Below are 60,948 nucleotides of genomic sequence, written 5' to 3'. Positions count from 1 at the left end.
GTATGATGCCTATTTGCTGCTATTATATGTATATGATTTGTATTGAATATGGTGGATGTGTTAAAGGCATTGAAATCTTTTCTATCAAAATTCAGCCTGGACCAATTATAAACTTGGAGGGGTTATGTGCTACATGTTCATTTCATTTCCTTTTGTTTGATGTGCTAATTTAATTTTCTTTTATGCTTTCAGGACTTGTAGCTGATACAGGACAAATAAATTAAATGCTGCTGTGGAGATCTAATAGTGTTTTGCCCTTACTCTAGTTTTATCAGGCTTTATTTCTGAGATTTGCTTTGAAATGCATTATTATGAATGTAATGCAGGACAAGGGATACTGATTTGATGTAAATTATAAATGAGCTTGAAAGCAAAAGTTTCCATGTGCTATTTGTTCTTCCTTACATTTAAATACTAACCTATCATCTTATTGAAGATACATTAATTATTTTGAATCAAATTAGCCTTTAGGATCAGCTATAGTTTAGCACTACTGATATTTCATTCTTTTTATTATAAGAGGGATGCTTCAAGTGTGTATGCCTGTCCTTCAATTTAAATTAAAATGGGGCCTGGGTGATTTCAATAGGTCAGTGATAGACAGTATCGTTAGATTCATCTTCTTATATTTCTACATGCCCTTACCCATCACTCTGGGTCCACTTGTAAACATGTTCAACACAACGCCAGTTTGGATACAGCAAGAATGAATAGCATTGGTTCAATAAGGGTATCACTATGGAAACTGCACTTTCCCTGTTTGTCGACCTGCTTGCATGAGGTGAAACCTGCTTCAGCAACCCGGCTAGTGTTGCAATGTCCCATTTATTTGATTTGGTTTCTCCCAAACAGTATGTAGAATATATGACTAGAGTAAAATCATAAATAAATGTAATACCCCAATAGTGCACAGCAATAATAATAATAATAATAATAATAATAATAATAATAATGTATACAGTAACAGTGGTTTGGGGGATTATTCATTCATTTATTTAGTTATTTAGATTTTTTGGTTTTTATTTTGTTTTTCTGGTGCAACACACACCAGTCATAACCAGTCATCACTAAACATAAAAACTATGATAGGCAGTTTTGTTACCCAAACGAAAAAAGTAACGTTTGACACATTACTGGCTACTTTTAACAAAAACGTTTATGCATTTCATTTTTTAATTACTCCAGGTTAAAAAAAAAAATATCAATACACTTCTTGTTACATCACTTTCTTACATGGTTTAACATGCATTGTGACATAATTGCAAGTTAAAAATATAACCTGTAAGCTACTCTCTCACACACTGACAGAAATCCCAGTCCTAATGAGGACACATAGCTAGTGAAATGGAGGTTACAGTGCTACATGCCTGACTGCTCAACACTGCTTTTGTTACCTGCTGAACATCAAGCTTTGCCTATGTGGGTGGTTTCAACATATCAGTACAATCGTCTATATCAGAACTCTATCTTTGTGTTTGTATGTTGCCTTTGCAGATACTTTGGAAAAGTCAGTGTTGTGTTAGTAGCAGTGGATAGTTTGTATGCATTTTGCACTTTACTGTCACATTTTTCTCCTTTCATGTAATAAAATAATTTAAAAAGTTTTTTTTACTGTGGTGACGTCATTCGGGGCGACTGGAATCGATAAGGGAATCGTTTGCAAAAATGGCAAACAATTCCAAGGAATTGAAACAGTGGGAACCGGTTCTCAACAAGAACCGGGTTTCGATACCCATCCCTAGCCATGTGTGATTTGGTATTTGCATTCATGAGCAACTGAAATGATATAGCTTATAAAGTGGCTGGTGAGTGTACGCCTTAGACATCCATGCATCTATCTTGTTTGTCAAAAATATTTGTGTTAGATTGAAACAAATTCTTCCTATGCTTCACAAAATTAAACTTCTAAATTATGGTTTACATGTGTTCACTAAATTGACATACCCTATGCAACACAGAAAGATATTTTTGCTTGACAATTGGCTAAATTTTTTAAGGCTTACGTACAGTATGTGTGACTCTCAGAGAACACATATCACCTTTACTGGCTTCTACAACTGAAACACTACTGAATTGATTTTCAGCATGCCCAGACTAAGTAATCCTGTTTGTGTAGCCTTCCGTGCTTATTGCTGCAGTGATTCTTTGGCACTGAGAGGAATTAAATAAAATGAAAACGGAAAGGGAGACTTTCAGGAGCTGTTCCATTTTAAGGTGATACAATTCAAAGCTGAGAATATTCACCTGCAGCAAGCAGACAAAGAGCTCCTAGATAAGAGAAGAAAGCAGATGCCTTAACTGCACTCCTCCAGCTCAGCTTCTCCAGAAATGCAAAGCTTAAATGAAATCAAAATGAGTTCCTTTTCAGGACTCATTAGCCTGCTGAAACATTTTTGTTTTGATGTCACCTTTCTTTTTATTTATTTCTGTTTGTTACCTGTGCAAATATGGACAACAGTGTTACCTCAGCATTACACAAACCAGGGGCGGAGCGTGGGGGTGGCTTACGGGGCTTAAGCCCGGGTTGTTTTGTCAGAAGCCCGGGGTATTTTGGAGTGTAATTTTTTCATAGTTAGATGCCTGGCTGACAACTGTATAAAACAAAAAGTACACACAATATTCGAAGCACATAGTGCACACTGTGGGAATTTACGACTGTGCGTGAATCCCCCCCTGATATTGGTATGATCCAAGCTCAGGCACTAAGCGACTGAGCGAGGGGGCGGGGCAGCTGCTTCCCGTGAGTGCGCTGTTGGAGAGACGGAGCCAGCCATAAGTTTGACCAGGTACCAAAGCAAATCATTCGTACCGTACAAATAATGTAAATATGACGGTGCATCACGAAAGATTGATATGAAACTGATCACTTGACCAATATTACGTTACTTGCTCTTCAAGTGAATCAACAAATGGCAAAATGAAAAGCCGAACAAATGCTATTTTTTTTAGAGAGTCTTAGCTTACATGTGTTTATTTCATATTTTCAGTTCTTACCCTCCCCGACTAAATCGGTTTCAGTTATGTACTGAAACATAAGAATGGACATTCGAGGGTTCTTTCAAAGAAAAAACTCAGGTAAATGTTATTTTATATATTGTGCTTTGTATGTTGTTCAGTATATTTCTATGCAAAACAAGAGGGATTTCAGTACACAGCAGGATATTCACATTTGTAACCAGATATTTACATACACTTTAGGGAGAAAACATAAAACATTTTTACTGTACAACATCAATTTAGAGTAAATTTTTGTTTTAGATAAATATTGAAATGTATTTTGAATTAGTTAAATTTCAGAATAAAGAGAGACAGAGCTATTTTTATCACTTTCATCAAATTTAGGAGTACATGTACACTAAATTTATTGTTAATTAATAAGAAAACTCCAGACGATTCCATTCTGAGCTGAAGAAGCTTCTGATAGGTTTGTAGAGTCCATGTGAGTAAATTGGTGGCACAGCTGTGGACGCATATAAGGCAAAACACAGAGCCTGTTTCTTTGACATGGGAAAATCAAGAGATATCAACCAAAACACCAGGAAAAGAACTGTGGAGCTCCATAAATGTGGCTCAAGTTTGAATACAATTTGGTGCCATTTGCAATTAATAAATACAGATAGTTTCTCTCTTTACTCTTAAAGTTAACAAATATGTTTTTATATTTATCAATCTAAAAAAATAAACATTTAGTCTGATTTGATGTTACAATTAAAAAAGTGTTTTTATCTGAAGAGTAAATATCTGGTTTCAACTGTATATTTGATGATTGTCAGCACAAAGAGGGAGAGAGAGGAGAATGAGGACAGAACAGATGAACAAGAGCAGGTGAGACACACATGTTAGTCAAATGGTTGTTTACCAAAAGTATCACCGTATCATAGGTCCTCATGTATCTCGTACCTAGTGTTTCTTTTTAGGTTTGTTATTTTTCAAATTCTGTATTTATTAAGTTCTGCAGGCTTGTTTGCACAACAAGGCTAAATAATTATATAAACTTTTCTCAATCTAAATAGTGGACTTTGGTAGAATTAAAAAATAAGTGTAGTGCAGGTCTATGATGATTTTTAGTGCTACTATCATCTAGTTCTGATTCTGGTTCTGTCTTGGTTAAATCCCAAGTAGTCCTGATTTTGAACTGTTGTAGTCCTGTTTTAATTCTGGATCAGTTCTGGGTCTGGTTGAATTGGGGTTTAGTCCTCGTGTCTTGATACAGCCCTGACCTTGTTCTGCCTTGCTGCTTAATTAAAAAACTAGTTTAAGGTGTCCTGCACATGTGATATATATTTTTCCCTATATGAAGTCATTCTTTTTTGAACAGAGCCTATTAATCTTTTAGTCATTTCTACACCCCCCCCCCCCCCCCCAAAAAAAAAAAAAAAAATCCCACATGCATACTACTCTTTGGGCTAAGCCCCGGGTGTTTCAAATGTCTGGCTCCGCCTCTGACACAAACCAAAGGTATCAAACACATCCAGGCTTAATTTGTTTTTTAATGTCTTTTTCTTTATTGTTCAAAGCACTGTGGGGATAGTAACATTGTCACCCTTTTTCTGTAGGTGATGATCTCATTGTGTGTGTACATCTGTTGTAGGTCATGATGATGTATAAGCTACCAGAGTCTTGTATTGTTCTCAACACTGATGACAGGCAGGACATGCTTTATCAGATGTTTACACTATTCCCCAGCTCCTTTTGATATTAGCTTCAGTGTGTGGTTACTCTCACACTGCAAATACAAAAGAGGACAACCAGAGAATTACTTATTAGCCATTCATTTGAGAATAACAACATTATATCAGTGCCTTCCCAAACTCACTGCTCTTTTGTGCTGTGACACACTTTGGTTAAAGTAAAAGAAACAACTTTATTGGGTGCTCAAACATACCAGGTTTGGGTGGGTTTGCTGAAATGACTGATACTCTTTCACAAGTACAACAAAGAACTCAATAGCCAGACACAACTGTTAATATCAAATTCATTGTGTAGAATTATAATGACAAGAAATTATTTCAGCTTTCCCTTCTCAAATACAAAAGATGAACATTAGGCAAGTTATGGATTTAGGTAAGTCCTTAACTCTCTCCTGAGCAGATGTCTTTAACATGGTGAGTGAGTGCATTAGCTAAGCATTCCAGTAAGGGATCCAACAAGCACACTAACTGGATTATCTATGTGGAAGGAGAGGATATGCAGGTAGGTAATAACAAAAAGTGTTTTCCAACACAAGATGAGCAATGCTTTGGCACTGAACGATAACTGACCTGAACAATCTACAGGGAGCATGACATACTTGATGTAAGCTAAGTAATAAAGGTTCAAAAGTGTTATCTTCAAAGTTTCACCTTTGTTGGTAGCACAAAATGCCATAAATAAAATGGCAATGATGTACTTGTCATGTCTGCTGCTGAATGATCACAAAGTTCCGCCACTTTGCCCATGAAATCAAAACCGAGAGACTAATGCTCTCGCCCTGTGACAGCTCAGCCTCCAACGTCTCCTATTGAGTTAGACAATCAGAGGAGAACAGGTCGATGGCTGTTTGCTTAATTCTGACATAATCTTTGGCAGATTGAGAATTTAAGGTTAGGATACTCTGATGATATTTTATCCACATTAAAATATGGAACAATTCAAGTACTGTACCATTTAAGTACTGGTTAGTGTTATTTGTTTCAAGTAAATGATTCAGCAAAAAATATTTGTTACAGTTTTTTTTGTATTAGTGTAGAGCCCACTGATATAACAAAAAGCTTTTGCGTAGAGTTACTGACAAAAGAAGGGTAGACTTTGTTAAAACATTGAGTGTGGATCAGTCTGATTGGGGCTAATACCTAATATACTTAATTAGGTCAGTACCAATGACAATTTTGAAGGACACCATGTCTACAGATTTGCATACTGAGGATTTGTACTCCACTTTTTGTCTCTTTGTTTCAGGTGTTAGAAAATGGCATCATTTAAATCAATAAAACAAAAAAAAATGTTATATTTAGCTCAATATTAAATTGTATCTGGAATGGTTTTCTGAATGGCAGATTGGGCTTTTAACAGTTCAACCTTGTATTGGCATTGAAATTGACGGACTTTTTTTAGGATAACATTCATTATGGCCGCCCTGCAAACCACTCTGTTTCTTAATTTGAGAAATAAAACGTGACTCATTGCATCATAATCTTTTAAAGCTCTCCAAATTACATTATAAACAAGGTCAGAGCTTCTCAGAAATAATAAGATTTCGATAATCATTTTTAATCCCCCCACGCTGTTATACCACAAGACAAATTGCATTGCTTATTTATTTTCCATCGGTGCTGTTTCAAATAAACAGTTTTCCTCTCTCAGGATGGGGATTAATGTTTCTCCCCCTCATTCTCCCCCAAAAGTCTGTCTTGTTGAGTTGATCTTGGCTCTGGGATGAGGATGCCTGTGAGGATGCAGTGTCAGACAGTAGAGACACCCCTACCCTACAATGCACTTGGGTCAAGTGCATTTAGGTGTGACCACGGGATTGGTCCCTCAGAGAGCAATTAGTGTTCACTAAAGAATCTGGGATGGTGGGAGCAGTGAGATGTCAAACAATTGCTTCACTCCTCGTCAGCTAAACGGCTGTTACCCTTGCCTCCTAAGAGGGCAAGCTGCCAGTGTTTTGTGTTTCTCTGTGACCATCCCCCCAAGCTGCAATGCAGCTGCAAGCCCTTTAAGATTCAGTATTAATCTAATCACTGCATAATTTTGTGATAAAACATTTTGCGGTGTTAAAATCCATTCACCTGTAAAGTACTTGACTGTTTGGTGATCTAAACTGTCAGATATTCACCAAACGTTTCTTTTTCCATGCATTAAAACCTTGACAAGGAGCTACATTAGATCTGAGCTGTAAACAATCTGCCAGTTCATCTTTAACTACTTCAGAATAGATGAAACTTTTCAGAAAACAAAGAATTTTTTTCTTTTTCGGAGTGTCATTCAGCCCTGTCAATCTCTTCTGAACACTAAGAGTTTATTTATCAAACTGGAACAGGCTGATCCAGATACATTTTTGAGATTTAAATTGCAACATTCTCACTTTAACGTTATATTATAAATCCTTGTTAACGGCTGCAATTACTGCCACTAACATGTCAGAAACTCTACCTTTGATAGACCTGAAGTTTTGTCATTCAATGACATTTTTGTCTAATCTGAAGCACAAAGACGCCTAGTGACAGGGATTCTTTTCGTTTACCAAAAAGAAAAGACCAGTTGTTATGGTTACAAGTTATAAATAGAGCAGGAGTGTAGGTGACAAGGGAACTGAGAGTTTCAGGATGAAAGATACAAATGACATCCACCCCACAATCCCTTGCTTCAGTCTGCTAACTTACAGGGAAATATCACCACAGGCATCAGCTGAAGCGCGTATATAAGCACACCTGAACGGAAACAGATTATCTATTTTTTATATCTACTATCCATTTCTGTTTGCAACTGATTTATCAGGCAAAGTGTTAATGATGGTTGTGACAGTGTAGTTTTAAAGTTGAAACAAAGTAAGGTGTGAGATATTGGCACTTCCTTCTGTTCGATTGTGATTATTTTTTTTTTGTTTTTTTGCACATTGTTCTGTGCCCCAGTGCCCGGCACCAAGGGGCTCCTAATACAGCCTGTAATTAGAACCAGCTCAAGGATTTAATGAAGAGGTGCTCACATGATGGCAGCAGCGCTTGAGACATTGCCAGTGGTTCTGACTTCAAAGTCAGAGATATGGCTTCCCAGCAAAGGCCGGGGAAAAGCTGCGACGAGATAACAAGTCATGGCTTTCTTTTGATTTGTGGCATGCCAGGACACTTACTGTATAGCTTTGCAGCCAGCAAGGGCATGCAAACGGTTGATCAGTGTGGCATTGCACTTCTGGGCAATGAGTATCATCAGCAATAGAGCCCAGTAATGATGCGAGTGGGAGGCAAGATAAGATATGCGGATTTCCTTCCCCTGCTGATTTTCAGTCTGCAACTACCAGGATCACCTCCTATCTACTGTAGAGTGAACTGCCTTCCAGAAATGCAAACTCTGGAGGAGTTTTATGATCAACCCAAAAGGTTTAGAGGAGGTGGGTGTGTTTCAAAGTAATTTAACTATCTTTGACAGCTGTGAACTAAAAAAAAACGCTTTGTCCTCGGGAAAAGTTAAACGACATTGGAAAGTTATGAATAAATATTAATGAACATTTTTTGGACATACTCTATTACTGTGTTGCTATGTTAGTGAAGCATATGTTATGTGCCATGTTAACTATACTGTCCTTGGTGTTGTGTGCTGGTGTATGAGAACTAATGAAGTAGACAGTGTCCTCAGTTGCATTGCTAAAGGGTGTCCACCCCCACTTTCACATTATATTAACTACAGTACATTTCTTTGAATTCATCCCACTGATAAGATACTTTCTTTTTCAATTTGAAATGCCCTCAAATTGCATTAATTCCCTTTAGAGTGTGTTACATAAGATATTTCCATACATATATATATACATGTATTTGTGCGTGCATACGTGTGTGTGTGTGTGTGTGTGTGTGTGTGTGTGTGTGTGTGTGTGTGTGTGTGTGTGTGTGTGTGTGTAATGTAGATTTGTTTACACTTTGACTTCAAAGAATTGTGGGAAAAGATGCATTTTCCCCCAAATGTAAAGGTGATTTACAAATGTGCGCCCTGATCTCAAATACGAACAAAAACACTGAAAGGCAGTAATTTCCTTTCTGTTTCACAGGCTTCAAAATAGTTTCAACTGCATATTAAGAATCTTTCTTTTTTTGGGAGGGGGGGGGTTGGTTTTGTTTGGTTTCATGCACACCACAGTTGCTTTTTCATTACATTTTGGCCTATATGCCTATATTCTCTGAAGTTTATCTTTTTTAATAAATCAAGCTGTTGATCTTATTTGACATAAATTTAAAAAAAAAAGCAACATTAAATGCATAGCTATTTAGCACGTTTTGGGGATCCATCCTAAAGTAGTATATAATTTGGAAATTCAATATATTTAAGAATATTACAGAAAATAATATTTAATATCTTGTCTGTTTACATCATTAAATCTGAAAGTAACAGCTGATCATCTTACAGGGGCTTAAGGGCTAGACTATTTCTTCGCCAGAACCAGTCATTTGCAGAACTTTCTTCTGGTTGCATAACTGTAACTCAGTGCCAAGAAAGGCTGAGCAAGTAAAAACCTGTTAGAATAAATGTCAACATCCAGGCTTTAAAAAAAAACAAAAAAACAACAACTTTATTATATTTTAACAAACAAAAAAAGACCATCAAACTACTGAATACACACACAAAACAATGAAACCCTCCCTGGCCCCACACAAAGATCCTACTACTTATCAAAACCACAATAATAACTAATAAACACATAGTTGTAATAATAATAATGGTGATAATAGACAAAATAACCAATCAAATAGAACAGGAAGAAATAAAAGGGTTATGTAAACTGTTGTTTCAGTTTTAGGCCCCCTTCTCTTTTCTCTACCTGTTCCGACTAGGTTCCAGACTCAGAAAGTATGGTATTTGATTCCACTGTTATGCGGACGAAACCTGAGATTTTTGTCCCTCTTAAAAAGAATGAAGCATATTCTGCTAGACTGCTGTTCAATTGCAATCGCTACACATGTAAGTATGAGCATGTTTCTCTCGCTTTTAATCATCATTCCCCACCCTAACTCTCTGAGCTTCTACAGCCTCATATGCCCTCCTGTTCTCTTGGGTCAGCTGATCAGCTGCCCCTGACTGTACCTAAAACTAAGCGTAAGCTCAGAGGGGACCATGCCTTCATCATTGTATACCAATTTGGAATGATTTGTTTTTAAATCTCTTCTTAAAACCATTCTCTTTTTCTTGGCCTTTGACATCATGTGGCATGTTCATTCAATTTTATTTTATCAATTTTTATTCGGTTTTGCTTCATTTTATGTCGGTTTTTCTTCTTGGTTTATGTCTTTTTCATTTGTACCTGTTTTTATGTATTTATTCTTCTGTACAGCACTTCAGTCCATTGTTCTTTACAAAGAAGGCTGGTATGGTATGGTCCCATACCTTATAGTCCACCACATGTATGTTGTTGTTGTTGTTGTTGTTGTTGTTGTTGTTTTTAAGGTAACCAGTCATCAACAGCCAAGTTGAGAGTCAGATATTCTGGGATATTACTGAGTAGCAATGTTTTTTCCCTTCTAGAAGTAAGCTTTTTAGGTCTGAAGGTCCATCTACGTCTAAAAAGAGTGATCAGATCCTCAGAAATAGCTCACCATTTCCATTTATAGCTGCATGTAGGCTCTAAAGTGGGAGAAGCTTCTTAGAAATAAATATCCAACATCAAGCCATTCTAATTTTTTCCTGCTTCCCTATTCTTTCTGTCTTTGCATACAAGTACAGTAGCTACATGTTTATACACGGTGATATGAATAACATTCTCAACTAAATATTTTTTTAACCCAGCTACAAAAACCTATATGTATATGAGTTCACATTAGCTCTTGTATCTATATGCTGTGGAAATTAAATGTGTCTATTTAACCATTCAGAGAGGACAGAAAGTTTCACATGTGGATAACAATAAAATATATTATGTATGTTTATATTCTCTTCTGTTGGTCAAAGTACGCCTTTTCCTGACAATGTCTGTTGAGTATCCTGATCTGTTTTGGAGATAAATATAGAAGGTGTACAAGTGGCCTTCCGAGAAATTAGCCTCTTTTTTTTTTCTTATTTTTTGTTAAATTTTGTGCTTCTAAAATACTTAAGTGCTTTTCCCAGGCATCATTTAAATCCTTGTTTCACTGTACCTGATGAAGGTCACACAGACTGAAACGTTATAATTGAATAAAAATAATGGTAGGTGAGGCAGTATGGGGAGCTTATTATATTTTTCTCCACATCAGGTAAATCCCTGAATCCTTTTTCTATGAAAACACTCCGATAAATCCCTAAAATGTCTCTCACTAAATACGCCCAGGAATTCAAATTTTACTAATGAGTTGTTCATTTGATGTCAATATTCAACATAGTGAATACCATTTTTATTAGCTATTGATATTTTTCACTGATTAATATAACTGGTCTATTTGCTGTTTTAGCTTTATATCCGAGATATGTAATTGACAAAATGGTTATGAGGGTATAAACTCACTATACAATACTTCTGATTACATTTCTTCTATTTATTAATATGAATCACTTCCTGGATATTTTAAATGTATAAAGACCTAGTATTGTACATTAGGGAACAGAGAAAATATTATGCAAGGGTTAACATGCCAATTATTTGATTAGTACATACTCTTGCAAATAATTAATGTACCAAGTTCTACAGAATTGTACTACCAGACTTTGACTTATGTTCTGAAGTGCAGTTGGTTTTGTACCCTATAAAGAACTACAAGTCAGCAAAGCTGGAGCTGCAACCAAAGATTAATGGTTTGCCCAAGTACGTTTGGGTTTTTTGTTGTTTCATTGTTTGTTTTAACTTATTTCTAACTTCTTAAGCATCTGTTCTCCCTGTGAGGCTTCTGACTCATTTGTGCAGCAAACTATCTAGCACATGAAACCAATGACTAATCAACTTACGATCTTGCTTGATCATTTGTGTCATGCACTAACAGTCATAAAATATATATTTACAAATCTGATTTCAGAACCAAACCAGATGCATTTCTTTAATTTTCTATATATGCTATTAGCTTTCCTTTGCACAACTAAAAATATTTTATCCTGGACTCTACATCGTGAAATACAAAAGATAAATAAAAGTTTAGCTTTCATTAGCATGCTACATTTTGTTATTATTACAATCTGACAGGAGAGGCAATTATTTTTGTGATAAAGTGTTAATGTCAAATGAATTAAACAGTTGCCTCAAAACCACCGAGGACAAGGTGAATATAAAGACCAATATATCCACAATTAACCTCTACCCTGTATTCCCCTCTAAACTGTAAATAACAACAGTTTCCTTCATCTGAACTTGTTCTGCAGAGCTGTGCATATTATCAATCCATTACAATGGCACAGACGCCTTTATCATCATTATTCTGGCCATCTCTCACTATCTTCTACTAATGGGTATTTATAACTGTTGTGGAAGTTTTCCATTTAAATAAAGCCTGCAGACGAGCGGTGAGTGGTAGCTAACATTCTTTAATCCAAACACACAAAGAACAGAAAACCAAGCTTGTGGAGAGCCTACATGACCGCGGGGCAGGTCAGCAGAGTCTCACTGAGCCTAACATGGCTCTCAGTTAAATACCTTCTTCAGGAACAAAAGGCAGTACACAGCTGTTTCACACCTTAAGGTTCACACTCCCTTGCTACCTCCCAGAGTCCTCGAAGAGACGAAAGACTCTTCCTGTGGAGTGGTCTGCTTCCCCCAACTTCCTTACTACACCCTCACCATTTGTCTTAATGTATGAGTGTCAGACATGTTAAAATCCAGTGGCACCAAGGCATTATACAATAAAATAATGTGATTAATACATAAGTAAAAGAAACTCCTATACATAACTTAGAACTATCCATTGTGAAATAAGAAACTGTAGTACATTTAGTATTTTGAGTCTGGTGCTAACATCAACTATAGTAGAAAAATAAAAGAAAGTAATGGACAAAACATCATATTAATAAACTGAAGAGACAGATTTACAGACTAGAAATAATTTACTTTATGTAAAAATGTGTAAAGCGTTAGTGGGTACCTGCTTGTTAAGTGTTTTTCAGTTTTTGTCAGCATTCATCATTCATGTCTCACCACACTTTGGATGTTCTCAGTTATTATGTATCAGCTTATTACAGTTCATTGGTAGCATTTCGCAAACTAGCCCTCTCTCATGAAATGATATTTCATCTCCCAGGTGGAAGAGTTTCCTATTTAGCTTTTTAAATTTAATTTCAGTTTTGACAATTTGTTCACCAATCAGTTTAAATTAGCCCGAATTTCTCTGCAGTGTCTCACATAATTTTTCTTTTATCTTGTGCATTGCCACAGCATTTCCACTTTAAAGGTAAATAATTGATGATGGTGCATTTCAAAACATACTTTTAATACCATAATGTTATATCACATTATAACGTGATATATAGGGATGGGTATCGAAAACCGGTTCTTGTTGAGAACCGGTTCCCACTGTTTCAATTCCTTGGAATCGTTTGCCACTTTTAAAAACGATTCCCTTATCGATTCCAGTCGCCCCGAATGACGTCATCATGTTGAGTAGCGTCTTTTACCCAGTAGGAAACACGGCGCCTGAGCGGCACAAATGCTCAAAAGTTTGGTTACACTTTATGAGAAAGGATGACAACAGGGCAACGTGCAATACTTGCAAAGTAGAGATTTCATCAAAGGGAGGAAACACTACGAATATGCAAAAGCATTTGCTCAAAAAACACGCGATTGCTTTCAACGAATGTCGTGTTTTTGATCCGCTCCGGACTAGCAAAGCTCAACCCAGCAGCAGCGGTAGCATTTCCACGTCCTCTCCCGTTAATACTGCAGGTAACTAATCAATTAGCATTGCATATTATGTTAGCGCGATTTACCTTATTACAAAACCTGCTATTACTGTGCGTTGCATTTAGATAACCATGATGAGAGAGACAGAGTCTGGTTGGCTCAGATGCTGGCAGTTCTCGCTGCAGTCTACTGGTAGCGTCTCCTTTCAGGCCAGGATAGACGAATGTCACCCAGCAGTGTCTAAGTTTGTGGTCAAAGGCTTGCACCCATTTGCCACAGCAGATGCCCCCGATTTCACTTTGGTAAGTGAATATGTTTAATTGTAGGCAGGGACATTACTGGATATTCTTGTGTAATTGCTACAGAATAATTTATGTTAAACTTTGTTATTGCTACAGGAGAATATTTATTTTATTATTTTACATATACATTTTTTTTCCTGGGGACCCTGTGACACCCCATTGAAGAGCCGTAGGCTGTGAATCTCTTAAGATCTCACTGTTGGGTTTGTAAGGCCATGTTACTCCTAAATTTCTATCTTGTTCAAAGAGAAGATATAAAACAAAGTTCTAAGCTAATCGACTTTAGTGTTCTCCTTTTTTTTAAAAAAGAATCGATAAGAGAATCGATAAGGAATCAAATCGTTAAACAGAATCGAAAATGGAATCGGAATCGTTAAAATCTTATCAATACCCATCCCTAGTGATATAGCTCTATTTTTTTTTCAACTCTCATGCTTTAGTCATTACAGCAAAATACATCTATAAATAAATAAATCTATCAAAATAAATCTTCCTCGTATTAAACATACACCGCTCGTCTCAAGAAATATATCACACATCTCAATAAAAACTATAAAGATGCACGAAATGACAATTACCAAAATAAACCACTCACATCAAAAGAGACAAATCACAAAAAATTACTGTGTAAAGTTTTTTTTTTAAACACATTTTTCCTATGTGAACCTCATTGATTTGCTGGCTACTTAAACTGGCAATGGCACTCTCCAAGATTTTGATATAAACCAAAGCATCTGTGTTTGGCTGCTTGTGCTTTGCAATCAGTTGAATCAAGAAAATGCAAAGGGGATGTCTTAAAATGGATGTTTTAAAATACTGATGCTACAATACACAACAAGAAAGAGAAACCCATCCCCAACTCACCTAATTGATAGTAGTGAAGTTCAGTTTTTGGGGATTTGCAATTTTCCTTTGTGATATTTATACTCGCAGAGGAGCACAAATTTGTTTTTTTGTTAAATATTTTACCATTTTTCAGTGTGCCATAATATGAGCATTAAATAAACCGTGACCACTCTTTTTTTTTTTACAGTTATTTCTGTGAGCCTAATTAAATGTTTCCAAAAATACAGACAGCTGTGGACAATGTAAGGGACTGCGTATCCTGCAGACCCAGGGTCAATGTTTTCTTTTTCTTTCCTACAGCTTACCTCTAAGTCCTGTTGAGTTTGATTGACTGTACAGCCAAAAGAAGCATTTGTGTCATTCTGTAATGAAAACAGATGGTCTCCATTTTTTCTACCCTTGCACCGTTAAACCTGAAGGACATTTGAGGGTAATAATGACTGATCTGCCAAATGCCTAGGACACTGGCACAACTGACCTCCACTGGAAAGAAGTTGCATAATAACTGAAATTATTTACCAGCTACACTGAGCGGTTTTAGAGCAATCCAGTTTTAGAATTTGATGAGAATAAATCCTGATGAAATATGTGTGTTGCCCCTAATCCTTTTCAATCATAAACAGCTGTCCCGGGTCATAAATGTGAGCGTTGCTTAACCTGCTGAGAGAGCGGCCTTTGATCTGGATTTGGCTTTGCTCACCCTAACCTGATCCCCTTTTCTACCATCTGTCATAGTTTTATTATTGGCACTTTTAAATTACATTCAAAAATATAAATAGCATCAATAAGTGCTATTCCCTTTTCATCCTTTCTTTGATTCTTAAACTCTAATTTAAACACATTGAGAATGTACATGTGACCTGGTTATGCTCACTTACATCCACTGAAATCTGAGAGCTGTTGGGTTCAGCTGTGGCCACCACTTCTTTAAGTCAGTTGCAGAATGGTGTAATGTATCTCAGTGTTTCTTACCTGCTGGGAAGCATGTTTACTGTTTTAGTTATTATTTTGGTTTGGCATTATTTAAATGCATCAAGGTCAAGGCTGGAATTTACCTTCAAGACCCTCTGGTTTCAAATTCCATGCAGGAGTATATGAATATTATCCTGCTGTATTTATTTCCAGCTCAGGCAGTAACAGATGTCTCATAATGCATTTTATAGGTGGTTCCCAATATTATACATTCAGGTCAAATAATTCTGCTATTACACTAAAAGCTTCTCACTGGCATTGTGCAATTTCCAATTTCAGTCCCAAATCATTACCTACAATGGTCCTATATATTCTCCTGCATTATTTTAAAAGTCTTCATACTGTAGTAATACTGGTAAGATGCGGTCACTGATACTAAAGTATCAAAACTGAGCTTGCAAGGGAGCTCATATGTGAATATATGTGTGTATTATCACTGTAATTATTATTAAAGAAATTACTTTCAGAATGATAGACGTTAGATGGTATATTACAAAAAAGAATCTGCATGATTAATCTCTTCACACTGTGGTGCATGATAAGTTTTGTAATGGAATATAACGTGGTTCAGGTCACAGAAAAGAAAAGTGGCATTGTATGGTTTCCCTTTTGAATTTATAAAGAATGTTGCAAAAGATCTTAAGAAAGACTAAAGTAGAGTATTTCTAAGCAAGTATAATATAAAAAACAGAATATGTGTCATTTAGCAGGAAAAGTTAAACCAGCTTTATGACTAAAATTAGGTTAGGCAGAAGCCTGATGTAGATTGCAATTAAGCACCCAGTTTAAAAACATTTATTCTTTGTTACCTCCCTAAGTGGTTTCATGACTAATATACTTAATTCACATATATTTAAATATAATTTTAAAGACATCTCCAATCAATTAGAGTGATTGTGCAAAGACAGGTGTAAAGAAACTCTTCACTTAATGCATATAAACAAATTCCATTTATAGATAAATTTCAATCATCTGGCACTAGCAATTCAGCAAAATCTCTCCTGCTTATAGTTGATTGATTCATATATTCATCAGTCACAGTTCATAATAATTGATTTCAGTGAGTGTCCATCTGTGTTTTTCAATATATTATATATAGTAACACAGTTAAGGTATAATGAGAGGTTCTGTTCCGAAGATTGTTTCATTTTTCCAGGATTCACACAGACATCCTAAATGCTAAGAAGGAAATTTGTCAGCCTTACATCAGTAATGAGGGAGAGTGGCCAAAGAAAATAGGTTAATATAATGGGTTTAAGAGATAACTTTAAAGATAATTTGAACACATTAAACTCCAAATATATTGGATTACAATACAGGTAACAAAATCTTAACTTAGGCAAAATAGGGCTTTGGAGTTGGCCACTTCCACAGGAATGAAACCTGCCTCCCACCACATTCATATTCCAGCACATGATATTCTGTAGTTTCTGCAGCTTATATAGCTGGATCAGATTAAACTAAAAATTCACTGAGCAATATTTTTTTTGACCAAATTACACAGTCTAATGTGAGGCTGTTAGGTGTTGCCAGCTCATAAGCATCCAGTGTGCATGCAGCTCACAGCCAGCTCTCAGCCTTGTTATCTTCGTCCAGTAAACCACAAATGCTGGTTAACAGGAGACTGTGGGCAGCAGCTCTCACCCACAACTTGTCACTGACCAATTATTATCTACTTTCAATCACAACAAAAGCAGACCTCAGACAGCAATGAAAATTCTACTTTTCACATTGATAGAATAGAATAGAATAGAATAGAATAGAATAAGATGGTCCTTTACATGTACAACAAAATTATGGGTGCTCCACACCAACTGCGCATAAACAGTTGGCATGGAGCAGCAGGAAAATAGAATACAGAAATAATATATCCAATCAAGAGGAATAAATACAAACTAGAGAAATATATGTAAAAAAAACAAAACAACAACAACAAAAGAAAGACACATATTGGAGAACAAAGTGCTTGGCAGCAGTGCAAAAGGACCTGGTCTGAAGCCTGAGTTTAGAGTCTGTGTTTGTGATTGATGAGGTGGGTGGGCAGGGGTGGGTTGTGTGTGTGTGTGTGTGTGTGTGTGTGGGGGGGGGGGGGGGGGGGATAGTGAGAGATCAGCTACTGGTGCCTTTCATAGATCTTTAAGATCGTTGTATAGAGCTGAAGATTTTCTTATTTGAACCTTTGTTTACATGCACCTTAAGGAAACTCTCATAATTTTCCTCTGTACAAAAATATGAAGTGATGTTTATCTTGTTTGGTTCTCTGCTGTTCTCTCATCAGCATATTAACAAGATGGAAACAAGCAGATCCGACTCTACTGGACCACATGTAAGGGCACATGCATGCAGATGGTCGTAGCTGCCATATAGTGCCTCAAGTGGCCTGTCTGGGTAAGGCGAGAGGAAATCAAATAGAAGTCAGAGAACCGGTGCGCGCGCTCTGGTGTGTATGTGTGGAGCTGAGGAGAGGAGAAGTAGCTGTCTCCCACGTGTTGTCACGGCCAGCCACATTAAGAAGCCTCACGGTTCGACTGAGCCCAAAAGGGGTATCCGTGAGGTCAGTGAAACAGAAGTCGCGACTGCGGCAATTTTAGACAGAGTTTCGCTCCGTGCGTGAAGCTTGGCTTGTGTAGCCGCGAGCTGCAACTGGTGGTGCTGCAGGCCACCGTCGAGGTAGATAGTGTGGGGACAGGGAGTTGGAGCGAGAGCTAACTCCAGCTGCGCTTTTCTTTAAGACCTTCCAGCGTTTCCAGTTGGGTTAGGCTGAGTTTGGCCGTTAAGTGAACGTTCGGAGCGAGGGAGCACATTTAGCCGTCTCACTGGGAGCTGACGAGTCTATGGGAGGACTTTAGCCACGTCACGTAATGTTGCCCGTTGCTAGGCTGAGGTTGGATGCATTCTACGGACCCGACGTCGAGGACAAAGTGGGTCATCAAGGAATAGGTTACCCTGCCATCTAGACGACGTCCTGGTTGTTCATCCTCCTTGTTCCGCTGTATGTGAAAGTGTTGCCTTTTCGTAGCCCAGTGCTTTTCCCACGCACTGTCGCCGAGAGACAAAAGTACGGTTTCTATTTTCCTTGCTTTTGTGAACCTGAGACTGGATTGCTCACTCCGGCTGCTGTAACTTGGGCACAGGAAATCAGAGGGAAGGTAGTCTAGGCTGTGTTAATGTCTGATAGTATAGTACACTCTAGGCAGACATCGTTTCTCAAGATTGAATTCTGGAGCCCCTCTTCTGTGCCCGCAGCAGCCAGACAGGTGACAACATTCCTACAGTAGTATGTACTATGGGGGTCACGGACACAGATCCCAGCACCCCTTGGTCATTCAGGGCAACTTGTATAATCCTGCACCCCTACATAGCGGGGGCTGGTAGCCACCTTACAAGTGGCGTCACAAACAGGATCAACTAATTGGCTTGGGGTTGTTACACTGTGATAAAGAATAGAGCTGAGGAAGGCTAAGGTAAACATGTCTGAACTAGAAGATTTGAAAAAGAGCTTTGATGAATACAAGTAGGAAAACTTGTAGTGGGCAGAGCTGGGATCAGGTGGAAGCAGCACAGAGAAACGACCCCATTGTTAGGCCGGTCTACCAAGTGGTTGAGAAGGGCACTGGAATGAGCCATGCTGAACTGTGCATGTCAACACCTGGTACAAGGCGACTTTACCATCAGCTTGACCACCTTAGGCTTTATAAAGGTGTGCTGTATGGGCATGTTAGAGACCCCCGTGATGGGGAAGAGATCAGGCAGCTCATTGTCCCAGCGACCTTGCAACATAAGGTGTATGAAAGCCAACATGAGCATGGGGGACATTTCAGTGCAAAGAGTACCCTCAGAGTGATGAGGAGGAGCTATTACTGGCCCACAATGAGTAAAGATGTTCGGGGCTGGGTCAGGGATCATCACAAGAAACTAAGGCCAGCTGTAGAGGAAGCAGACTCAGCTGCACAGGGTGCCTCCAAGAAAAGGAAGAGAATATATGATTGTAAGTCCCACAGTGCTCTGCTCCAGTCAAGTGACCATGTGCTGTTGTGCAATCACAAGCCCAGGGGTTGGAATAAGATACAGGATAAGTGGGAACCAAACCCTTATTTAGTGGTTAAGCAGAACCACCCTGACATTCCTGTGTTCACAGTCAAACTGGAGAGAGGTGGCTCAGTAAAGGTCGTTCATAGGGATCAGCTAAAGTTGTGCGCTTTTCAACCGCCGACACGGCGGTTAAGGCATGTCAATAGGTCACCAGCAAAGGTGGAGTCTGATACAGAATGCATGGAGGTTGTTTGTGTTCCGCCACCCCCGTGTGTGTCAAACCCGAACACTCACATTGCCCCAGGGGTCGAAGATGTAGGTACTTGTGTGTCCCAGGGGTCAGAGCCAGATTTAGCAGGGGGAGCGCAAGCAGCTATGACTCCAAAGGAACAGGAAAAGAGTGATGAGACCTCAGAAATGAGTGATGAGGTACAAGGAGAGGGGGGCAAAGTTTTGCAGTCTAGGTGCCAACTAAGACAAAATAGAGGAATACCCCTGTAAGGTATAGGGATTAGGTTATGAGATAAGGTACATTGGAATCCCTACTGTGTTTATTTGCAGTTGTATATGTAATTCATATGTGAATGTCACTGAATGTTTTTGGACAAATGACTTGATTTATGTTATTCTGTGTTTTGTTACAGTGATGCACTGCTGTAGACGTCACTGGTATAGCAGGGTTTAGCTGGGGGGAAATGTAAGGGCACATGCATGCAGATGGTCGTAGCTGCCATATAGTGCCTCAAGTGGCCTGTCTGGGTAAGGCGAGAGGAAATCAAATAGAAGTCAGAGAACCGGTGCGCGCGCTCTGGTGTGTATGTGTGGAGCTGAGGAGAGGAGAAGTAGCTGTCTCCCACGTGTTGTCACGGCCAGCCACATTAAGAAGCCTCACGGTTCGACTGAGCCCAAAAGGGGTATCCGTGAGGTCAGTGAAACAGAAGTCGCGACTGCGGCAATTTTAGACAGAGTTTCGCTCCGTGCGTGAAGCTTGGCTTGTGTAGCCGCGAGCTGCAACTGGTGGTGCTGCAGGCCACCGTCGAGGTAGATAGTGTGGGGACAGGGAGTTGGAGCGAGAGCTAACTCCAGCTGCGCTTTTCTTTAAGACCTTCCAGCGTTTCCAGTTGGGTTAGGCTGAGTTTGGCCGTTAAGTGAACGTTCGGAGCGAGGGAGCACAGTTAGCCGTCTCGCTGGGAGCTGACGAGTCTATGGGAGGAGTTTAGCCACGTCACTTAATGTTGCCCGTTGCTAGGCCGAGGTTGGATGCATTCTACGGACCCGACATCGAGGACAAAGTGGGTCATCAAGGAATAGGTTGCCCTGCCATCTAGACGACGTCCTGGTTGTTCATCCTCCTTGTTCCGCTGTATGTGAAAGTGTTGCCTTTTCGTAGCCCAGTGCTTTTCCCACGCACTGTCGCCGAGAGACAAAGGTACGGTTTCTATTTTCCTTGCTTTTGTGAACCTGAGACTGGATTGCTCACTCCGGCTGCTGTAACTTTCGTCAGCTTAACGGACTGGGACCCTGCAGTCAGCTCCTGTTCACTACAGTTACTCCTTCAAAAAAAGAGACTGTATATGGTTTCATATTCAAAGGACATTTTGTTGGAACTGACTCGTAGAAACTGGGACTATTACCCTGTGAACATTGTAAATTGTGTTATGTTTGTGATACAGTGTTAATCATTCTAGAGAGGAGAATTTCTTTGTTTTATTTTATTATTTTATTTATTTTGTGATTTTTGGATCCCCTTTTGTGGCTAGTGTAAACCAAGGGGTTTACAACAGTCAGAATTGCCTGCTTCATTCGTTGAACCTGATTTCTTTTTATTTCTTTTGTATTTTTGTTTCTTGCCATCCATGATTTTCAGGGCCCATCGTAACCGATGGATGGTAAAGTTCAAAGGGCCATCTGAACAAATTAAAGTTTAACATTGTTTAGAAGTGACCGTTTCATGTTTTTGTCGAACCCAAGTTGCCTTGGAGTAGGGGCACCCTAACTATCTGGTTCGGCACAGAAAATCAGAGGGAAGGAAGGCTAGGCTGTGTTAATGTCTGATAGTATAGCACACTCCAGGCAGGCATCGTTTCTCAAGATTGAATTCTGGAGTCCCTCTTCTGTGCCCGCAGCAGCCAGACAGGTGACAACATTCCTACAGTAGTATGTAGGGGGGTCACGGACACAGATCTCAGCACCCCTCAGTCATTCAGGGTTACTCGTATACTGCTACACCCCTACATAGCGGGGGCTGGTAGCCCCCTTACACATACATACTTGCCACCAACATTACATCCATAGGGTTGCAAACACTGTGCCTCTGAAAATCTAATTGATGGAGGTTTTGAAGTAAAGATTAAAATACACTTTTTTTTCAAGTATTCAAGTAGTTTTTTCAAGTAGTATTTACATTTAAGAGAATATTAAATGACTAAATGGTTGTTTCTGGGCATTTTGTCTGTGTGTGTAATACAGCTGTCAAACCACAAGGTCATCTTACTAATAGTTAAAAATCATGATAAATAGTCTATTTACACTGTGTTCGTTTGTCTTGAGAAAAATAAGCTTCATTCATTAATTAAAAATGCAAGGTTTACTAAGATCTGTGCTTCTGCATTAAGTTGACAACACACTGACCTTGGCGTAGTACTCATGTGGCTTCAATAGATCAATTCCATCTGCCAAAACAAGACTGATTGGTTCACACAAGTGGGGCCTAATGTTTCCCATCATAAAAACAGCCTGCATTCGCATGAGAGAAGCAGCCTAAAGATCCATGTACTCTAAAGCGTTTGTTGAGATCCCCACATAATTATTTAAATCTTTTCAAAGGACAAATTGAACCAAGTTTGATTAATCAATAATGATTCATCCCAAGAACTTAAATAGCATATAAAGAAAAAGCTAGAAGATTTGTTATCCATCTCCTGACCAAGAGACAGTATTACATCTTAATCAAAAAAGTTTTCAAGTACTGAGTCCTACTGGATACCAAATTTAATCAAGCACCAAGTTTTCAAAAGTCTTTGAGATGCTCTCATAGGACTGGTATAGACCACAAGGTGAACCACTGAAAGCAAATAATAACGGAAAGGCATTAATTGGGAAGATCAGAAACCATAAAAGTAAATGTATAACTGAGCTATACTCCTTCATTGTGAGGAAAATGCATTCTCCCTCATCTTGTTCTCAGATGTCTGATTATGTCAAAACAGCCGTGGTTTCATTTCAGACTGTGGTGGTAGTGTTACAGTAATTAGCTTTTCTGTCTCAGGAGCTACTAATCAGCTCAACTCTATCTCCAACAGACCCCCTACTGAGGGAACTACAATTTCCAGTCCTTTGTTAACTCAGCTTTTTGCATGGTTGTGTGGCAGTGATCACTTTTCCCATTCAGGTAGTGATCTACATAGGACATAGCTCAGTGTTAAAATCAACAGAACTTTTGTTTGTTCAGTGAGGAATGGATTTTCTCTCTGAAAAGAAACCTGTTAGTGCTGCATGAACACAATATAATAATTAAACTTAATTATTAGACTTGACCTATAACATGCTATGCCTTGTGCTGTAAATGCACTTTTCTATCTATGCTTGAGTCACTATGCCACTGTTTATTATTATAATAGCCTCAGTTGACAAATTGAATTTAAAAACGCAATTGTTTTAAATTGGTTTTTATACTAATACACAGGATCAGGCATAGAATGCAAATGCAAAGTAGATTACACATTCATTTACATTTTGTAGAAGACTGGAATTTTGAGCAGTCAGAACAGTAGAAGTGTTTCATGTGGCCTCCTGTGCAGCAATTAGAGAACACAACGTTTTAAAGCTTCAACAGGAAAAGGGTTTGGGTGGGGGTGTAAGGGAGAAGCAAAGTGGTTTATTTGACAAAGACCTATAAAAAGAGTCGAGAGATAATAAGCATTTTTTTTTTATCTCTAAGAGCTATCATAATTAATGAAAAGGTTATCTTGAGTTTCTCATTGCTGATTTCTCAGGTCAAACAGTACCTTTTATTTTCCCCGTTTAAAGATTTTTCCCACGTCTAAAAACCTGAAATAAAACTGAGATTCATTTAGAATTTAGAATCTAATTAGGGTACAGTTCACTTTTATACACATAATCTGTTTTATTATATATTTTTTAAAAATATTTTAATGAAGACTGGAGCTGCTGTGGCCACTACTATTTAAAGTTTACACTTTTGTGTATTTATTTCTTTTTGTGTATTTATTTCTTCTTCAGCACTCCCCTCATTCACATTCATACTTTTGCTTGCTTTCACGCCTGAGCTCACCCGTACATGTAAAACTTAATGCTGTTATTCAACAGCTTGTGAAAAAAAAACATGCTTTCTGCCTTGCCGTTTATATTTCCATCTGGCTGATGGTCATGCACTAACTAAATCGGAGAGATTGGGAGTATGATGAAATTTGTGAATTTGCAAATAAATGAAACTTGCTCGAAGCAGTTCAGTTACAATGAAAAGAAGAGACTAAGATTTAAGTGATGTAGAATATCCCCATCCACGCTTCATTAACTACTGCTCAATTCAGTAATCCTAATTTAGTTATTCAGTGTGCAATGCCCGGTAATTCCTGGTAAATTATTATTATTGTTGATGACCATATTAGAGATATCGCCTCTTTAATACAGGTATTTTGCATTATTTGAAATTTGGCCATATTTAATATGAGCATGTACCACTGTGCTAAGACTTTTAGCACAATCATTAGTTTAATATAAACAAGCTATGACAGAAATTAAACATATTTCAAATGTGATTCAAGTCCTTATGGGCCTTGTATTGTATGGTTTCACATGATGTACATATGTCTGAGACATTCTCATCAGAGGGTAGTACAACAAGAACCTACTCATCAGAGTCCATCTGCCTGCAGAGAGCTTTTTTTGCTTTAATTAAATGCTCTTCTGGTAATCTGAAGAGAGTAAATCATTTAAATGAATAGTGTTTGGCACCACACTCTTAGTATCTGCTTAACTGATGGAAGCATTATTATAAGACTGGCAGTTGTAAGAGAAAATAAAAAAAAATATTCTGCTCAGTTTTTGGAGTATGAAAATGATCCTGTTAATATAAGGTCTGCAGTTTAATAATATTGAATTGAATTGAACTACATTTATAATAGATGCTGGCGCCAAGACATAAAAATTTGTTAAAATGTTAACAGAAAAAATGTTCATGGTCATACTTTGTTAGCCTGGACAAGAGAGAAGCATCATTGGCATTTTGACTCTGCATCCACTGAAGTGGAATTGCCCTCCAACTCTATGTGGATTAAATCTTGGATGCAAAAAATAAACTTTTTAGGCTTTATTTAATGAGGCAAGAACAGCAAATTTGTAGAAATGATCTGTGAGGGGATATGTTTAACTAGGACAAATACACGCTTTTGCATCTGTGAGCTGCCCTCATCAATCTCAGTCTTGCTCGTTAAGGTTTAAATACCTTGCTCAGGGAAACTAATCACTGAAGGATGGAGGACAACCCTTATTTACTGTCTGAGTAGGTATTTCTGACTTTTTGGTTATAAAATATCACTGTCTATATATTTTTCTTTTCTTTTGGTTTAAATAACCATTCATTTACCTTTTATCTACTATTATATCCTTCATATTACAAAAGTCTGTGATCACAGCCACACTGCTTTCTTTTTAATTAATAATGTAGTATTTTTGAAGATGCCCTGCCACCCATTGCAAATGTCCAAAGCCTGCAAGGAGCAAAGTTTGGAGTTCAAAGTCAAGCAATTCAACTGCATCAGCACAACTTACAGCTGGTGCGACAGATAAAATTTAGGACGCAGGGGAATTGGCGCTTAGTCCCTAGTGACAGTGGTGGCTTGATGCCTGTGTCCTAAAGCCTTCCTTTGTACTAGTGGCAAAAACACTTCCAACATTATGTGTGTGGAACAGGACAGAATTTGACACAAGCCACCGATTATTCTAAGAACCAATGTGACATTTTTTGTAAATAGATTGTAAAGAATTAAAAAAACTGGATTTTACTCTGACCTTTTGAAAGTACCGAGTGTATGCTTATGAATATAATGAGTACTGGATAGAACAGGACATTAACATCATTTTCACTATTTTTTTTTCCTCTATACACACCATAATCAATTTGAAATGAAGCAACCGGGTTGTGAAGGAAGAGTACTCTTTTAGCTTTAGATTAAAAAAAAAAACCCCAACAATAACAACAAGTAGTACCTCTACTTTCATAGACCAAAAAACTGGGGGTACTACATAAAGGACTATTGACTGATAAGAAGCTTCATGGCCAGGTGCGGGCTGTTTCCACATAACTTTAAGAACAATTAGGTGATAAAAAAGTCAGGAGCTGAAGTATTAAAAGCTTATACATAGTAGAAAAACCTGTCAATGAAGTAACAAGGCAAGGAGACTCATTAGAGGGATACTGTAGCAGGAAGTGGCAGAAGTTAATTATTAAAGGAAAGGAAAGCTCAGCAACACCAAAAGGCATAGAGGAGCATGGAAAAACCTCAGATGAAGGACTAGGGGATTTCTGACTATTGATTATTTTTAATTATTGTTGATTATTGATTTATTTTTATTTTTTTAGTTTTTTTTTTCATTAAAATGATAGGCACATCACTGACAAAGTGTAAAATCAAGAGATGTCTTCATGAATGTAGAAAAATATGGTTTATCTCAAGATGTAAACCAGTGGTAGCACTGAAAAGGCCATATTAGACTTTGGTAGAAGTCTGCTCAGTCCTGAAAGAAGATTCTTGAAATATTGTATTTTACCAGAATGATGAGTAAGAAGATTGAGACAAAAGGCTCCTGGTCATAAGCATAACATCTCATCTGCTTTGGAAGGCAGTGTTATCATATGAAAATGCATAACTGAAAGTAGTACTAAATTAATGTTGTTTATTCAGGGATGGATGACAAGATATAGGATTAATTTTAGGTGTATAGATCACAAAAGCATCTTAAATCAAAGAAATATAATATATGTATCAAAGTCAGTCACCTGAATTCAACTCAGCTGCACTTCATCCTTGAGTTACTGAACACACAAAAAGATGCCACAAATAAACAATAAGAATGAAAAGTAATCCGTAAATTAATCCAGTACAAATGGTTGTAATTCCTCAGTAGTTAACACCATATTTTTTGCAAAAACCATACGAATTAAAGCTGAATTAAAGCCTGTGTTTTCAGTCATACCGGTATTGCTTCATTTCAAATCCATTGTGGATTACAAATATTGGGTCGCTGTCAAATACGGACCCGACTTAAGCTAAAATTAGGCTCAATATATTGAGAGCAATGGCCTCATTTAGTTTAGAAACCACAGCGGGAGAAAAAGTAGTGGAAAGGTTATGAGTCTTATTAATAATATCACGAAATCTAAATAAGTGTTCATTTTAAGAGTCCAAATAATTTGAAAACTTTTAGAGGAGTTTAGACATTTCCAAATGACATTTCCAAATACTTAAAGCAATGACTACTCAGCTCCATTCTCTCTATCCCACCTATAAATGACCCCGACTAACTCAACAAAGAATAAAGAGGAATGACTTTTATCTGCCCTGATTGTGTGTGCATTTATAAAGCTATTCAAAACTTTCTTTCTCAAGAAAAAGAGACATGAGTCATAATGTCTTGTTAACCTATCGTCAGACATCTAACTTTCATCTCAGTGAAAGCTGTTCATGCTTCATGTGGTGTGTCAACTCTCTTGACAGTCTGTCATCTAGTTCTGGATGCTGTCTTCCATGACACATTGTTTGGCGTTATTCGCATCATGTATCTGCAGTAACTCGTGATGATTAATTATTTTTCAAACTCCCCCTGCATTTTATTAAAAGAGAGTTGCATCTCCCCCTACTGTTTCTACTGTAAATGCTTCCATGCAAAATGAAATCAAAAAGAAATATATTGTATATTTCCAGGTTTTTATGTGTCCTCATCTCACTTTGTTGTGAGAACACTAGGATTTTGATATGAACAACATCTCATGTATAGTAGCTAAACTTTTTTCTCCTGTAAACTAAAAGTAAAATGTATATAACGGAGGGCGTTTATTTGAAGGCTGAGTACATGTAAAAGTCAACATATACACAGAATACATTGGTAAAAAAGCAGATATTCTCTCACACTTTGTTTGAACTGAAGCTACTGTGAGTGTTTGGTGAGTTTCTTAACCCTTGGGCTGTTGGTAAATTAAGTTCTAACTTGTAAACAATGAGGTTTTGTACACTAGTTATGATTTTAAAAAAATTTAAAAAACGTTCTTCGCTGAGCAAGGGCAAAACATTTATGAGCAAATAATTAAATGATAGTGTCCTGCAACATGTGCACGTTAAGTATAAACACATTTGTTCCCAGTAGGTTACAGATTATGTAGATTCTAATTCTCTTAGTGTGAGCTCATTTATATTCATGACAGTAGATAATTTCACTTCCTCAGCACACTATGCACAGAAAAAAATTGAAGAAACGAAAGCAGAATCTTAGTATTACTGTCAGTGTGTGGTCAGGTGTCTTAATTGCACCATGCCTCTTCCATCTAATGTATGGCAGCACTTATAGCTTAAACAAATAGAGCACACTACAAAAATATTATTAATAATAATATTAAATAATTGTAACTATATCCAATTATCCAGTATGGTTTTATTTTTTTGTTTGTTAACGGTCATGCACAAAAAAAATGTACATTACTGATTAGTAATTTTCATCTGCAGGTAAATTAATGTTGTTTATTCAGGGATTGATGACAAGATATAGGATCAATTTTAGGTGTATAGATCACGAAAGCATCTTAAAACAAAGAAATATATGTATCAAAGTCAGTCACCTGAATTCAACTCAGCTGCACTTCATCCTTGAGTTACTGAACACACAAAAAGATGCCACAAATAAACAACACAATATTTGATGAGGTTAGGCTATGAAACACAAATAAAGAGCTGTATATGATGCCTACATAGCCCCCAAACCTTCCACAGCCTAAATAATACACAGACACACAGTAAATATTATATGGTTTATTTAAAATAAATAAATCAGGAACCCTTATTAGGATATTGTCAAAAATTAAATATGCCAAAAACAGTCTTAAAAGAGGTATTGAACATGATTCCTTTAATATTCTCTGTACTTGTGTGCCGACATTTTTTTTATTATAATTATTTTTTCTGTGACTATAGAGGAGTTGCATTTTATTGCATATTTATTCCTCTAACACATCATTTTTCATTTTAAGGACAAGATTTTTTTTAAATTTCACAATCAGAACGTTATCAAACAAACAGTAGTATTTTGAGAAGTGACCCATTTATAAAGACTCTTCTTAGGACTTTCTTTTATGTCTTTAAGGTAATGTGTTTTTGTACTACGGGGCGTTGTAAACGTTTAAGCCAAGACTGAAATTCTACTTCACTGACTGCTAGTGCTCGTATTTCCTGAATACGTGAATGCAACAACATGCCACGTCAGCTGATGTCGCCACGTAAAACTCACGTGACTGCTCTCCCCACGTGACATTCGTCGGACACTTGGCAATATCATGGCTGCAGCAGCGAAGTAAGTTGTGATTGACTAATGAATATGTATTTATTATACGCCTAATAATTAATTGAGTGGTGTTAGCGTAACCTGCTTTGCTGCATGCATGTTTCACTTACGTATTCGCGATATATGTTGCCAGCTAAAAAACACCCTTTATTAACTGTCAAACTGCGCGATAAGTACCCGTTTTTTAGTGAAATATGGGACTTCTTAACTGTTGATACTTGCAGCTACGTTTTCGCTATTGTCTGTAATATTGTGACGCACTTTTGCTTTACTGCATGGATTTGTGTGTGTGTGTGTGTGTGTGTGTGTGTGTGTGTGTACCTAAACTGTTGGGTGCGCGTGTGTGTATTTTAAAATCAGTATCAATATTAGAAAATAATCCAAAAAGTTACTAAATATTTCAGGGTAAAACTACATAGAAAGGGAACATTATCTGAGCTCAAGGAGCCACATGATTAAACGGAAGACACAGAGACAGCCTAAAAGCCACAGGAGAACTGGGACAAGTGTACCTTGAAAAGTTGTGCACAAGTCTGCAACTTCAACTGCAACTATTTAGAATGTTAGATATAAAGTAACTATATATAGTAAATTAAACGTTGTCCTCAAGGGCTGTATAAGAAACGCTGTGAATTCCAGCAAAATAGAAAACCAACTTTTGAATTACTTTAGTTTTTTTAATGAATAAAAAAAAAAAAAACTAGCTAGCTACAAGGCTATAGGCTATAAATTGGTTAAAACGATTTTAATTCTTACATTTCAGTCTTCTTGTTCCGAGTTTGTACACCTTGTAGTATTATGCTGATCTCAGCAAAGGTCAATTTTCTTGCAATTGTGAAACAACCCAGACTGACTTATTAACCATTATAAAACAATAAAATAATCTGCTGTGGTAATCATGAAAAAGTCTGCAGTCAGCACATATAAAGTTATCTCTGCTAGAGTGTCCCAGGCAATTTTCAGAGTGTGGAACAAGCAGATGAGACACCTCACAGTATTATGTAATCTAGCACATCAATAGAAATTTTAGGGTTTTCTAATCTTAAATTATTGATACAGTTGTACTATACAAGGTATTATTCCTATTTCTGAGCTTTTGTTGGGTGGAATAGTTGGCTTCCAGTTTCATAGATTTTATCTGCCTTGCTCAATAATAGAAGTGGCTCTATTTTGTTGCAGATACACACTTTAGCCAGTAAACTCAGTCAACCGGGAATGATACTGAAAGCCATCAGCCATTAAATTCTAGGAAGTTATAGATTAACCTTTGGTACAGATATGTTGGGTTTTTAATCTTATCAGCCAAGCTACAGCCAGAGACCAAGATTTATACCCAAGACCTATCACTTACAAGGCTGTCTATCTGTCTGTAGCTTATGTCTTAACTCTTCCCGAAGGGAGCTCGGGCAAACGTTCACCTCTCTCTTTAAAAGTTTGATAGTACTGAGCAAATCCTGAGGATTACTCCCAAATAGAACTAAAAACACGGCAGGTCATCTACTCCTGCTATTTATTCTGGAATAAATCTTTTTTTATAGTGACTGTGATGTATTATTAGATAAAATCTTCATCACTCAACCACAATATTAAAGTTCCAACACCACAATCTGTAGGGCGCAAAGTCCATGTTTTGATGGTTCAGACCACTTTTGCTGACACAAGGAGGCCGGCACGGTATTAGGCAGGGTTTTGATGTTCTGTCTGAGCGCTGCTGGTTTGCCCTAACATTAATTGAGAATTGATCATTTATACTGCAATTATAGACAGATTTGGGACATATGACTCCACTGTGTACTACCACAGTGGTACAACATTAACTGTGTGAATCATGACAATAAATTTTTGCTATATACATATAAGGATATGAGAGAATAGCTGAATGATGCAAACAGTGTGGTAAGTTTAGTAATTGTGTTTGCAGTCTTGTGCTCGCTGATACAGGGCAGTTCTAATTTTGACTCCAACTATGCATCATTTTCTCCAGCCACTACTCCACCCTGAGCCACGTTGAGATATTTTGTCTTCCTGTCCTTTCAGACCTGTCTACTGGCTGGGCAATGACACCCTGAGGGTGTCTGCTGCCCTTTTTGCCGAGAACCGACGGCGACTGTGCCAGGGGCTGAAAGCCAAAGATGGTGTGGTGCCAAAGTCAGTAGTGGTGCTGCAGGGAGGAGAACAGACGCAGAGGTACTGCACGGACACAGACGTCCTCTTCAGACAGGTTGGTACATGTATTGGTAGTGTATTTATTCATTCGTTAAAGGAGCCCAGCCTATCAGTGAGTTTGCTCTTTATTTTAGAGCTGCAGAGATTCCTTGGTTAACTTGATTACAAAAAGTCCTTGAGGGAAATTCTTTGCTTCAATGCTTTGTTTAATCAGTGTAAGCATGAACGTTTCTCTCACACAAAAAACAGAACTGCAACAAAAACCTATTTAGGAGTTTGCGTGTGAAGAAAAAGTATTACACCATTAAGCCCAAACGACCCCCAGTTTTCTCCACAAAAAGTAGGGGAGATGATGCTGTCGTAGTTTAATGTAGAGTCTACTCAGGTGTTAAGAGTTAAAGTGTGTTTTTAAGGTCTAAAACAGCAGGATTGCCATAAAAACGTTCTTCATCAGATCTTCATCAAACCACAAGCACAAATCTGAAGACTTTTTAGCTCCTTCCATCCACCAGCAGGTTTCGGCTTCTCTCTACTCCCAATGAGGTTTAGAATTAATTTCAAGAGCCTTCTGTTTGACTGCAAAGCCCATCATGGTATTTTCTCAGTATGGCTCTTATGCCTTGTTTAGTCACAACTGCACATGTTTAGCACCTATTAACATGTATTTTACTTATTACTTATCTATTCCATTATTTATTGTGATTTATTTTTCTTTTCACAGCACGTTGGCCAATGTGAGTTGTTTTTAAATCTGCTTGTTTTTTAAAAATTTGAGTTGAATTTTACACAGCAACAAATATACAACCAAGCTTTACAATAATTTTACATTAAAAGCATAAATATGCATCTTAGTCTGACACTATTTTTTAGTCAGGCAGCTTGCTTAAGGCTGACTACAGCCATCCCACTTTCTATTGAAGTGACGCCTTAGAAAGTAAGGGGTGAGTCTAAAAGGGGGACATGGGGTGTACTACACCATATTTATTTCAATAAATTATATTAATTAAAATGTAATAAAACTCTGAGCCACTGACCTGGTGCTGTTAGGCTGGTCACTGAATTATTATTATTATTATTATTAACATAAGTTAATAACTAGGGGTGCACATAAGTGGTCTGCAGGTGCGCATAGGCTATCAAAATAAAAGACGAGCAACAGATAAGAAGTTGGAATGCGCGTTTGCGTACATAAGATTCTCTGGAGGAGGTTAGACATTTGTTTAGGACTCTTAAATATGTTGAAGAAGCTCCTTTAAGCAATTACTTTGGTGTTCCTCCACCTCCAAAGAAATGTCAGAAGGAGTCCGAACCGTAAAAGAAGCGTGTATTCTCGGAAAAGTGGTTGCAGGAGGTGAGCTGGCTTCAAACAAATGGCAAACGACATATTCTGCACCACATCTCTGTGCATCATCATTATTCTTTTGCTTTTGAATCTTTATTATTTCTTATTAATAAAAACAGAAGTATTCTTATCAGATTACTCAATTAATCTAAACTTAATTTCTAAAATAATCAATAGCTGTAGTTCATTTTGTCTGAACAATCAGTGTATTCAATTTGAGTGCACAAACACCTGACCTGGACAAAGTCAGGTTTCAACATTTCTTGTTTGCATATTCTCCACACCCTGCCACAAATATCTTGGACAACCTGTACACTGCATAGAAAAAACTTAGCTGCATTTTTTTTCTTGAATATAATTCTTCTACAACACAAACTCAAGACTGTTATTTGCTTGAACAGAAATCAGTCAGAATATTGAAGGTTTACTTTTGATGTCACTTGACCTAACTGGCTGGACAAAGGAAAGCTCTTATATTTCCCATGAAATAATCTGAACAAAGCTAGTTCATTAATCCTGTTACTGATTCTTGGATTGTACAGGAGTCTTTCTTCCACTGGGCTTTTGGAGTGACTGAGGCTGACTGCTACGGAGCCATTGATGTGGACTCTGGGAAATCCATTCTTTTTGTTCCTAAACTGCCCGAGAGCTATGCTACTTGGATGGGAGAGTGAGTCACACTAATCCTCAAAGAGCAGTGTACAAGGCCAACATCAGCATCCGCTAGTCCATAGCAGTGAGCTATACCTTCAAGGAAGGGCTGACAGTTATGTTATCAGCTTTTAAACCTTGTGTATTTAATTGTGTATTATATTTATTGTCAAATGCAATATAATATATAATCATTTTATAAATACATAGACCTCCTCAGTCTTAGTGATTTGGACTATAGCAGTGGTGCCCTATAATATCAAGATCACTCACTCACTACAGAATAAATTGTTCAGTTAAACTAGATTTATTTATTTATCCATAGTATTGTTTGGTTGTGTATAAGACGATCATTGAAAACTCTGGACACCATAACCGATACTGACCATCTCACATGGTCATGCTCACTTCCCTAATCTAGAAACCTAAAAGCATCTTTTGTCATATGACTCTTTAAGAAAAAAAATTCACTCAAAAGTAACGTGATCAGCAATTAATGTTCTAGGTTCTGCTCAGTTTCTTTCCTCTCTGAACTCTGTCCTCAATACTGCACTTCTGCTAGTGTGTTGTAACATAGCCCATCAGTAATGTTTTAAGAGACAAGCCTTTGAAAATTCGTCTGATTTTATGTGTATGGTTTGTCTAGTGCACTTGTTCATCAGTTTTATGTTTTTCGTTTATTGACAGGATCTTTCCCAAAGAGCACTTCAAGGAGAAGTATGCTGTTGATGAGGTGCACCACACCTGTGACGTAAGTCTGTCAGTGTTGGTCTTTACAGCCCAGCCTCTCTGGTGTGATCTGTTTTTCTGTATGGTAGCTGATCTTTAATGTTAATTGATAAAGCCATGACCAGGATCAAAGGACATTAGTGCCGTTTTCCTCGCATACGTTGCAGCTCTGAGCTTTTATAGTCATTACCCAGCAAAGGTGCAGTTGGCTCACTCATGAAACTAGAAACAGTTACAAGTGAGAAAAGTCAAAGAATCTTGAATTCAAATTTATTGAAGAATTCTGTGAGACCAAAGGCAGCGATACACGTGTAACTTCCCAGGGGAAGAAAAAACTGAAACCTTATGCTGGGGCAATAGCACTAAACCCTTTAAGAACATTTGATCAGATTTTACTGGTGATTTTATACATACCCTGACAACTATTAGAATTAAAGTTAATTTACATAATGCTTCAAAATTACTGGCCACATAAGTGCCTAGAGCCATTTCAAGATGAATAGCGAGCCTTGCTTTTAGAAGGACTTTGATTAAACAGTCTAACCTTTCAGCTCCCTGGTACAAAGTCAGTGTGACATATAATTATACTGATGTGTGAAAAGCGCAGGTAATAGACAGGTGTATTCACAAGTAGCAGGTGGCCTTTATGCATCCTGCCTCCTGCATGCTACCCAGGCACCATCTGAGCCTAAATTAAACAGTATTTTCAGTAGTGAGAATACTGCTGATGTAAGCCATCTCTTGCTCTGTGCTACAAGTAAGAAAGGGTAACTTGTGAAATTGTGCTATGTGTTTTAAAACAGATATTATTATTTTTTTAAAGAAGAATCGTCACTATGCTAGTTGCACATCTTGGCTAAACCCCTATTGACAACCTTCTACAAGATATGTGCCAAATACATTTTTAGTGCAGGTCTTATTTGATTTATAGTTAGTTATTGAAATTATAATAGAATATTTATGGAAAGGTTTGAAATGATTTCTGAGACATGTTTGTATTTGCATATAATAGGACGACAGAACTAAAGTTATTTGTGTGAGACGGTGTAAAATCTCAGAGGATAGTCCTTAACCTTGTTGAGAAAATGTGGACAGTGCTTTTGGCTCCCCCAAAGCACATGGAGCATTACACTGATAATCCATTTGGTACAACAGTTCATTAGAATGCATAACTGAGAAAGAGCCAAACCACCCATACTCTTAGGGGGGCTTCATTTTGAATTGTATTATTTAAATTTGTAACCTGCACTTCTGTTTGCTTCATTTAACAGCCCAGTGTGAGGAATGCACTTAAGTTAAGGCTCTTTGTAATTGCATGTTTTGAGAGAGTAGAAAAATGGTTATGTTTATCAGTGTTGACAGCAGATTCCCAGGGGAGCTGTACTGGTGGATTGACAGCACCAGAGCTATTCTGGAGGTGTTCATGTTAACAAATCATAAAATATATGCAGAGTACAATATAAGAGTGTTCACTAGCCAGAAAATGCTAAGAGGTTAGCATTTAAACGATCACATAATTATACAGTAATTTCCATGTTTACATTTTGTCCAGGTGATGATTCATACTTCAGATGATATTTCAGGTATTTTAACATCTCTGCACCTGCTTGAGGCGTTAGATATCCTAATTAGTCACAGGTTAAGATGCAAGTCATCTGCCAAGTTTTCCATGAATCAACACCAGCTTAACACAGTAGGTAAAATTAGAAAAAAATAATAAACTGCACGACTACCTACAAATACCCAAGGCTGACATCTAGAAAGACAAAAAAGCAGTTGGTGGTGTTCAGCATTCAGATGGCAATGCTGCCTACAGAAGAACCAAAAAGAGAACAATATTTCTTTCTTATCCAAATCAGGTCATGAATATTTTAGGCAGCACTCAGACATGGGAGGTATTGATGCACACACACACTTTTCATTGCACTACCCTACTTTAAATGCACACAAATCACCTTTAAATTGTTGAATTTGTGTTTTAATAGTATCTGGCATTTTTATGATTCTGTTGTGTTCTGTTTCAATATTTTTTAACTTTTAAATAATAGATGCATTTTTAACCATGAGCAGATCCTCTATGCATCATCACTATATACAGGGTAAATGTTTTCATGTTTTAAATTTACAGTTGAGAATGAGAATGATTTCCTCACATTGCCATTAAAACTGTTCAGACAATATTCATGTGAGTGTCCTTTCAAACTATGTCTTATTCCAGTTTCTAAAATTTGAGCTGCTAGAATCTAGATTGTAGGTTTTGAAGATAAAGCGTGTTTTAAGACAATGGAGTGAATAATTTAGGAATTTTAGTTTTATTAAGGATATTATTATTATTTGGCAGAAACTTTTCTGACAGGTAGATATGTTGTATTGCCTGCCCAGTAAGTGGTGCAGAGGATGGTCAGGATTATCTGTGATGGATAGCAGATTGTGTGACCAGTTTTCCAGCCAGTCATAGAGCCAGACTTCCTAATTAGTTTATTGAGTTTATTGGTGTCTCCGGCTCTGATGCTGCTCCTCTAGCACTGTAGAGCATTTTGGTGCACACATCATTTGAGCTGCCTTAGGAACTCTGATCCATAGAGTTCACTTGGGGAGAAGAAGGGGAGCGAGGGTGAGTGGAGACCAGAGTTTGTGTGGAGGAGACAGCAAAGGGCTGTGAACCAAACCTGTTGAAGACATCGTTTAGCTCATTTGCTCTCTCCAGGCTGCCCACTGGTTGTCTGTCTGTCACTTTAAACCCAGTGATTGTCTTTATTTTACTCCCGTAGGAGTCTTTGTGTTTCCTCAGCTTCACCCTTAGGTCGTGCTACATGCTTCTCAGTTCTTCCCTGTCCCCAGACCTGAAGGCTTTTTTTCTTTTTATTAAGCAGCTCTTTCAGGTCAGTGATCCAAGGCTTTATTGTTCTTACATCCTGCTGGAGAAGCCACAGAGGCAGGATGGTTCCTGCCAAAGTCACCTTTATTCTGCCACCTGAAAGCAAAGGAAAACTTGTGCTTGTTATTTCTGCCATGCTATGATATGTCTAATTAGTTTTTGTCTGCATTCCTGTAGATAGCCAATGTCCTGTCCAACCTAAAACCAGCAGTTCTCCTCACACTGGTATGTCTCACTCATTCTTGCCCAATTACAGCTAATGCTAAGCTTCTGTTAAGTAGTATTGAATATTGCTGGTATGGGAGTATTTTGCTGAATCATCCTCACCCTAATCACCCCTCTGTACCCTGCTTTATGTTGGCTCCCACCTCAGTTGTATGAAAAATAAAAGAATTGTTTAATTAAGCTCTTATATAGTAGCACCAAATCTGTTTTTGAAAAAGGTTACCTTTTAAAAATGGATGAACTCCTAGATACCAGAAAATATTTACTAAGCTGTATAAACATTTATATTCACACGGTGGTGATGTGATCACTTGTTTGCCTGTTTTATATTTTTTCTGCAGCGAGGACAGAATACAGATAGTGGGAGCACTTGCCGTGAGGCCTCCTTTGATGGAATTAGTCGGTATGTTTAATTGGCTTCAATTTGCATTAACATAATTATACTTTGTTTGTGGATGGGTTTTTTCTGTTTTTCACTAAGAATGCAGAAAACTCTTACATATACTTATTGTTGCTGATTAACCTAATTTCAAATATAATTCAATTAAACAAATTTTCTTGTTATTCATTGATTAATAATAGCATTGTCCTTGGCACTGGTCTTTGTTCTTTTAACTGCATATATTTGCTATTTTTATCATCCTACTCTAACCCCAGATACTTTTAAAAAAGGCTCAAGTACTTGTTTCAAAAGAAATGTAACCATTTGCTTCATATTCATTTAATTTCTTTTCTTTTTGCTTTTCTTTCTTGGATTAGCTTCCAAGTGAACAACACTCTTTTACACCCTGTCATTGTGGACTGGTAAGTAATTAAAATTTGTCACTGAAAAAGTCCACTTGAGAAAAAGCACTTTTTGCCTAAGAGTTTGTTCAGTCAGATTCTCGCAAATCTTGGCAATTACAGCTGCCCAGTGAGGTAATTGTGTGTCTGCTATCAGAAACGGGGGTTTTTCTTGTGGTTGTTTCTTTTTCTTTCTTTTTTTCCCCTCTCAATTGAGAAGTGAGATTGTGTGGATGTAATGGACTTCGTGCTTGCCTGGTTGTCCTTGGCATTAGAGCTTGCACCCTCCAGATGAATTGACATTTTCTAAAATGAGGAGGAATGCTTTTCAGGCACACCTCATGGGAAGCAGGGCTTGATTGAACCCTCTGCACACTCGTCTCACTACAGCTCTTTTTTTCCCCCTTTTAATTACTGTTACTGTTTGTTACAAGTGCATTGGATTATTTATGTGGATTATTTGTATAGAAATCTTTATTTCATTTCATTACTAAGCCATCTTAGGTACACACAAAACATGAGAACAGCATGGTATAAATTAGCAAGCAAAGTTTTAATTCAAGTGAAAGACTCACATTGTAGACATAAATATTATAGGTAGCTCTGCAACAGTAGCTTATAAAGCATCAACTGTAATAACAAAAAATGACAGATCTCATTTATATACAACTTACCTTAAAATTACCTAAAAGCTTCTCGACACGTGATTCTTACACTTGTTGCTATGTTAGCAATGTATATTAGAAATGACTATTTCAGCCACTAGAGTACAGATGTTGCACTAAATATGGGTACTTTTTCAAACTTTCTGTCCTTGCTCATCTTAATAATGACATTAATGAATGGAATCAGTCCAGTTTTGAGTTTGCATACTACAAGAATCGTCCACGAAATAGCTGCCATGAAAATCCCCCTGGGCAAATTGATAGCATTGCTACTACCGCTCTTACTGGTGGTACCAAACTAGTTAAAATTGATTGTCTCTACAAGTTTTGAGATTGCAGCTAATTTCTATTTACCTCAAATAAAAATAAGGACGTTTGCTTATTTGGAAAATAAAGTACAGGTTAAAGAAAAATACACCAGTTTTCTTTTAGTCTGAGGCCTATATTCTGTGTACTATATGGCTGTAGATCCACTGTAATGTGTAATGTGATTTTCTTAGTCTGAGAGACAGCTGGTTACTCCTTCTCTGTTTGCAGCCGTGTCGTTAAGACTGATATGGAGCTGGAGGTCTTGCGCTACACCAACAGAGTTTCCAGTGAAGCCCACAAAATGGTAAGTTAGCTCTCAGTTAAACAGGCGATTTTTAAAAACTGAAAGTAGTATATTTATGGAACGAAAGGAAAAGGAAGGAAAAAAAATCAGAGCATGGAATTAAACACGCAAACTATCAAAAAGCTTATTACATTTTAAAACTCCCCCAAAGGTGTAAAGATCTCAGGATCCTCTAAGACATTAAACTGTTTAAACACTATCGATTTTAACTTCCTCCAGTAGCTTGGAGGCGAGCAGTTAACTGTGGTAGCATTTGACCAATAAGCTGTAACATTAAAGCAATACTTTACATCTGCACAGGATTTGACTCTATCAACATAAATAACCTCTTCAGGGGCTGAGCAGCAGTTAACCTCACAATTTTATCTGTCCTTTAAAGTCACTCACAATTAGTGTTGCGTGTTTGCTGTTTAAAAAAGAGAAGCTCCCTAATAAGCATCTCTCATACTTATAAAAACCTTATACCTTTATGTAGTACTTCACTGCAGCTCTACAAAATACAGTATTTTGCACATAAACTGTGTAAAGAACATTTATTAAATGTGTTATAAAGAAGAAGAGCAGCATTAGAAATTAGCACATTTGGTTATACAATTAATTATGATGCACTTCCAGTTGATTCTTTATCCATATAATCTTTAAATATAACAACTTTAAGCACACTAACATGCTCTAGCAGCTCCAAATGCTTAACTAGAATAAGCAATATGAGCACCTAATTACTTAGCATATCCCTTCGTAGTGCACATTACAAAGTGATTTTCAGCCTCCATTACTCATGCTGTGTTTACACACTGGTTGTTTACACCAGCAGAAATGTTTAACCACTTTATCAAAAATAGTTAAACTGATGCTCAGTTAAAATGTTTATTTCACCACAAAGCTTGGCTAAAATCCAGTAATGTCCCTGCAGTTAGCTACTGCAATGAAAAGATCCATCTGTTTCTTTATTTCCCTGCCATGTGTATCACACACAGTCAGCTTTTTCTGTGTTTAAATTCACGGTTTATTGTGGGAAGATAAAACCATGGCACGAGATCATGGACATTTGTTTCATAGTTTGATAGAACTGGAACCAACACACCTCCAGCAGAGATTCAAAATATTTCTGCCACAGTGCAGTCAGGTACAAAAAAATATATTAATAAGTTTAAAAAAAGCTTAACTTGCACTCTGTGGACATTGAAGATCATTTTAAAGGAGGATGGAATTTGAATTTAATTTAAAAAGGATTTAGAAAATAGATTTCAAACTTGCTAATCTCATATATTGTTTTTCTTTTTTGCATAGATCATGAAGCATGTGAAACCCGGAAAGAAAGAATATGAAATGGAGAGGTCGAGTTTTTTTTTTTTTATTATTATGAAGACGTAAAAACTTGTGTTTGGTGACAAGACATGGAAGCACACTGCATTCCTTAGACTTTACTTATGCTTGCTTACTTACATGACAATGAATTTTTGAGCAAGTGGACTTAGTCCACACTAATTTGGGTAGATGTTATGCTGATGCATTTACTATGTTTGACGATATGTAATTGGTTTGTTATATATTATAATTGGATTAGTTAAACCTTTGATGTGTAAAATTAGCAGCAGGTGATGATGAATGAATAAATCAGTTTAGATTACACCCTGGTGACACAGATGGAACAAACAGAAATGTCACACCTCTTTGCTTGCTTAGAATTATTAGCTCCAGTGTAGTAGGAAATCTGAAGGCCTTGTTAATAATGATGTGTAACGTAATGACTGGTTACTCGGTAACTGGAAAGTGTGCATATTGCTTCACTGCATGCTTCTGGTATACAAACATAGTATAGGATTAAAATTCAGATTCAGTGCTTGGTTGTAGTTTTGAGGTACTCAAAATATGGGTGCTTAACACAAGAAATATGTAATAGTATAAATATTTCAGTTTACTTTCTTCATGTCTGAGTATTCACTACTCTTGGTGTCTTAGTAGCTTTCCATCATGCTCATTTGTGCTGGCCATTTAAGAGGAATAGTTTAACATCCTACACAGGTCTGCAATGCTGTCGAGAGTCATAAAGCTGTTTGATGTGTTTGGCCATGTGATGATTAAAGAATGAGTGCTGAATGAATTCTTAAAAAGCATAGAGTCAGGAAAAGGGCAGAGGAAGCCTGTCAGGTAATTAGATTTTTTTTTTCCTTCTATCTTTGCAGTCTTTTCCAGCACTACTGCTATACTAAAGGAGGAATGCGCCACACCTCTTACACCTGTATTTGTGGAACGTGAGCATTGACAATTCATTACCTGTTTTATTTCTGGTATTAGAAATCAAATTGAGTCTGTTCTTCCCGGTGCCAAAAATGAATGAAAGAAAACCATTGCTGTAGTGCTTTTTTCCTTTAGAGTTTAATACCGGCAATCGTAGCATACTGATCATACAATCGAGCAGTTGACCCTGACACCATAGCCCTAGGCATTAGAGCACCAAATACTCTGTTCCTCTATTAAGTTGAGCGCTCCTAGGGGGAAAGAAAATACTTCAATTTTCGACAAAATTGCGATACATTGGAGGAAACTATGCTCCTGCAGTACCTTCAAGGGTATATGACACAGTTGAGCAGGCTCCATGCATCTCTTCTGTATCCCTGGTGATTTGTTGGCCAGAATAAACTATGCTCATTAAAAAAAACTGTATTAACATCCCCCCTTTAGCTGTGAGCGAGCAGCATCATTATGGATGAAAGATTTTGAAATGCTGTTAATCATGTTCTGGCCTTTTGGGTTAAAGGCCATGCATCATGAACATTGTAAAGATTAGTGGCCTGTAGATGAAAGCGTTTTTCCTGTTAAAACTAGGGGTTTAAAACAAGAGACTGGAATCCATTTGATGCTTTAAAGTATTCTCTGCTTTGAAGAATAATGTTATTTATGTTTTGTGACTGGTGCATTGTTTATTCCCACCAGTGGCAATAATTCCTCTGTTCTCCATTATGGTCATGCTGGCGCTCCTAATGACAAGACAATCGCAGGTGGAGATATGTGGTGAGTACCGATGGGTTGTGTTTTTTTTTTTGTTTTTTTTTAATGAGTGGGGGGGACTACAACCACCTCATTCTTCTGGATCTTAATTCAGAATGTAAGTAAGTAAGTAAAATTTTATTTATATAGCACATTTCTAGATCACAAAGTGCTTTACAAGGTATAAATGTGTACAGATTCTCCTAAATGAGCCATTTCCCAGCATGCAGTTTTTGTCAAATACCATCGCAAATGCCATCAAGGTTACTGTTCTTGTGACCTTTAGTGACTTTGCCATCTCTGTGCATCTCTTTTTATCGAAAAGCATGTGGGACACAAACATAAAACATGTTGGAAATAAATTCTTTAATAATTCTCTAATCATTTTTATTTGTTTTGTCTCCTGCAGTCTCTTTGATATGGGTGGAGAGTACTATTGCTACTCCTCGGACATCACCTGCTCCTTCCCAGCTAATGGCAAGTTCACTCCAGACCAAAGGGCCATCTACGAAGCCGTCCTGAAAGCCTCACGTGCGGTGATGGCTGCCCTCAGACCAGGTTATATTATTTTACCGAACTAAAATTAAAGTGAGCAAATGTCAAGAAAACTGAATCTGCTGTTCTTATTGAAACATAGCAGCATAGGGGTTAAAAACTAATTAATATGTTACAGATATAGAAATCTGTTTTTCTTAAGCACAAATCATAACTGATCACCATGAGGATACTTGTCTGTAAAGTCTTTTAACTGGTTACACGTGTAGTGTTTTAGGTAGTTACAAAAGTATTCTTTAGTATTCATTACAATTGGAGCTTTGAAAATAATATCCTTGTGAATTACAGTCCCTAAAAAATTAATAATCTTTTAAAATAACACGCATAGTTAAATTTTTAACTGCTTTGTTGTTCATTGACAAAAATGCTTGTTTTAAAGGTGTGAAGTGGACCGACATGCACCGTGTGGCTGACAGGGTTCACCTGGAAGAACTTGTAAAGATTGGCATCCTAATTGGCAGCGTGGAGGACATGATGAAGGTCCACCTGGGCTCTGTATTCATGCCCCATGGCCTTGGACATTTGCTGGGTATTGATGTGCACGATGTAGGAGGTTACCCTGAGGTGAGAACAGAACTCTTGTGTTCTGCAATTTCACACAACACAACAACTAGTCAGCAGTTATTTCTGTGACAGTAATAGTCTGAAGACAGTAGAGGACGAAAATATTTCTGTTACTGGAATATTGATGTGTCCTCAGTAATAAAGAGACCATTGGTGCAGAAGTGAGAGAGGAACTAAATTAGGCCAGGCTGCAAGGAACAAGTTCAGGATGAGGGGAAGATGAAATGTCATCTGAACTTTGAGCACAGATAGTTTCACGCTGTGGTGGAGGAATTTGTAGTGATATTCAGTTTTGACATGTAAATAGAGAAGTTGGTTAACCCTCAGCATTTCCAGTAGAACTACTGAATGTTCCCCTGCTGACAGCAACAGTATGAGAATTAAACTTTGAGGGGGTGGGAATCACTGAATGCAGTGCTCAGTGTGTGGATACATGACAATGCTGTTAACTGACTTTGGTAAGTGTGACAGGAAAATATAAAAATGATGAATTAATAAACTTCCATGTTATATGGCTCTTATCTGTCTCTTCTTCTTGTTTGAGTAAAAAGCATTTTGATGATTTTTACATAAAGTCTTGCATGAAAAACCCTGAAATATTTTGACTTTGATGAGCAAACTGACAAAAAATATAATAGCATTTATTTATGGTATCAGATACAGTAGTTGGATAAACCTCAATTTAGTCAGTTTTGCACATATTTTAAAAGTACATTTATTTAAATAATTAAATAATACTACTGTCAACTGCTGTATAGGGTATCGAGCGAATTGACGAGCCTGGATTGAAGAGTCTTAGGATGGGCCGCCTGGTGCAGGAACGGATGGTTCTTACCGTGGAGCCTGGCATATACTTCATCAACCACCTGCTGAACCAGGCCCTGGCTAACCCTGCCCAGAGCTGCTTCATCAACAACCAAGTGCTGGCTCGCTTCCGTGGCTTCGGAGGGGTTAGTATGCTTGCACAGTTCTTTTTGTTGTTTATGTTAGACCAGGGTGGTAACAGAACAAAGGGCCAACTGATACTGAAATTAATTCAGCTTCTGCTTGGTTTACAGTCTGACAGGATTGGTATTCTTTCATGATTTGCTAAAGGCCAAATGTACAACTTTGAAGAAAAAAGCTATAAAGATTGAATAATGTCACTTTAAGCATGAAAATGTCAGCCAGTTTAAAATTTAAGGTGCTGCTATCTCTAAAATTGTGTCTGTAGAGTGTGCTTTTTCTTGTCCCACCATCTTTGACTTTTTATATGTAAATTAAACACTGCAAGATCTATTGAATGTTATGGTATTTTAGGTATTGTGTCATATTTTTGATCAGTTCAAAGTCACAATAGAACCTAGATTGTCATACAAGTATTTATAAAGTCTATTAACTGAAAAGTAATATCACAAATATGTTTAGGCTAATTAATGTTAGAGTAACAGATTTTCTGTCACGGCCATTTAATGACAAATCCTGAGAAATCAGCAAAATAAATGTGAGGATGTATTCCTCCAAAGAAAGTAGTATAGTAGCTCAGATCAACCTAAAATACATTTCAAATTGATAGTTTGAGTCTTAAACTAGGGTATTCCTACAAAATAATCAGCAAATGAAAATGTATATTTAAAAAACTTTCAGTAACTGGTCCAGCTCATTTCAAATCTTTGAATGCCTCCTGCTTTTGACTATTTTCATGTGTCACTAACCACTTTGTTCCTTCTTTCTGTAGGTTCGCATTGAAGATGACATCGCGGTCACAGCAGACGGCATAGAGCTGATGACTTGTGTACCTCGTACAGTTGAGGAGATTGAAGCTTTTATGGCTGACTCCACAAAACCTTTCAGTCCAGTTGTTTGAAGAAACTAAATTAACTTTCATTGAAGTTTTCTATATGATTACTGAGGAATATCAACATTAATCAGTAAAGCTCAACTTATTTCTTGACTCTCATATCTTAATCATGAAACAGATACGCAATCGAGATCAGCAGCATCACATAAAGCTTTTGTAAAGTTTAAAGTTCTGATGTACATTAGCCACTGTCAGTTTTACTTGACAAACTTTACAATAATACAGTATTACATTAAAATCTTTGTGCCTCCAAGGAAAATACATTTCTGATTTTAAAAAAATATTCTTATATGTTCCTCTTTCTAAACATTGCATTGAAATTGCCGTAAATAAATCTTTTAATTTCCAGCTGTGTAAAAGACTTGGTCATTTATTGGTCAGTTAAAAAAACATTTGTAAATATACAAATTGTTACACTTGACAAAGAAATAGTGCAAAAAAGACTAATTAGTGTAAATTGAATGATGAGTACTTCAGTTACTCACCATTCGTAAAGTATTACTGCAAGTAGGACTGCACTGATTTATTTGCAAATAAGACGGCATTTCGAAATAGCACAGCAATAAACATTGTTTGTTTCATTAGTGCTGTATTGATGTAGCTGTGATGCAGTTCCTTGTAAAAATACATTTGTGCTCATAAATGGTGTGGTCTGTAAAACAGGTATTGTGAAATACATGTGTATATAAGGGTGCAACGATACACAAAATTCACGGTTCGATTCGATAGTTTGGTGTCACGGTTCGATATTTTCTCGATACAAAAAAAATTTCATGCCTTTTTAATTTGTCATTTGTTAAAATTATAAATATATATTTTAACTCAAAAGTACAGTTTTTAAATTTAATGTTGCTAAAACAAGAAAATAATAATTAAAAAATATATATATATCTGATCGAGAAATCACTCATCTTTGGAAAAGAGAGTTTATTACAGAGAAATGGTTCTTTCCAAAATAAAAGCTATACTATAGCTTCTTCTGGGCTATACTCTCAGCAGCATATTAAACATATCAGGTCCCCATAAGGAGAATCATGTGCTAACAGCTGTCTAAATGACTCGGGTAAAGTTTGTAGCATGCATGCTTGTTGTTTTTGTCTGCTTCCACTTGTCTTTGCACTAGGATGATGTCGGCGTAAATGTGCAGTCATATTCGTTGTGTTCCCACTAGTGCTGTCAGCGTTAATCTCGTTAAAATGACATTAACGCCATAACGCGGCAAATCTCCCTTAACGAGTTACCGCAGATCGCCCTGTGCCTGGGGCTGGACGGGGTCAACACGTTGACGAGCTATTGCCGCTAACGCACTAGTTCCCACCAATGTAATTGAGCATTGCGTGGCACATTCGACATACTGTTTTACTTTTGTCCATGACGTGCTTACCATCAGGGTCATGCTTCACATAAAAACCAAAATAGTTCCAAACGCCAGATCTGAATGAGGGTGGGGGAGGCTCAATTTCAGGTAGTGTTGAGGCAATTGCCATGTTGCAAGTAGCTTAACTTCTGTCTCGCTAGCTTCCCCCCCCCCCCCCCCCCCCACACACACACACACACACACACACACAAACGAGCACTCTGCGATCAGTGGATCTGTGCTCGACAGTGCAGCCTAGGCGGAGTAGTCGAACGCAGATCCACTGAGCGCTCAACACAGACAGCATCGTCAGAAGAAAAGTTGATAAAATAAATTAAAATTTTTGTATTGTTCATACATATGCGTACCGAACTGAAAGCACTGTATCAAACGGTTCAATACCGATACGATGAGTATTGTTGCACCCCCTATTTATATGTATGTATGTATGTGTGTGTGTGTGTGTGTGTGTGTGTATATATATATATATATATATATATATATATATATATATATATATATATATATATATATAATAGCTTGAATTACTACAATAAATGTTGTTTTAATTGCATGATTTCTCACAAGCATAATACAACAGTGACACTGAACATGATGAAATCTGATCAATTAAAAGGGGTATACATCACTGTAGTATTTGGATACAGTGTTTAAGAGGATTATTGCACCAGAGTCAATTAAATGACAAACTACACTAAATGATCTCTAATGATCATTTTTAAGCTTTATTTATGTTTAGTGAATCCCTAAATTGTTAATTTCATAAAATTGTGAATGTCAGGAAGAGACCCCGGCGGATGGTGCTGACAAGGAGGGGGTCAAACTGCGGGCTGGCACTAGCTGGGGCTCACTACTGGAGCTACCTGCGGAAGCAACATCAATGGAAACACTCTCCAGGGTGAGGAAGAGAGCATACCAACTTCTCCCGCTCCCAGAATGGCTATGCATGCTATCCTGTAATCTTCCTAGAGTTAGGGAAGGTAACTGTCTCTTGGAAGGGCCGCCCGTTCAGCAGCAGAAGTTCTATACAGGGGGCTTCTTCCCTTTGAGGGCATGAACCCTGCCAGCCCTCTGGCACCCCTCTGGGCCTTAGCAGTGGTGCTAGAGGGGCTTTGTGGCTCTCCATTTGAACCTCTGTAAGAGGCTGATTTGAGGCATCTGTCTTTAAAGACAGGATTGCTACTAGCTTTAACCAAGCAAAGGCTGCATATGCTATGTCCTCTTTGTATTTTGCATGCTTATTTGGACAGGACGAAGGATTTTTGGAAAAGTGACCAGCTTTTTATTACGTGGGCAGGCCTATCACTAAGCAGCAGCTCTCACACTGGTTTGTGGAGGCAATTGCTCTTGGGTATACGAGTTTGGGGCAGTAGACACCAGAGGGCCTGCGGGCTCACTTCAGCAGTGATCTGGGCCCTTTTTAGAGGGGTGTCAAGCCAGGACATCTGTATTGCAGTGAGCTGGTCTTCACCTCTCGCCTTAATGGGCTAGACATCTCCACTCCAAGTGTAGCCCAAGAAGTGCTGGGCACTGGGTCCTCACTTGGATACTGGCTATTGTTGTGACTGCATGAGATAAGCTTGTCTGGCAATACGGGAATTTCCATTTCCCATAGTGAGACATCAAAACAAATGCTAGGAATGAGAACTTTAGGTTACTTGTGTAGCCATGGTTCTCAAAGTAGCCTGAGTGAGATGTCTTACCAGACAGCCCTTCTTGTTGAGGCGAAGTGAGAAGAGGTGCTTATCTTGAATAACGGATACGTAATAGCGCAAGATATTTAAGCATGGGTGGTTTTGCCTGACATGATTGTTGCAATCCCCAGCCAATCTGGATTGGCAGAACAAGAGGAATGAGGAATATGCAAGGAGGCTCATCCCATAGTGAGATGTCTCATTCATGCTAATCTGAGAACCGGGATTATGCAAGTAACCTAAAGTTTGCATGTGGCGGACGACACCACTGTACTTTATGATTAATGCTATTAAATGCTGCAGTGCAGTGTTTGACAAATAGTATACAAGTCAACATTTCTAAAAATTAAAATACATTTCCACTGAAAATGTTAAAGACTTATTCAAATGAGACCTTGTGTTGTAAAGTGTCCCTAAAGCGGCTTCCATCTGTAGTTTTGCTAGTGGATAAAAAGCTGCTAAACATATACCTATTACTTTAATAGACTTCATTTCCAGAAAACATTCATCCACTTCCCCTTTGTTGTTTCGACTGTAAAACAACCAAAGTTATACTTATCTGACAAAATATGCACCACATACACCAATTACATCAAAAACACTTAAATGCAAGGCAAATGTCCTGCAGGACGATTTAAGCATTTGTTTAATCTAAGATCATTGGTTTAAATGTTCGGTAGAATTGATGCATTTCTGTGGAACGTTTACACAATTTTTTACAAGCAATTCAATCCTGAGCGTGTTGTGTGGCATGAATAAGCAATGTGTCACAGTGTGCATATTTTCCCTTTCGTTTACATTACTAATGTCAGATAAAAAAAAATACATACAGCTAACATTTAATTTCAGGCTTGATCCAGTGTTGTCAAAACATTGACTCATGACTTGTCAAACCTTGATTTTTCAAAATTAAATTGCACTTTTTTAGTTGCTGCTCAGTGAAGACAATTTGTCACAAAGTTAATGGAACTGATAATGTGGGTCACAGCATCACAACATAAATTATTTTGATAATAATGTGTGAACTTTTCACCCTCAGTGTAGTGTCAGAGGGAATATGGTGACAATGTGAATGTCCTTTTCTCATCAAGAACTGGAATAGCTGGACAGGGATAGCTCAGTAGGTAGAGTGGTCGCCCCATGATCGGAAGGTCGGGGGTTTGAATCCACTGAATGGGTACCCCCTGAGCAAGGTACTGTCCCTACACACTGCTCCCCGGGCGCCTGCTCAGTGGCTGCACACTGCTTCACTCAAATGCAGAGAAAAACAAGTAATTTCTCCACGGGGATCAATAAAGTATGCATTATTATTATGAATATTCAGAGACAGAAGTCAAGGGAAAATGTGCTGCAAAACCATTTGTAGCTGTGTCTCAGTTACTCTCAGCGACCACAGTCTGAAAGAGAAGCAGCTTTCATGTTATATACTGTGTGAATTTTGCATATTTCCCTAATGCTTGGGTGGAGTTTTTGAAATGTGCAGAGTAAAGCTCTGTATTAATTCTGGTTAATGAATAGATAAAATGTGACTTGTAGTCTAAAGAGGTTGAAGTGGTCAGTAAGACAACAAGAAGGCTATAAATGTGTGTATGTTACATACACACTGCCCTGCCCAGGTTTAAACCATGATCTCTCTTACTGTGAGGCAACAGTACCAACCACTGAGCTACTGTGTTGCCATCTGTTTGACTACACCTTATTACGCCTACACTCCAGCATTAGTTTTTTGGGTTGTCCTAACTGTGACACAAATGTTCCCTTGGATGATGTAAATAAACACACATTTGATGAATACTTTTAGCTGTAATTCAAGAATACGTATATTACTACTGAGAAATTTCACAAAAATATCTAATAAGATAAAATTATACAATGACAATATTTTATATCTAAAAGTCAAAGGTAAAGTTTGAGCTTTATCTTTGAGCTTTCTTGGCATTCATCATGTTATGGAATAGAAACAGATTTAAACTATAACTTGACTGGTTGGTGAAGTCGTACAAAAGAAGGCTTAACTTTTTTTCCCCAAAACTATTTCATAACTGCCTCACTCTTAAAAACAAGAGTATGATCGTAGTGGCTTTTGCTCATAATTATGTGCTTTCCTTTACTTCGGGGAGAAATAGTTGATGGTAAGTCTGTGTCAGTGTTGGTCTTTACTGTCAGTTTGATATGAGTTTCCTGTGCAGTAAATGAGGATACGGCATGAACCGTGACATTTTACTACAACATTAGTGTATTCAGTTATTCGATAATGTTCTATTTATGTCATCATAACTAATATTAGATAAGCTCTCGAATCTTCTACAGTTGAGGGCACAAATTATTCCATCCATATTCTTGACTGCTTATCAAGTTCAGGGTCCCAGATGGGCTGGAATCTATCCAAACTGTCACCGGGCGAAAGGCAAGGTACACCCGTGGACAAGTAACACCAACTGCAATACTAATGAAATCTCAGACCATAGTCATATCTGTACTCAGCCTTCATTCTGAAGTCAGCTACACCCCTCTTTGTGTAAAGCTTTGTGACTGTATCTTGCTTGTTTGGAACGCTACTGATAAAATCTTTCCACAGACAGATATATAAACACCTGTTTTAGTACTCAAAATTGTGTTTCCAAGTGCCTCTTGGCCTACTTTTTTTTTTAAACAGTGAGACGTATAGTCACACAATTTAACACACAAATATTTTATTTATTTGTGAAGTCTATTCTTTTTAATCCTTATAAGTCATTATCAGTGAAGACTCCAACCCCAGCATCTTTACAATCAAAAAATATGTTTAATGTATGTGTTTTTTAGGGGGCACAACAATCACATGTTCTGATAAATTAGGGTTAGGATTAGGGTTATCTCTAGGGGTGGGTTTCAATAATCAATTTTCCGATTCAAATCAATTTTAGCTTGAATAAAGCGATATTGATTCATTAAATCCTGAATCGATTTCTAAATATAAAGTATTTTGTCAGAAACGTCAGAATCTCAGGTTAAAGCTCACAAACAAACAAACTGTAAATGAGTTTAATTACACATGCTGCATTTGACTTTACAATGTTATATGTATCCAGGGTGTGGTAACATTTAAAGAAGTTCATGTGTTTTGAGGTGCCCAGGTGAATTATTCTGACTCTGGCACCATCTCATGGTAATGTTATGAATGGCATTGTGCTACAAATCAATGCTGAATGACTGGAGCAAAACACAAATAACAACAACAACAACATGAGGAAAACGAAATGTAATTTAGCTTCTTTAACAAATACTTTAATAAAAGTTTTGAAAACGGGACACTGTTTTTTTTTTAATAACATACCATTTATAAAGGGTTTACAGCTTTATTAAGGTTAATAAATCCATTACTAGTGCTTTGGAGAAGGAACATAATTTTGGAGTTGGGTCCTAATTAACATAATAGACCATCCTCATAGTCCTCATAGACCATCATTCACTGGTGAGGCATGCGCAAATAAGGAATTTTGTGTTTTTATTTGGTATACACAGCTGATTTCTGATTTTCTGATGAGGAATTAGGCATGACGAGCTTTAATTTTTAATAACTCGTAGGCTTGCAGCAATGTTAGCTCTCCATAATGCCAAGTCAAGATAATAACTGGATTTTTGTCCTGCAGCCTGTTTCCAGAGGGTAGAAAGGCAAAGCTCATCTTAATGTTTTAAAAAGATCGCTCCACCTAAAGTTGTTCTCATTGATAGCTTATAATGAATCAGATATGAAACAGTAAATTTATTATTTAGCAATAAATGCAAAATCACTATAAACTGTCTTTTATTTAGCCAAGTAGTCAGTGATTGTATTTTAAAACATTACATTTGTTTTTTTTATTGTAAGTTCTGAAGCATGTGAAACCTTGACAAGTATGTATGAAAATATGCAATAAGTGCTGTGTTTTACCAACAGAACCTACTGGGAAGGCACTGGCGCGCCATGAAGTGTGAGCTCATCATTATGCACAGCTTTGCGATCGTGTCAAGAGCCATAAAAGTGTTTGATGTGTTCAACCGTGTTTTGCTACAGGATTGACTGTTGATTTACATTTTTAAAAGAAGCAGGAATATATCCTTCAGGAGATTTATGTGTTCTCTGATCTCTGCTTTGCTAAATTCGTTTAATTTCCCCAAAACGCACAGCATTGTTATGGGTGGAGTGTTTTCAGATGTTGCTTCTAATAATGACTTAGCCTTTTGGAATAAAGGTCATGTGTAATGAATTCTTTCATTTTTTCTGGTCAGGGAGAGATTCAAAATGAGGAGCTGGTAAACACAGAGGGAAATTATCTAGGTTTTCCATCCGTCCGTCTATCCATCCACTTATCCAAATAAAGGTTGGGGGGCTAGTTTTTCTAGATAAAACTTTAAAAAGAAATGACACTAAAAAAAGCTGCAGTTCATTTGTTTTTGAACTGAAGTGCTTTATTTTATTCAAAATAGTTTGGCAAGCACTGAATTGCACCTCTTTCGAGAAGTCATGAAGCCATCCTGCTGATTCTCCAAGTGTGCAGTTGTTTTCGATATCAGACAACTTGGTCACACAAATTTTACACAGATAACAGCTATTAAAAACATGCTGCTATTCTTTAGTGCATCCAAATAGAAATTATATATAGATATAAACTCCCCAGAGTAACTTCATCTTTTGCTTTAAAAATGCTACAGTAACTACATGCAACTGATGCAAGTCTTCCATTTGTGAAATTACTTCAATTTCACAACCTGTTAATAAAATAAATAAATAAATAAAATAATAATACTTAACTGTATTTTATAACTGGAATGTGCACTAAATTACTTCCACATAAGCCACTTTGACCAGTTGCTTATCAGTAAGTTCCCTCTACTACAGCATATATGTTTGACTTTTCACACCTATAGAACATTACATATTACACCATCTCATTATGTATTAAAAAAAGCTATGCCAAAATGCAGAAGCATTGTGTGAAAAATTAATTACACTTCGTGATTCAGTTGCACTTCAGCATTTCAATCACATTGCGGTTTGGGCTTTGAATGAGCAACTGCAACACGCAGATTCTTTTCTTTTTTCAGCCATTCAGTTAGATTTGAGATGCTGTGAATGGAATCATTGTCCTATTGCATGACTAAGTTTGGGCCAGACTTTATCTATTACACAGACAGCCTCACATTTTATTAGATAATACAATTATTATATTATTATGACTGTGGAATCGATAGTATCAGATAGCATCTACACCAATCAGCCGTTGCATTAAAAGCTTAACCTCACAATCTATGGACCCAAAGGATCCCAAAGGATTAATGTCTTGGTGCAGCCACCACAAAACACCTTCAGAGGTTGCATGTACATGTCTTGATGGCTCAGACTTCTTTTGCTGACACAAGGTGGACATAAATACTATAATGCAGGGTTTTTAATGAGCTGGCTGATTGCTGCATTTTAGGTTTAACATTAACGCTTTCATGCATAGTGGTCACAACAGTGGACAGCTATTCAAAGGCTGTTTTCTTGTATTTGTGTCAGTGTTGATGGTATACTTGTACATAAACCATTACATTGGACACTGATGTGTCACTCCATACCCTGCAACCCACTGGTGGCAGTGTATGTTACTATAGATGTAGGATGTGTTTTATTGTAGTTGTTGTTATTTAACCCTTTCATGCGTGAATTTTACCAACCTTGATCAGATTTTTTTTCTTAAGTATTTTTGCTTTGATCTTTTTATGCCTAAAGATGAATAAAAATACTTAAGAAATCCTGATTGAGGTTGTCATAATTCATGCATAAAAGGGTTAATAATGGAATTATGGAAAGGTTTGGTTTCTTTGGGAAACCAAATTCTATTGTGAGAAAATCAGAAGACAACACTGAATCATATCTCGGGTGTTGCATTAGGAGGACCATCTTGCATAAAAGTCTGGCAAAGACAAATATGCAGAACTGCATGCTGTGGTGACCACTCGCATTTAAGGGAGCAGCTAAAAGTAGTTTAATCTTAGTGTGATACAAATATCAGGATATCAGAGAATAAGTAAATGATGCAAGCAGCATGGTCAGTGTGGTGATTGTGTTTGCAGGCTTGTGCTCTTTGATACAGGACAGTTATAATTTAGACTTCAATTATGAATCCTTTTCTCTACTCCACCCTGAGCCACGTTGAGATATTTTGTCTTTCTGTCCTTTCAGACCTGTCTACTGGCTGGGCAATGACACCCTGAGGGTGTTCTCTGCCCTTTTTACCGAGAACTGATGGTGACTGTGCCAGGGGCTGAAAGCCAAAGATAGTGTGATGCCAAAGTCAGTAGTGGTGCTGCAGGGAGGAGAAAAGGCACAGAGGTACTGCAGATGTCCTCTTTAGACAGGTAGGTACTTTGTAATTTTGGTTTTATTCATTCTTTCTCGGGCCTTAAGCCAGCAGTGAGTTTGCTCTTGGTTGTGTCTGATCACCCAGAGTGCATTTGATTTGAGTGGATAAACACCTCACTTGGTGAAAGTCAAGTTGCAAGTTTCTCCAGTTCTCATAATCAACCATACTCTGTCACAAGTATGCAGACCAACCTGCACATTGTATAGGAATCACTTATCTGTATGATCAGAATCAGAATACTTTATTGATCCCTGGGGGAAATTATTTTTTGTTACAGTGCTCCATTATAAACCAACATTAAGACAAGACAGACAATACGCTAACTAAGAATAGTACAATATATACATATATATACATACATACATAAGTCACTCATAAATAAATAGCTGGAAAAGAAACATGTGTAGTTGTAGCAGTAAACAGTGTGTTAAGTGGATGCGATGATCTTGGGTTTTCCACCACGTGAATTTGAACAGACATCAGTTGCCATATTGAAGGTTATTTTTGATGTCACAAGTGGCCTGACAATGGGAAGCTCTTATATTTCTTTTGAACAAAGCTAGCTCATTAATCCTGTAACTGATTCTTGAATTGTACAGGAGTCTTTCTTCCACCGGGCTTTTGGAGTGACTGAGGCTCACTGCTTAGGAGCCATTGATGTGGACTCCATTCTTTTTGTTCCTAAACTGCCCGAGAGCTATGCTGCTTGGATTGGAAAGTGAGTCACACTGATCCTCAAAGAGCAGTGTACAAGGCCAACACCATCACCAGCTAGTCCATAGCAGTGAGCTGAACCTTCAATATTATTATTGCCAAATTTAATTTAATATTTGGTATCATTATCTAAATTGCCTCAGGGCTGTTTGACTACAGCACTGCTGCAGAATTGCAAGTTCACATAGAACAGTACATTTGTATTTATTTACTTAAATAGCTACAAAATTATGTGAAATTGCAAATTTGATCGCTCCACTTTAAAAATTGTGAATGTGACACGTTATGGATTAAATAAATGTTGCTCCACATCGATTGTTAACGTGTTTAAGATGATCAACATTATAATGTGATACTGACCATCTGACCATTTGCTTTTCCCTTATCTATAAACGTAAAAGAATCTTTTGTCATTTTATTATAAAAAAAATAATAATAACTGTCACTCAAAAGTAATTTGGTAAGCACTTTATGTTCTGCACTATTTTTCTGCATTATTTTTTTCCTCCGAATTCTGTCCTCAAAACTGGACTTCAAAGTTATAACATAACCCATCAGTTTGGTTTTAAGAGAGCCTCTTAAAATCTCTTTGACTTCATGTGTATAGTTTGCTAAGTGCACTTGTTTTTGTCGGTTTTATGTTTTTCATTTTTTGACACGATCTTTCCTAAAGAGCACTTGAGGGAGAAGTATGCTGTTGATGAGGTGTACTTCACCTGTAAGTCTGTCAGTGTTGGTTCTACAGTCCAGCCTCTCTGGTGTGGTCAAAGCATCTTACAACCTTAATTTGGGGCAAAGGTAAGAAACTCTTTGAACAACTTTTATCATATTTGACTTCTGCTTTTATACATCAGTTTTTATATCCATGTAACTATTTAAATTAAAGGTAATTTAGATAATGAATCAAAATTGGTGCCTAGAGCTGTTCAAGATGAATAGTGAGACTTGCTTTTAGAAGGACATTGATTAAACAGTCTAACCTTTCAGCTCCCCGGTACAAAGTCAGTATGATGTATAATTATACTGATGTGTGAAAAGTACAGTTAATAGTCGGGTGTATTCACAAATAGCAGGTGGCCTTGATGTGTTCCGCCTCCTGCATGCTCTACCCAGGCAGCATCTGAGCCTAAATTAAATGCACTATTTTCAGTTATGACAGCTCTGCTGATATATGCCATTTCTTGCTCTGTGCCACATGTGAGAAGTTATGCCTGGCTCATTTAAACTATAATAAAGAAGGGAGTTCCAAAGAGGAACAATATTCACCACATCAAAATGTATTAATCATAATCATAAAAAATGTGAAAGAGAATAGGAGTTAGCCTAAGGGCATGTGTGGCTTAAACTAGGGATAACTACAACACAATCAAACCAAAGCAAATGAAAGCAAACCAAAAAAAACAAAACAAAGCAAAACACATCTGGGTGCTTGAAAGGGATCAGTCAGAGAGAGGGAGAGTGTGAGAGAGACATCTTGGAAGGCCACGGGCTTGTATGGGCTCCCAAGCAGCTGAAATAATTTCCTCTATTAGAATGGAAGAGCTGTCAATTAAGACCTAAAAAATAAGGAGGTAACAGGCAGGCCCAAAAACCAAGACTGACACAAGGCCTGGGGCTGTCATAAAGGGCAACTTCAAAAAGTGTAATAATCTGATTCTCCTAACATTTTTCAGAAGTTTATGTGTTTAAAAATGCTGATGTTGTGTGGTAGTGGTCTCAAACTAAATTTAGATTTTTGTACTGTGTACTTGGGCGATATCCCATCAGCAGCCTCCTTAAAGGACAAATTTTTGATAAACATCCTGTTGGGAGCTGGCAAAAAAGCGCTTACCAGGAGGTGGCTGGAGAAAGAGCCCCCAACAAAGAAAGATTGGATAGGAATAATGGAGGAAATATATAGAATGGAAAAACTTACTTTTTTTTTAACCTCAAAATGGACCAATTTCATAAAAACTGGAGAAAGTGGGAGAGATTTGTTGAAGGTGGTAACGTGGGATGAGATATTCATGCAACTACTGGAAGATGGAAGGTCTACTAAGGACGTGGTCACGTTTTGTTTTTTTTGTTTTTTTTAAGGTAGTTTATAAAAGAGACTGGAAATACCCTTCCGAAAATGATCAGGGATGGACTGTAAAGTGCTGAGTGGACAGTAGTAAAAACCTAATGACATGGGACCTGATCTGCGGGTTTCACTGTGCCATTATGTTATTGTTAGTGCATAGTATCTTTATTTGTTTGGTTGTTTGTTTTTTTTGTTTTTTGTTTTTCTTTTTGGGGGGGGGGGGGGTGTTGTTTTTTTGTTTGTTTGTTTGTTTGTTTGTTTGTGTGTATTGCTAAATTAAAGTACCTTTTTATAAAAGAGCTTATGAGGTTCTCAGTGGCAGAATATAATCTGCAATAAGACGTTATTTTTTAGCAAAGCCAAAGGAAAATAAGAAGGTACAATCTGCACAGAAATGAAAATTTGTGAGATATATGATGAATTCTGATTTTACAAACTTTTCCCTTCCTATTTTTTTCTGTTTTCATATCAAAGCTGAATGATACAGGGCTGGTGGTCCATAAAGATGACTGAGGCTCAAATTTTGTATCTCTATATGTAATCATGGGAAAAGAGGGATTTGTGTTTGGTCTAAACACACCATGAGGGTGAAGTGATGATCATGAGCTGTTTGTTTGGTTTTTTTACTGTTTTTGTTTTTTTCATGTGGATGACTGTCATAATTACAAAACTTTCAATAAAAAAAAATGCTGATGTTGCTTTTGAAAAAGAATCCTCACTGTGCTACTTCTTCTACAGTAGGCATGAATGCATGCCTTGTTATGGCAGGTCCCGTTTCATTTATATCTTGTGAGAAAGTCATGTTATTGAAATTTTAAATGAACATGCATTTAAAAGTTTAAGATCACCTGTGATATGATAATAGGGACCTGTGCTGATATTTCTGTGGGATGATGTGAAATCCCAGAGGACAGTTCACAACCCAGTTTTTGGCTCCCCCAAATCACATGGAGCATCACAGCAACAATCCGTTTGGTGCAACAGTTCATTAGAATGCACAATGGTGAAAGATCTCAACCACCAATACTCTTAGGGGACTTTTATATTGAATTTTATTATTTAAATTTGTAACGTGGAATTTAATTTGCTTCATTTTGGCAGCCCAGTGGGAAAAATGCAATCAAGTTCAGGCTCTTTGTAATTGCATGTTTTGAGAGACTGGGAAAACGATTATGTCTATCAGTGTTGACAGCAGATTCCCAGGGGAGCTGTACTGGTGGATTGACAGCACCAGAGCTATTCTGGAGGTGTTCATGTTAACAAATCATAAAATATATGCAGAGTACAATATAAGAGCATTGACGGCCGAAAATTTGCCTATAAATTGGTAATAAATGATCACATAATTTTACAATTATTTCCATATTTAAACTTTGTCCTATTGATGATTTGTTCTTCAGATTATATTTCAGGTGATTTTACATCTTCGTACCTGCCTGGGTGTTAGATACCTTTATTAATCACAAGTTAAGACACAACTCATCTGCCAGTTTTTCCATGAAGTAATACCAGCTAAACACAGCAAGTAAAATTGGAAAAAGTAAACTGCATGACCCACAGCTGAGATCTAGAAAAGACAGAGTTGGTGGTGTTCAGCATTCATGTGACAGTGCTACTTATAGACAAACCAAGAGGAGGACAATATTTCTTTCTTATCCAAAGCAGGTCATGAATATTTTAGGCAGTGCTCAGACTTGGGAGGTATTCATGCACACATACTTCAGGGCAATACCCTGCTTAAAATTCTGGCAATTTACCTTTAAATACTTGAATTTGTGATGTAAAAGTATTTGGTTTTCATCTTTATTATTTATTTTTGGGAGAGTGTTTTTAGTTTCCATATCTTTGGCTCTCTTAAATAATAGATGCAGTTCTACATCCATCAGGTTACATTTGCCTTCTTGGCTGCAAATAAGCTGTTGAAAGAATTCCGTGGACTTCAAAGTTCTTTCATCTTGCTTTAGTTGACTGATGTGTGTTTTACTCCTTAGATTTACAACTACTGCTAACATTAACGGTTTTTCATTCATAAACTATAACCCCAATGCCAGAAAAGTTGGAAAGATGATCAGAATGTAAATAAAAACATACAACGAGTGAGACATTTTACTATTTCATTAAAAATACAAGTTCATCTTGAATTTGATTGCAGCAACATGTCTAAAAAAAGGTTGGGGTGGGGGGGGAAACAAAAGGCTGTAAAAGGCTGATACTTAAAAGAAACAGATGGAGTAAGATTTTGCTAACTAATTAGATTAATTGGCACCAGAAGAGTAACATAACGGAAGATAAAAAAGAGCATCTTGGGGATGGACTTGTTAGAGTTTCGCAGAGGTAAAGATGGGCAGAGGTTCATCGGTTTCCAAAATACTTCATCTCCAAATTGTGGAACAGTTTCAGAATTAAGTTCCTCAATGTAAAATTATGAAGACCATTGCACAGTACATCAACAGTACATTGCACAGGTCGGGTCTTAGACTCCACCTCTCTGGGAACTCCCAGGCCCTCCAAAGGGTGGAGGCCTATCTCCCCTCACCACTCTCCCTGCCGGTGACCGATGCCCTCAGGGGTCGGTACATTGGTGGTTCTTGGTGTCCGGGGCTGGGCGCTCAGGTATGTACCAGCTCACTCCCGGTGGCTATTTGGCGGGGCCTGGTGCCTGTTGCTCGGTCAGGCCTCTTCCGGGGCGCGGGTGGCCCTCAGGCCTCCGGCCTCTGGGCCTGCGGCTTGGTTCACTGTGGCACAGCTGGCTGCCGGCAGAGCCGGCGGGCACGCCGGTGCAGCCCCCTCTAGCTTCTGCTCGGTGGCTACTGGGTGACCCCTCGTCTGGGGATCCTTAGCCCTTCCCATGAGGGTGGCACGGATGCCCCTCCGGTGGTCCTCCTTGGGCTCTCGCACTCTGGGGCCTCTGGATGTCTGGGGCCTGGATCTCCTCCATGCCTGCTTCATGCCCTGGGGGACAGGGCTATGGCTCTCTACATCCTCTTGCAGACCATTACATGTGGAAACCATTTGAATACAAGCGCGCTGATCCACACAGGTGTGCACACGGGTGTTCACTGTTCGTAGACTTAAATCACACCTTTCTTGGCTGCTACTTCAAAGCACATTGTGTGCTGTCTGTCCTGCGTGCTGCACAACAACATTGAATATTTAGTATTTACTGCTGTTTACACTTAGCTAGATTAATGCGATGGTGTTGTGTTTAGTATGTTGCTTTGTTTTTTTTTGCTTGTTTTCTATTCTTTCTCTCTCAACAGGTGTTTTTCTTTTCCTTCCTCTTTCTTTCTCCCTTTCCTATCCCTCACTCATGTCTGTCCCGTCTGTAACAACTGAAGATAAAATTAAATAAATAATAAAAACAAAGGTCGATCAAATGGACCAATACGGCAATGCCATGATGATCCATTTGGCAAAATAAATCCATTGGGTATCGTTGTTGGTCTTCAGACAACAATTCTGACGGCTAAAGAACCAAATGGGACAGGCAAAAAAAAACCCAAAAAAACCAGTACATTGCACAGT

The 60,948-nt window shown here is 37.6% G+C and overlaps 2 protein-coding genes across 4 annotated transcripts; both read left to right on the top strand.

The window, feature by feature from the left end:
• Positions 1-13,113: 13,113 nt before the first annotated feature.
• LOC309709932 (uncharacterized protein) lies at positions 13,114-22,702 on the top strand. Of its 3 annotated transcripts, none has more exons than XM_082538926.1 (3): positions 13,114-13,522; positions 13,606-13,782; positions 17,879-22,702. In XM_082538926.1, the coding sequence occupies exon 3, from the start codon at positions 19,105-19,107 to the stop codon at positions 20,131-20,133; it is 1,029 nt and encodes a 342-aa protein (XP_082395052.1). In that variant the 5' UTR covers positions 13,114-13,522; positions 13,606-13,782; positions 17,879-19,104; the 3' UTR covers positions 20,134-22,702. The 3 variants fall into 3 exon arrangements, with proteins under 3 accessions (XP_082395052.1, XP_082395051.1, XP_082395050.1); XM_082538925.1 differs by having other exon boundaries at positions 13,114-13,782; positions 17,879-18,349; positions 18,400-22,702; XM_082538924.1 differs by having other exon boundaries at positions 13,114-13,782.
• Positions 22,703-29,116: 6,414 nt separating this feature from the next.
• pepd (peptidase D) lies at positions 29,117-45,555 on the top strand. Its single transcript, XM_082529440.1, has 15 exons — positions 29,117-29,214; positions 31,243-31,426; positions 33,256-33,383; positions 34,052-34,115; positions 37,149-37,196; positions 37,538-37,599; positions 37,956-38,000; positions 39,182-39,257; positions 40,548-40,594; positions 41,444-41,512; positions 42,195-42,272; positions 42,658-42,806; positions 43,183-43,367; positions 44,126-44,317; positions 45,085-45,555. The coding sequence occupies exons 1-15, from the start codon at positions 29,198-29,200 to the stop codon at positions 45,211-45,213; spliced, it is 1,473 nt and encodes a 490-aa protein (XP_082385566.1). The 5' UTR covers positions 29,117-29,197; the 3' UTR covers positions 45,214-45,555.
• Positions 45,556-60,948: the final 15,393 nt, after the last annotated feature.

This window comes from Aulonocara stuartgranti (assembly GCF_965226115.1).
Source record: "Aulonocara stuartgranti genome assembly, chromosome: 1".
Classification (NCBI taxonomy): domain Eukaryota; kingdom Metazoa; phylum Chordata; class Actinopteri; order Cichliformes; family Cichlidae; genus Aulonocara; species Aulonocara stuartgranti.
The sequence above is the reverse complement of the archived record's forward strand: the minus strand, read 5'-3'. Positions and strand labels throughout refer to the sequence as shown.

Bases quoted from the DNA above. Each gene is read 5' to 3' on its own strand.
- pepd (XM_082529440.1), top strand. The intron at 37,197-37,537 runs GTATGTCTCACT...TTTTTTCTGCAG, and splicing joins CAGCAGTTCTCCTCACACTG to CGAGGACAGAATACAGATAG. The intron at 40,595-41,443 runs GTCGAGTTTTTT...CTATCTTTGCAG, and splicing joins AAAGAATATGAAATGGAGAG to TCTTTTCCAGCACTACTGCT.
- LOC309709932 (XM_082538926.1), top strand. From the start codon at position 19,105: ATGAATACAAGTAGGAAAACTTGTAGTGGGCAGAGCTGGGATCAGGTG.